This window comes from Sus scrofa, chromosome 15 (assembly GCF_054392235.1).
Source record: "Sus scrofa isolate SSC_HxYL_T2T_F1_AM1 chromosome 15, Sscrofa_HxYL_maternal_Yorkshire_Landrace_v2.0, whole genome shotgun sequence".
In the NCBI taxonomy this organism is placed as follows: Eukaryota; Metazoa; Chordata; class Mammalia; order Artiodactyla; family Suidae; genus Sus; species Sus scrofa.
In genome coordinates, this window is record NC_139397.1 from 124,508,582 (window position 1) to 124,570,234 (window position 61,653).

General features: G+C 40.2%; 1 protein-coding gene across 1 annotated transcript; it reads left to right on the plus strand.

The window, feature by feature from the left end:
- The first annotated feature begins 28,805 nt into the window (after nucleotides 1–28,805).
- CPO (carboxypeptidase O) lies at nucleotides 28,806–58,052 on the plus strand. Its single transcript, XM_003359621.5, has 9 exons — nucleotides 28,806–28,873; nucleotides 39,679–39,778; nucleotides 41,654–41,755; nucleotides 45,233–45,337; nucleotides 47,750–47,860; nucleotides 48,995–49,085; nucleotides 50,237–50,439; nucleotides 56,860–56,944; nucleotides 57,790–58,052. The coding sequence occupies exons 1-9, from the start codon at nucleotides 28,806–28,808 to the stop codon at nucleotides 58,050–58,052; spliced, it is 1,128 nt and encodes a 375-aa protein (XP_003359669.2).
- The last annotated feature ends 3,601 nt before the right edge of the window (nucleotides 58,053–61,653 follow it).

Genomic DNA, 61,653 nt, shown 5'->3' on the forward strand with positions numbered 1-61,653 from the left:
CAATAGATGCTACACTTTAGCCACAACCACAGTCAGGTGTCAGTAGATTGGCCTTACTGCATGTGGGCAAGGGGACCCAAGTTTGGTTTGGTAATGGGTACATAGATGTGTTTGTTGAATCAATGAAGTCAGAACAGTCTGGCATAACCCTCAGTGAAAAGAAAGAACATACATCATATGTACACAGAAAATCTGTGCCATTGTGAACCTTCTAGACTTGTCTAGGAGACTTATTAGAGAAACTTAAAAAAAAAAAATCCCACTGATAGAGTGCTCTCTCACTCTCCATGGAAAAACTGCAAATAAAATATTGCTGAAATTGATGTCACTTTGGCTGAAAATGTGCACATTTGGCAAATGATTCATGCTATTAGGTAGGCAGAAATCAGCACAGAAAAGTTGGGATGAGCCAACAACTATTGATCTGATGCTTAGAATTGAAAGTAGGGAGGAGTACAAATTTCTGGGTCCCATTCCTTGTGTTCTCCCACCATTAAGAAAGATTCTGTCATTTCAAAATGTAGGGATTTATAGTCTCTGATTTGGGAGAACTTTCCTGGTGCTGCTGGTGCTTTCAAAAGTGGGTAGCCTGTAATGCTTGGCGGAAGAGGCCGTATTGTGGAGGGTGAGAGCTGTCACAGACTTTATAGAGAACAGAGAGGACAACAGTCTGTGTTCTTGAGCATTCACTACTTCAGTGAGGACACTGCCATTCCTTACGGTTACCCCGAGGAGCCACCGGGCAACGCTGATGAATGGGTGGAGCTCCCACCCAGACTCCAATACTCCATCACGGTTAGAGATGCTCTACTTTGCTGTCTTTTTGGTGGTTTCATGCTTGCACCACTCTTTTCCTGTCTTTTGAACATGCCTCCATGTGACACTTACTGATATCACTGTTGCTGAATTTGGGCATGCTTCCAAAGAGGCTCAGATTTGCTCATACTTTTCCATCCAATAAATTCATCTGTTAAGTATTGGGAGAAGGATTCTGGAAACTCCATCACTAGTTGGCAACTATCACATTTCTTAAGAGAAGAGAAATCTTCAGTCTAGTTGGAACCATATTTCTTGTGCTGGAAATGGATTTAAGACAAAAATATATTGCACATTTGGGCACAGACCTTGATTTTTCAACATACATCTTTCATGTGGTAGAAACTGATGATGCACATTTTTCTCCCTGGGGATCTTCTTTTTCTTAAGGCACTAAATTGGCTGCTGAGATGTATAAAGTATCCACTACCTTGAATGGATTTGCTAATTAGCAAGTGCAAAATTTATGTACATTGAGAAGAAAGGGGAGATTAAAATTTTATTTTATGTAGGTATTTTATGTTTACAAAGAGGAAAAAATTACAGTCAAGGGACTTCCTTTGTCTAACTGACAACTTGGAAACAAAAGGCATTCATATGTTGTGTGGAAGGAGGAGAGCAAAGCTGTCCTTCTGATGCCTTTCTTGCAGATATTCCACACCAAGAGTTAAGCCCTGCCACCCATAAGCCCCTGAGGAAGCTCCCACGATTAGCCTTTGCACGTCTCATGTCTTTATTCATTGCCTTAACATTCCTCTACCCAGCATTTGCCTAGTGTATCTCGTAGATTACCACCACCAAACAGTTCTTTCAACCTGTCTAACTCTAGTTAGTATATACCCTTGTAACATTTCTCTCACTCAGTGGTTCTCAAAGTGTGGTCCCTGCCCCAGAAGCATCACCTGGGAACTGGTTAGAAATGCACATTCTTGGGTACAACTCCAAACTTAGTGAATAATAAATTCTGGGAGGTGCCCAGCAATCTTATGTTTTAACAGGCACTCCAGGTGATCCAGATACATGCCCTAACTGGAAAAATCTTGCCTCCTAATTTGAAAATGAGGATTGAAAGACTGTTCTTTGGTCCTAGTCCAAAGTAATAAACAAGTAACCACAGAACAAGTATTAAACCCATACTAATCAATTAGTGATAGTCCCATGCTTTTGAAGGTCAGCCAGCCAGCAACAGCATCACTCCAGGAACTGCTTCTGAAAGTCAGCTAATCCCCAAACTCCACAGTTGAAAGTCAGCCAATCTCTAAGCTCTCCTGCCTCAGAAAGTCTGCCAATCCTTGAACTCCACGGTTCCTAAATCCCTTTATGATATCAAGTCTTGCTTTGTACTGAGAGATTGAGATTTATAAGAATAGCTCTCTCTTGCTTAGTAGGCAATATGTTTAGCTTCTTTGTTTCACATACATGTGATGGAGGATTTCATCCTTCAACAAAAGTATCAATGAAGATTTTGAGAAAGTCGAAATCTGTAATCAGAGAGGATTTACCAGCATTGTTGAAATTTTAGTGGTGAGCAGTTTTGAGGAACATGACATAACTTGTTCGAGATGAGGACCCACCATGAATCAGAAAGCTTATTTGGTAAACAAAAATATGCAAGAACATGGATTTCTCTTATGGCGCAGCGGGTTAAGGATATGGTGTTTTCACTACAGCAGCATGGGTTCAAACCCTGGCCCTGGAACTTCCACATGCTGTAAGTGCAGCACACACACACACACACACACACACACACACACGAAAACAATTGCTCAGCTAGGTAAATTGGTAAAGCAAAATATCTATCTCTATCTATAAGAAAAAAACAAGGGATTAGATATAGTCATTTATTACTACATGTGTGCATACTGTTATTACAGAGTAAACAATGAATATTCACTTTATAAATAAAGTCATAACATATCAGGAGTGAAGGCATGAGTATGGTATGGAGGCTAAATCATAATTTTCTGTAACAGGAAGCCAAAAGAGAGAGGCAGAAGAAGACATGGCAGGATTGGTAGTAGTTAAAAATAAATGATGTCACAATTGACATCAATTAAATTTTAATGCATGCAATTCAAGAAATATTTGTTGAGTGTATAGCTTGTGTTGTCAGATGCAGCAGCTATAAAGATCAAACTCTGTCAGATGAGATAGCCTATAAGTAATTTCATTACAGTCTAAAGAAGAAATTAATTCTGACAATGGTGATGGCAGTGAGGAAAAGTTGCAAAAGGGGGTTAGGTGAGCTAAGACTTTTAAAGATGAGTAGATATTTCCTAAGCAGACTAAAAAGTGAAGAGCATTCCAGGCTGAGGGAATAAACTGGGCAAAGCCAGAAGTGTGGAAGTGAGAATGAAATTTGGAAATAGTGAGTCATTTGGGGAAATGGCCAGAAATGAGACTGGAAAAATAGTTTGGGGCTAAGAAATAAAGGGCCTTGGGCACCATGATCATCAGGAGTTTAGATTTATCCTGAAGGCATTTTCATTTTAACCTAAAGGAATAATGTTAGTTTTAATGTCTTAATATAACCTTAAGCTGGAACAGACTAACCTTTACTATTCTCAATAGTGGTGTGCTGTAGACTGAATTGCATTCTCCCAAAATTATGTGTTGAAGCCCTAACCACCCACATTGTTATATTTCTAGTAAGGAAGTAATTAAAATTAAATGAAGTCATAAGGGTGGAATCCCAATCCGATAGCACTGGTGTCCTTATGAAAGAAAAAATGAGAGCTTATTCCCTCCCTCCTTCTCTGTCTCTCTGTCTCTCGCGGACTCCCCCCCATCCCGCCCCCTGCCCCCCATGTAAGGACACTGTGAGAAGGTAGCCTTCTGCAAGCCAGGAATAAGGCTGCCAGAACTCAACCATGCTGGCACCCTGATCCCAGACTTCTAAATTCCAGAATAATGAGAAAATAAATTCTTGTTGTTTGAGCATCCAATTTATGGTATTTTGTTATGTCAACCAGGGCACTTCTGATACTGATTGGAACAATCCTTCACTATAAGGGACTATCCTGTACATGGCTGGCTACTTAGTAGCTCTGGTCCCCAACTATGAAATACTAGTAGTGCTACTCTGTCACCATGACAACGAAACAACGCTCCTCCACATCTCCAAATGCCCCTTAGTGGGGAGACAGCACTGTTCCTGGTAGAAAAACCACGAAAGGAAATTATGAAGAAGACTACCATAATGAAAATAGGATTCATCATACTTGATCTCTTGGCACCTGTAGGGGAGGGCTTTTACTTATCAGGATAAGACAATGACGTATAATAAAGAACAAGCTTGATATTCTTCCCAAGAGTCTATGGGGTTGAGAGGACTTTTTGGTTTTGAAAAAGCCAAAGTGATCCCTTGTGTTGTTACCAAATGACTAAAGCGTCATATACCACAGGGGAAACAACAACAAGGACTTTGCCTCCTGAGACAACTCAAATCACAACAAAATAAGGGAACACCCTGTTTAACATTAGTCTTCAAATTGACTGAAGTCTCTGATCCTTTCTATTGGTTGCTCAGTTTTTAGGAAAGTGTTATTCCTAATTTTGTGGTACTGAATTTCTCAGATATCTGATTCCTGGAAGATATAAAAATTATGTGAGGAAATTGCTGTTTATCCCACTCTGAAAAGACTAAAAGTAACCTTAGTCAACTTGCGAGCTGTTTTTTTAAACAATTTTTTAATTTGAAGTATAGTTAATTTACAATGTGGTGTTAGTTTCAGGTGTACAGCACAGTGATTCAGTTACACACACACATGCACACATATTCTTTTTCAGATTCTTTTCCATTACAGGTTATTACAAGATATTGAATATAGTTCCCTGTACTATACAGTAGGTCCTTGTTGTTTATCTATTTTACATGTTGCAGTGTATATATATATATATATATAAATCCCAAACTCTTACTTTGTCTCTCCCCATCCCCCTAGTATTCCCTTTGTAACTAAGTTTATTTTCTATATCTGCGAGTCTATTTCTGTTCTCTAAATAAGTTCATTTGTATTGTTTTTTTTTAAGATTCCACATACAAATGATACTATATATTTGTATTTCTCTGTCTAACTTACTTTACTTACTATGTAATTTCTAGGTCCATCCATGTTGCTGCAAATGGCATTATTTCATTCTTTTTTATGTCTCCATTAGTGAGGTTTTTTGTTTTTGTTTTTTTTCTAAATACCTGCTTTATCTTTTATTTGGAGAATCTGTTTTTTTTAAAAACTCTTTAAGTCAAAATACTTTAGAACATTTCAATCACAACTGAAATTCCATTATGCTTCTTTAATCAATTAGAGGAGATTACTTTCTGTTTTTTTCTTACCATAGATTTATTTTTCTCTTTTTAGACTTCATATAAATGGAATCAAACACCATGATTCTTTTGAGTCTGTCTTTTCTCATTCAACATGTTTTTGAGACTCACCCATGTTGGTAGCGCATCAGTAGTTTCTTTTCTTTTTATTGCTGAGTAGTATTCTAATGTGTGGGTATAACTATTTATCTGCTCTTCTGTGATGGACATGTGGCTGTTATCAATTTTTGACTGTAGGAACATTTTTGTACAAGTCTTTTTGTGACTTATAAGCTTTCATTTCTAACCTAGAAGTGGAATTGTTGAGTCATGTAGTAGACATACATTTTAGCTTATAATTAACTGAGAAAGAGTTTTTATAGAATTTTATAGTCCACCAATGAATTCAGAGAGTTCCAGGGGCTCCACATTCTTGCCTTATGTTGTCAGTCTTTTTAAATTTCAGCCATTCTAAATGGATGTGAAACAGTATCTCCATTTTGACTTTAATTTGCATTTCCACAATGACCAATGTCATTGAATCTTTGTATGTGCCTTTCATAAATCTTTTTTGTCTAATCATTTTTAATGGGCTTTATATTGTGATTTGCAAAGAGTTTTTTTGTTTTTTTTTTGTTTGTTTTTTTTTTTTTGGTCTTTTTGCCATTTCTTGGGCCGCTCCCGCGGCATATGGAGGTTCCCAGGCTAGGGGTCCAATCGGAGCTGTAGCCACCAGTCTACGCCAGAGCCACAGCAACACAGGGTCCGAGCCGCGTCTGCAACCTACACCATAGCTCATGGCAACGCCGGATCCTTAACCCACTGAGCAAGGGCAGGGATCAAACCCACAACCTCATGGTTCCTAGTTGGATTCATTAACTACTGCGCCACGACGGGAACTCCTGTAAAGAGTTATTTTATTTCTGGATACAAATGATTTTTTTTTTCAGATATTTACATCCTTCCCCCCCACCCCAGATTGTGACTTGCCTTTCATTTCCTTGACAGTATCTTTTGATGAGTGAGCGTTTGTAATTTTAATAGAATCCAATTTACCAATCAATGTTTGCCTCCTATGTAAAATGCCTTTTATGTCCTAAGAAATCTTTGACTAGCCCCAAATCATGAAGATATTCTCCCATCAGTTCTTCTTGGAGTTTTACAATTTTTACTTTTATACTTAGATCTGTAATCCATCTCATATCGTTTCTTTTGGTATGGAGTAAGTAAGGGTCAAGTTTGTTGAAGATTTAGTTCTCCACAAAACATTTGCATGTAGGAGGTTTATTGGTGAGTTCTCCTGGGAAAAATACTTGTAAAAATGAAGGAAACAGGATTGGGTAGAGGGGGAAATTGAACTGTGATGCAAAAGGGGCCTCAGCCAATCCTATGAGGAGCTTGGGACTTAGGAGGGTTCTTTAGCATTGTCCCCAGTGATGCAAGAGGGCTGGCCATTGTATTAGCTAATTACTGGATTTCATTAGCTAATTACTGGATTCCAGCTCTCACCAAGAAGTTGTAACATTGGTTGGCCACATGCATGGAGAACAAGGGACTGAGCTGTGGGCCATCAGCAGCCAACACTCCAGTGGCAAAGAAAATGAGTCTGAGGAGGAATCGGCATGGTACACCATAGCAGCCATTGCAAGATTCTTTTCATTTTGTTTTCTACACAGATATTCAATTTTCCTCCCACTATTTGTTAAAAAAGACTTTTCTTTCTCCCATTGAGTTGACTCAGTGCCTTGGTCAAAAATTAATGGTGTAGGTCAAAGCCTCTACTCTATATTCTGTTTTATTGATCCATCTGTCTATCCTTGTGGTTAAACAGTCTTTGTAACTATCATAATTGATAGTTGCTGACATGGGATAATGTAAGTCTTCCAAACTATCAAATTTGTTCCGGCTCTTCTTGATCATTAGAGTTTTCAGAAAAATATTAGGATCAGCTTGGTTTTTTTCATAAAACTTTGCTGAATTTGTTTGTGATTGTATTGAATCTGTAGATAAATTTGGGGAGAATGGATATTTTAACAATATTGAATCCTTCAATAATAAACACCGTATATTTCTCCCTCTATGTTTTCTTTAATTTTGATAAGCATTTTTTTATAATTTACATAGGTATGTCTTGCATGTCTTTCGTTTGCTTAATTTTCAGATTTTTTTTTTTTTTTTTTTTTAGGGATGCACCCACAGCATACTGCTGCCCTACACCACAGCCACAGCAACGCAGGATCTGAGCCACATCTGCAACCTACACCACAGATCATGGCAATGCCAGATCCTTTAACCCACTGAGCAAGGTCAGGGATTGAACCTGAGTCCTCATGGATATTAGTCAGATTCGTTAACCACTGAGCCACGAGGTGAACTCCAGTTTTCAGACTTTTAAGGCGCTGTTATAAATAGCAATCTCATTTTCCAATATTTTTAAAAAATTTCGGACTTGCACTTTAATACTTTTTCCATGACATCTAACTGGCACAATTACTAAGTATGAAGGTAAATTTAGTTTCTTTCTTTTTTTTTTAACTCCTGCTAAATTTCTTGGCATAGGTTGATTTCTATGTTATATTAGGTTCAAATCTACAGCAAAGCCGATCAGCTATGCATACGCATATATCTACTCTTTTTTCCCACGTAGATTATTACAGAACATTGGGTAGACCTCCCTGTGCTATAATGGTAGGTCCTTGTAAGTTATCTATTTTATATACAACAGTGTATGTGTCTTAATCCCAATCTCCCAATTTATCCCTCCCCTTTACCGTTCCCCTTTGGTAACCTTAAGTTTAATTTCAAAATCTGTGAATTTGTTTCCATTTTATAAATAAGTTCTGGAGTTCCCGTCGTGGCGCAGTGGTTAACGAATCCGACTAGGAACCATGAGGTCGCGGGTTCGGTCCCTGCCCTTGCTCAGTGGGTTAACGATCCGGCGTTGCTGTGAGCTGTGGTGTAGGTTGCAGACGCGGCTCGGATCCCGCGTTGCTGTGGCTCTGGCGTAGGCCGGTGGCTACAGCTCCGATTCAACCCCTAGCCTGGGAACCTCCATATGCCGCGGAAGTGGCCCAAGAGATAGCAACAACAACAACAACAAAAAGACAAAAAAAAAAAAAAAAGTTCTTTTGCATTATTTTTATTAGATTCCCCGTATAAGTGATACCATGTGTTATTTGTATTTCTCTGACTTGACTTCATTTAATATGATAATCTCTAGGTCCATCCATGTTGCTGCAAATGGCATTATTTCATTCTTTTTATGGATGAGTAATATTCCATTGTATATGTGTACCACGTCTTCTTTATCGATTCTTCTGCTGATGGACATTTACAACAATTATTTTTAGGTTGTTTACATGTCTTGGCTGTTATAAATAGGGCTGCGGTGAACATCGTGGTGCATGCATGTTTTCCAATTAGAATGTTCTCTGGATAGTATATAGTAATAAAATGAATTTACAAATGGGTCATGTATCACAACAGCTAGTTTGTTAGTTCTGGTAGTTTATTTGTAAATTTCAAAGAGTGTTTAAGGGCTCAATTATGGCTATAATTATGTAGTCTGTAAATAGTGACAGTTTTACTTTTTCCTCTCCAATATTTTGCATCTTATTTCTTTTCTTATTGTGGTAGACCAGACTTCAGTACAATGTTCAATAGGAACAGTAAGAGTATACATCCTTGCCTTGTTCTGTATCATAGGGAAAAGATTTTTTGTTTGTTTTACACTATGTGATATTACCTATAGGTTTCTATATATAACTTTTGCCATATTGAAAAAGTTCTATTCCTCCTTGATTGAGAATTTATATTATGAAAAACACTGAATTTTGTCAAATGCTTTTCTGCCTTCCTTAATATAATATTTTTATCCTTTAGTTTGTGTCAATCATTGATTTCTCAAATAATAAACTAACTTTACATTTCTGGAATAAAACCCACATTGGCATGCTGTTTATGTATTGCTGGATTGAATTTGCTATTTTTTCTTTTTAGTTTATTTAAATCTATGTTCGTGTAGGATGATTGGTCTGTAACTTTAAAAAATATTTTTGTCAATTATTGTTGCTAGCATCATAAAAGTGGTAAATGTCCATTCCTATTTTCTGAGTTTCATTCTTAAAAATTTTGATAGAATAAATGGATAGAACCTGTATTTCTTTGTGGGATTCTTTTTTTTTTTTTTGCTTTTTTTAAGGCCACATGGAGGTTCCCAGGCTAGAGGTCAAATCAGAACTACAGCCTACGCCACAGCCAGAGCAATGTGTAATCTGAGCCCTGTCTGTGACCTACACACCACAGCTCACTGCAACGCTGGAGCCTTGACCCACTGAGAGAGGCCATGGATCAAACCGGCAACCTCATGGTTCCTAGTCAGATTTGTTTCCTCTGTACCACAATAGGAACTCCTGTGGGAATGTTTTGATTGAAATTTTTTTTTTTTTTTTGTCTTTTTTTTTGTCTTTTTGTCTTTTCTGGGGCTGCTCCCTTGGCATATGGAGGTTCCCAGGCTAGGGATTTAATCAGAGCTGTAGCCACCGGCCTACACCAGAGCCACAGCAACGCCAGATCGTTAAACCACTGAGCAAGGCCAGGGATCGAACCCACAACCTCATGGTTCCTAGTCAGATTTGTTAACCATTGCACCACGGCGGGAACTCCCTTGATTGCAAATTGATTGAGTGATTTAATAGCCTATTTTTTTCTATTAGTTTTGTAAGTTGTATTTTTCAGGAATTTGCCCAGTTCATCTAATTTGTGACAGGAGATAGTTATCCATGGGTCAGTCAAATTTCTACCTGTTTTGTGAGCAGAAGCATGGATGGCTTTTGTTCCAGACTATCTTTCCAAGATATTTGTATGGCAAATAGCCTTGAAAGATAGAGTGCATTTCTCTGTCTGGAGTAAAGAACAGACTTGTTTGCCATCCAGTACAATAAAGATAACGTCTTCCTCTGGGCAAAAGTCAGGCAGGTGTGCTCCTTATCAATGATTCGGATTTTCTAAGCTTGGGATTTCTCAACTGTGACACAAACCAGTCGTGTGTAGCATCCACCTGAACTGCTCGTGTCACCCAGTGGAACTTGAGGATCAAGGGAGAAACTCCTCAAGCATAACGTTCACGTGGCTGCTGTGGTATGAGGAATGACACCCTTTGTCTTTGACCTAAGAGTTTTGTGTCTTCTGCGAGCATACACAACACTGGCAGGCTAACTCATTAGCTTGCACATATAGTGAAATCTTTATAGTTCTTGACAATTCAAGAATGCTTTACAGTTCTTGACAATTGGCATAAATTGCTTATAATATCCCTTATTATCTTCTGAATGGTGATTAGTGATAAAACTGCCTCTTCCATTCATGTTACTATTGTTTTCTGTCTCTCTTTCCCCCCACCTCGTGTGTGTGTGTCTTTTGATTAATCTTGCTAGGAGTTTATCAAGTTTATTAACGTTTCTAATGACAACCTTGACTTCATTGATTTTCTCTATTTTTTTGGTCTTTTTTATTTAATTTCTACTCTCATATATATGATTTCCTTTCTTGTCTTATTTTGGCTTTAATTTTTTTCTTGTTTTTCTAGTTCCTTAAGAGAAAACTTAGATGATCAATTTTTATATCATTTTTACTTCCTAATAACAGCATTTAAAGTAATAAATTGCACTCTAAGATTGATTTAATATAACTCACCAATTTTAATATGCGGTATTATCATTACCATTCAGTCTAAAATATTTTCTAATTTCCCTTGTGATTTTTTTTCTTTGACTCATGGGTTATTTAGATGTGTATAGCTAACTTTCCAAATATTTGAAGAATTCCTAGATGTCATATTATGATCAGTTTCTAATGTAATATTATTGAGGTCAGAGGACATCTGTATGGTCTGCCTTGGTGAATGCTCCATGTACGTCTGAAAAGAATGTCTCTTTGGGGTGTTGCAGTTATTAGGTATATCGTTCTACAATATCAGTTAGTTATGGGACTGATAGCAGTTTTCACATTTGCGGTATCACTATAGATTTTGTCTATTTGTTTTATCAGTTACTGAGATTAAGATATTAAACATCCCTATTTCCACTTTTTGTAATATAGGGAGATTTCCCGATTTTCCCCTTTGATTCTCTTGGCTTTCAGTCCATGTATTGTGAAACTGTTTATCAAGTGCATGCACTTGTAGAGGGTTATTATGTCTTCTTAATGACTTGACCCTTCTATCATTAAGTAATGTCCCTCTTAAACCTGATCTTGAAAATTTATTTTGTCTGATATACTTGTAGGCAAACAACCCTTCTTATGCTTGATGTTTGCATTTCTTATCTGATAGCACACTTTTGATTTTTGCCTATCTTTATATTTAAAGTAGTTTTCTTGCAAATAACATAGAGTTATATCATATTTTTAATCCAGTCTGACTCATTTAGTAAGGCAAGAGTGGACTGGGTGTCCCAAGAAGAGCCATGAGGACTTAGCCATTCATTTAGGGGAATGGCTATCAAAGAGCATGAGTGGTGCCTGAGGCCCCACTGCAGTTGAAGACCATGAATTCGAAGTGGCACAGCCTTCCCTGACCTCCTCTATCTTTGGGTTCGGTGCTCTGTGTGGGCTTCCATGGCATTCTGTTTTTCCATCCTGATAATTCTTATCACGCGATGGTGTGATTTTTGAGCTCCCCCACCATACATCAGATATTATGCTCTAAGCAGGAGTAGATCATGCTTTCATTTACTGTTGTATGCTTCTAAGTCTAGTATAGATGCTTCTGTTTTTATTGCATAGGAGGTGCTCAATAAATACTGGTTGAATAGGCATCCTCAATAGGGCCATTATGAGATTTCTCCCATATGTCTCAGAAGCCAGGGCAGAGATGCAAAGGAAGTAGATGAAATAAATGATCCAGGGTGATTAGAAGGCTTGCAGGGTGGTTGTAGCCTGGGGTAAAGATGTGAAGGGCGCTGGCAAGAGCCTTGTTGACACAAGGCTCCCGGAGGGCTGAGTTGGATAGGGTTTGAGAGGTGGTGCGCAGGCAAGAGGAGGGAAAGGTCCGGGGTGAGGCCATGGGAGTGGAGTGCTTGTGGGAAGCATTAGGTTTGGGGCAGGGCTGGGATGTGACCTTGGCAGGTCCTAAAGTGCTCCTGGCCTTTAAATTCTACTCCTCAGTGCATTCCTCACAATCCAGTGGGAACCTCCCATCATCAAGGACAAGGAAGGGAGAAAAGTTTAAACAACAAATAGATTCTACTTGAAAAATAGATTTGTGAGTAGGAGAAGGGAACAGCTATGAGGACTTGGTTTTCTTTTTTAAATTTTTTTTTTTCCTTTTTTTGGGCCACACCTGTGGCATAAAGAAGTTCCCAGGCTAGGGGTCGAATGGATGCTACAGCTGCCAGCCTACACCACAGCCACAGCAACACCAGATCCAAGTCGTGTCACAACTCATAGCAACACCAGATCCTTAACCCACTGAGTGAGGCCAGGGATTGAACCCATATCCTCATGAATCCTAGTTGCGTTCATTACCACCAAGCCATGACGGAAACTCCCTAGGACTTGGTTTCTAAATGACAATATGGAGATGAAATTCTTATGGATACCCTTTTCTTTAAAGTAGTTAAAATGAGATTTGCACAATCATGTGGCTGAACTTTGTGACTCTCATGGCTCTTGATCACTATCGTTATTCTGGTTTCAAAAGCTGCAGCCCCATCAAAGTCATCTTCATAGGCCTGGCACATAGGGTATTGCCCAGAAGGCTGGCACTGCCCTGGAAAGAGTCCTCAGGTCTTGCTTTCATATATTTTACTAATTAGAATCTATTTCCAAGGACATTACAATCAGTTAAATTTACATGCCTGTTTTAATGGAGGCCTTTTGTTTTTTGGGTTTTATTTTTTGTTTTTGTTTTTGAGCTACCCAAGAGTTCCTCTTTCTGTTTTGAAACTAGTCTGTTTGGATATGGCAGAGAAGATCTGTACAGACAGGGGAAACTCACAGGTTCAGGAAGACTGCATTAAGTAAGGTCCACTGGGATCACTAAATGCCACATCATTCTCACAAAGAGGGACTGAACATCTACTATGTAGAAGACGTTGAATAAAGAGAAAATAGATACTGCTCCTGCTTTCAAGAAGTTTACAGTCAGAGAATGATAAGAGTGGCACAAATGGCTACTAGAGAAAGCAGAATTGTGAAGGAGCCAGAAGAAAGACAGCAAAGGCAGTGGGAGCTTAGCAGAGAGAAAGCGCTGTCTGTACTACCTAAAGGGCCTTTATTAATTACACGACTAGAAATAAACAGCTTTTACAAATTGCATATTAGTAATAATTTTATATTAATGAATGGTACATTCATAATAAAAATATGGCTATTAAATTATGAAATGTTTGTTCGTAGGATGCGATAGCAATTCCAAAGAATATCCCTGACAGATTATATGGAATGAATACCTGGAAGTCAAGGAGCAATATGACAATTGAGAAAGGAGTTATTAACTGATAAAAGAATGTCACGACTGGATGATAATGTGGAGAAAAATAATTTAAATCTGTGCCTCATCCCTAAAATTTCATTAAATTCCAAATGAATTCATGGGCTAAAGGGTGTTAAAGTTAGAAGAAAAGAAAAGCATGTGTTTCTCCTACCCACAAAGAAGAGACATGTGTCTGTTACATTACACATTTTACATCATTGAATAGAATAAATCTAAGAAATAGACACATTTCTCTAAGAATGAGGAAAGCACAGGATCCATATATGATAGAAGCTTACTGTTAAAAATAGAGAAATAATACACATATAAAATCAGTATCCAAAATGTAGTGGCTTGAAATGATAACCATTTATTTAGCACCGGAGTTCATGGATTTCGACTGGCTCAGTGGTCCTTCTGCTGGTCTCTGCCGACTTACCCAGGCATCTGGGGCCAGGTAGGTGGTCCTGCCTCTAAGGGTGGGGGCTAGCTGTTGCCTGGAACCTGGTCTCATCATCTGAAAGTCTACTCAAGGTTTGTTCATGTGTGGTTCAAAGATTCCATGTAGTGCCAGAGGGCAAACCTGAATGCACAGGCACTTTTTTTTTCATGTCTCTGCTTGCCTCACATTGGCTACTGTGCCAGGAACCAAAAGTCACATGATCAGTCTCAGAGCCCGTGCCCAGGGAGGGCACCACCAAATCGGGAATCAGGGAAGGGGCAGACTTGTGACCATTTTCACCCTGTATCAATGACTGGCAAAGGAGACTGCTTAACCCTGGAGAATAATGGGTCATCACTTGGAAACTTATTGCGGTACTAGTGGTTAAAGAAATGCACATCCACATTGGCTTTGAGCCTTCATTGTGTAGAGGAGAAAATCGAGGTCCTTGCTAAGACGGTGCAGTCTGCTGACTAAGCAAGGTCTCAGATGCCAGGTCCAGCAGCAAAAGGCAAATCTGGGCTCAAACTTGGCTCTATCACGTCCAAGGGATGTAATTTTGTACAATATCTCTAAGCCTCAGTTTATCTCCAGAAAATTGAAAGAAAAAAAAAAAAAAACTACCCCACAGATTATGAAGATTAAGTGAGATCATGTGAAAAGCTCCAGGCGCCTGCTCAGCCTCCTCCTTCCCATGTCTCTGATGCAATCTTGTCAAAGCAGACAAGAAGCAAAGCAACACAAAGAGCCCAAAAAAAACCCATCAGCAAAGAAATGGATATAACTCTAGGAACCAAGAAGCAGCAGCTACATTTGTGTATAAATAGTGAGAGTTCACACAGCTGCTGATTCCACAATTATTGGGTGCCCCTTCTGGGCCTGCCACTGAGCCCTGGAAATAAACGATGAACAGAAAAAGGCAGATCCCTGCCCTCTTGGAGCTTATAGTCTGTTAGCAGAGATGGACTATAACCGAATCATCACATCGATATGCATAAAATTGCAGCCTTAATCAGTGCAATAAAGGACTCCTGATTAGTGCTGATAGGAGAGCATGTGATAGGAAAATGGAAGCCAGTTAGGATAGGGAGGGGGCAGGGAACATCTTCCTGAGAAAAGAAAGAGTTGCAGTATTAAGGGGACAGTGATCTTTGTCTAGAGTTACAGGAAAAGATCTAAGATGTTTTCCCAGTAGGAACTGACAAGGAGATTGTCTTAACCCTTAAAGCAAGTGGAAGTCGTGGAGAGGTATGACCAAAGTTGGGGTTTTGAAAGCTTTCTTTGGGGTCAGGGTAGAGAAGAGACTGCCAGAGAGAAGGAATGACTGCAGGTAGATAAATTAGGAGACTATTATAGGAGTCCTATCATCTACAAAGTGGTTCCATTTTCCATAAACTAATTGTAGACCTACTAATTCTATTTTGGAGAGCCCTCAGAAAATACATCCCTAATGTATGTATGAAAAGTACACTGATCAAAAGTGATCAGTGACTAACATTAGATGGATAATATAGTTTAGAATGAATAAAATTGACTAAATGGGTTTTAGGTAGCTGAGGTAGTATTAAAATCTCTATATATTTAACAACCAATAGGTCATACTTATTTTATTATTATCAGTTTCAGAAATCCATGTACCACAGCCAGATTGCCCATGACCTAATGATACCTTGTAAGGAGACGGACTCAGTGGGCGGTGCTAATTCAACATGAAGAGTAGTTACCCGGCCACAAAGTACAGCAAGCCAAGTGGGGTGATGTAAAGATGCAAAGTACAAAACAAACTGAATACAAATTATTAGCAGCACACTCATTACTACAGAAAACTCAGGAACAAAATCCACAAGAGAAATTCAAAGTGTTCCTCTGGCTTGGGTACTTGGCTTGAAAGGTTTAAGAGTAATACCTGAGTTTAACAGTAGTGTTGAGACTGGAGTTTACTTCTTCATCAGGGAAGGGGTTCAATCCCTTGGGCTCCCTCAAAGAAGGCCGAGAGACTATACTCTCTGTACCATCCATTGTGCTTGATCTGCTAGTCACAGGTTCTCAGCACTAAGGTTGTTAACACACAAATCTTCAATCCGAATGCTCCACTTTAGCACCATCATGGTAATAACTGTATGTTCCAAGGTTTTGGCACTTTACAGTAACTTTTGCCTACAATTGCAAAATGTCTGTGGAAAGTGATTGTGCTTCAAATATTTCAGCTTAGTAGGGAATGGAAAAAGACAGATCTTGGAAATTTTCAGAGATTTTTAAGCAATTTGTAAAATATTAGTGAAATCTGGTGACTGAAAATTAAATTTCAAGTTGCTGTTAAATCTCCTGGAATAAATCTATACCACATTGTGTAATAATCAATTTTTCCCTCTCAGGGGAACAGCTTTAGAAAAAAAGTTTTGGTGGTTCCTGGAAAAAACAGTAAATGAACTAAGCTAATCCACAATGTTAAACTATGGGAAAGAATACGGATCTTAGCAAAGATGGACTTGGTTCAATCCCTGTCCTTAGTTGGGCAAATCCTATCATTCTTCTGACCTTCAATTTCTTTCTGGGAAAGCAAGGATAAAAGTAATTACTTTTCAGGGTTGATGAGAAATTGAAATGAGGTATTCTATAAACTAGCACCTGAAGAACACTCTATTAAGACGTTACAGTTCTTTTTCTAACGTGCCTTCCTTCACAGACTTGAGTGAACTTCTGAGTGAGTATTTCCTTTCCTTCCCAGGATGGCCAGTTTGATGGACAATTCCTTTCCAAGCAACACTGGATGTTCATCTGCTTACCACTAAAATTTGAACAGATATGGCAAAAGTCTGAGCCCTACTCCAGTTAAAGCTTGGCTGTGGGCTTCATCGTGGCTGCAGGTATCTGAAGGTACCATTAGCTGACTTAATCTCCCTCAAATTCCTAATGAAGTAAGGCTTTTTAGTTGGTTTTCATCTAATCCTTCTATCTGTCCCAACACTCAGTAGACCATAAAAAACACTGAGTGGTATCAGGAAAAATTGTGAAAAGTTATGAAATGGACCACAAAAGTTATGAGACATCTGCAGTGGAAAAATGAGACACTGTCTAGGACGTTGTTGGGGTTATCTCTGGCTTTCATTGTCTCTGAACTGCTTGGTAACTCTGTACGTTGTAGGAAATGAGTAATAAGCCAAATGATTCTTGTCCATAAAAAGAAATGAACAGCATTCAGTGGAATGCAAGTGACTAATTTTGCATCTATCTGTAAATTCATTTCAACACTCCTTATTGCCCACATATTTGTGGTTCTTCAAACTCTTCTTTGGACTGGCTTTAACATCTTCCTGGGTCCCTCATAAATTAAATAAAATCCTTGACCCATGTTCATTGTATCAGAAAGTCTTGATTTTACATTTATTTATTTATTTATTTATTTTATTTATTTATTTTTTTTGGCTTTTTTTTTGCTATTTCTTGGGCCGCTGCCGCGGCATATGGAGGTTCCCAGGCTAGGGGTTGAATCGGAGCTGTAGCCACCGGCCTACGCCAGAGCCACAGCAACGCGGGATCCGAGCCGCGTCTGCAACCGACACCACAGCTCGAGGCAACGCTGGATCGTTAACCCACTGAGCAAGGGCAGGGACCGAACCCGCAACCTCATAGTTCCCAGTCGGATTCGTTAACCACTGCGCCACAATGGGAACTCCCCTTGATTTTACATTTAAAAAAAAGTATCCCTTTTAAGTGTCTAGTTTAGGATGTCCCTAGCACTGGGCTGGAGGGATGAGAGATAAACCAATTTGATACACATTAAGTAGTTGCAACCTACACACAAAACGAAAGAATGGAGCAAGTCAACAGATTTTATAATAGAGACTTCAGATTGCCATTGGTTTTGAGAGGAGAAAGAGACCAGAGTTGGAGTAACTGATAAAAGGTTTCAGATTAAAAGGTGTGAGTTCTGAGCTAGGACTTCGGAAAATCCAGAGAAGATGGAGCTAGAACCTGCTTTGAGAGGATAGGACACCACTGAGATAAGATATGGTGGAAATCACCACAGCCTGTTCAGAGACTTTTGCTTCTTGACAAGGTCTGGGTATGAAAAATAATAACCAAGGCTAAATTTTATTTGGTATTCATGACATGGAAGGTAATGGGTGCCAGAGGTTCTTGAACCTGACCACCCCCTTAGAGTCACCTGTGGACATGTAAAAATGCCAGTGCTTGGGCCCCATTATCAGAAGTTCTAGTTGGTCTGGAGAGGGAGGTGCCAGGAAAATCTCCAGATGATTCTAAAATGAAATCAACTTCGTGAAGTACCATACTAAGCAACTTACATGTGTTCTCTGGTAGGGCTTCTGTGACTTGCTATTAAGAGAATGAGGGAAAGCTTGATTAGGGATGGGTGGTGTGTGCATAACATTTTTTTTTTTCCTGCACCCGAGGCATGCTTGTACCACACCAGTAACCATGCGGGATCCCTAACTTGATGAGCCACCAGGGAACTCTTGGATTTTTTTTTTTTTTTATGGCTGCACTAGCAGCGTATGGAAGTTCCCAGGCCAGTGATTGAACCCACGCCTCCACAGCGACCTGAGGCACTGCAGATGGGTTCTTAACCCACTGTGCTAGAGTGGATAGTCTGCTCCTGGATAACTTTTAAATGTTGCTACTACATTGTATAATCATGAAAATAGAATTCACTCATTCATCATATTTTTACCAAATACCTACTGTGTGCCAGGCTCTGTTCTAGGGACTGGAAGTTAATGTGATGGTCAAAGTCCCTGTCATCATTCTAATGAATGGAGAAAGGAGCCGGGTCTTTGATTCTCTCAAAGAGGAGTGCTCCTTGCAGAGAGAAGAGCCAGGACGGTGGGAAGATGACATTCCTCTAGGGTATTAAGGAGATGCTCATAGAGGCCAGTAGGATCCACAATAAATAAATACAGATATAACAAAATGTGACTCACCTGGGGGTTACAATGGAGAGTCTGGGGTAGGGGTCTGAGATTCTGTCTTTCTGAGGGTGCTGGGGTCAGACAGTGCTGGTACTGTTGGTCCTCAGCCCACATTTTGATTATTTTTTAAAATTTTTTGTCTTTTTAGGGCCACGCCCATGGCATATGGAGGTTCCCAGCCTAGGGGTCAAATTGGAGCTATAGCCACAGGCCTAAGCCACAGCCACAGCCACAGCAACACCAGAACCGAGCCACATCTGCAACCTACACCACAGCTCACAGCAACGCCAGATCCTTAACCCACTGAGCAAGGCCAGGGATTGAACCTGCAAGCTCATGGTTCCTAGTCAGATTCGTTAACCACTGTACCAAGATGGGAACTCCTTATTTTCTTTCTTATGAAATGTTTTTCTTCCCTTAGCATTAATAAATGCTTTCTATTGATTTGTTTTTGCTTGCTCCCTTTTGTAGGTGCCAAACATCAGTTTTATCCCTAAAATTTCTGCCATGATTATCTGTTCTCAATACATTCAAACATATCTGATATTCCAAAATTCATTGTCTTGGAGGCATTTCTCCCAGAGCCCTCCTCTGGCCTCCTTCTCTAGTATGGACTGGACCCATATCCTCATGGATCCTAGTTGGGTTTGTTACCACTGAGCCACAACAGGAACTCCAAGAAATTATTTTAGAGAAATAGGAAAATTTGAGGGAACAGGAATGAAATTAAATTAGGGATACTTTAATATAAGAAGTTAATTATGCTGAAAAAGTTCTTATTTTATAAACATAAAGCTAGGATTATACAGATTATATACAGTTGATTTTAGCAGCTAAAATATAGCTTATTTTCCACAGATGCTGCATTTCAGAAATGCATTTCAAAAATCTGTTCTAATATATATAAAGCTGAGAAGCCCCGCTACTCCCCATCCCATGAAAAGCCTCTACAGCAAACTTTAGATTTAGACATTTCATGGTAAAAGAAAAAATAGTGCCACATTTTTCTTTTGGGGGAATTTTGTTTTTCTCTTCTACGTAGTGTGGTTATCACATTGGACTAATCCCGGGTAGAACTGTAATCTAGTTACAGATTCTTGTTATTAGTGTCAGTAGTAATTACACCACACATTGTGGATGGTTCTTGTAAGCTTCCACAAACATTCTTTCATTTAACATGCTCCACAACTCTGTGGGAGGCCAGACCGGTATAATTGTTTATGAAGGAAGACAGGTGAGGTTTGCCCTAAATCGCACGGCTGGTAAGTGCTGGAACCAGCTAGAATCCAAGGCTTCTGATTTCTAAGCCAGGGCTCTGCCCTGGGCCCACCTAATGGGCACCGAGATTCTGACAATGAATGTAATACTCCGTAATGATCTGTAATAATTTTGCTAAATATAGCAATCAGAAGGAAGAAGATGTAGGGCAATGACCCGGAGGCAAAATCCAGAGACGAGGAGGAAGACTCTGCTAATTATGGTGCCTTCCCTTTACCTACATATTATATTTTTTCCAGCTTTATTGGGATATGATTGACACATAACATTGTGCAAGTTTAAGGCGAGCAACATTAGCTATCACCTCCACCACATCACATATTTACCATTTCTTTTTTGGTGGTAATAACTCAAGATCTACCCTTTTAGCAACTTTCAAGTACATCACACAGTATTACTAACTAGAATCATCAGGCTGCTCATTAAATCCCCCCGGCCAAATTATTCATCCACTAAATGGAATTTTGTATTCTCCAAAATCTCCTCATTTTCCCCAATGCCCATACCCTGGGGGTCACCATTCTACTGTTTCTGTGAGTTTGGCTTGTTTAGATTATATTTATGAGATCATACATTATTTGTCATTCACTCTCTGACTGATTTCACTTAGTCTGTGTCCTCATGTTCCATCCATGTTGTAGCAAGTGGTAGGATTTCTTTCTTTTTCATGGCTGCATAACATTCCATTATGTGTATAGTTGTAAGTATATGTTATACATGTAATCTTCTTTATCAGTTTATCTGTTGACAGACACTTAGGTTGTTTTCATGTTTTGCCTTCCCTTTAAATACCTGAGAGTTCCTGTCATGGCTCAGCAGGTTATGAAACTTACCAGTATCCATGAAGATATGGGTATGATTCTTGGCCCTGATCATTGGGTTCAGGATCAGGCATTGCCATGAGCTGTGGTGCAGGTCAAATATGTGGCTCAGATCTGGCATTGCTGTGGCTGTGACATAGGTTGGCATCTGTAGCTCACATTTGACCCCTAGCCTGGGAATTTCCATATGCCACAGGTGTGGCTCTGAAAAGAATAAATAAATATATATATATATATATATATAAATAAATCCCTGAGAGATGGATGGAAGCAAAGCCCCTGTGGTGATAAATCAGAAGTGTATGTGTGTGTTTTAATTCAATTTGTTTAAACTAAAGGAAAGCAAAAACAGTTTTTGAAAACCAGTTGGTGGCTGTTGCGGAATGAAATACTATCCCACTGTGAAAAGAGATGGAAAAGTGTCCAAAGGGTTAATTCCCAAGCTAATTGCCCTTACCACACCTTGGTTCTATGCCCATCTTGTCCTCAGGCAGGTTGCTGGGGTTTCTGGAGGAAACCCAAGCCCCTCTAGGGTGCTCTGTAGCCTCCTTACCCTCCCAGCTGCACTCCTGGCACCTGAGACCTCCTATTTCTTTCCTGTGCCTCCTTCTTCCCCCTGATAATCTAAATAGAAGGTACTTTCACATAAAAAAGAAAGAACAAAACAAAAAGGCTGAGGACCTGCCATACAGTTCTGTGAACACAGTAGACGGGGCAAACAAACAATGAGATAGAAAACACTTTTTTTTTTTTTTTAAAGCCAGTTAACGAATACAACGTGCTATTTAGCTAGTGTAGGATTTTCTGTAGTTTGCTGGCTGTGGTTTTGAAGCCTGATAAGACCTGACCAGGCAGGACTGCTCCTGTTCTCCCAAATCTCAGTTTTGCTTCTGTATCTAATTATTCACAATGTCCAGAAAGATCCTTATGACTCAAGGGCCAATTGTATTTGCTTATTTTCATTTGTCCTAGAGTCTGGAAGGTTTGTTTGCTGGATCATCTGAGAAGTAGATGCCAAGATGGAGCTGGAAGTGGAAAAGATGTATAGGGGGTAGTCTCTGTGAAAGATAAACGGCAGAGGAAGCAGAAGGCAAGGGGACCCACCAAATCTTGATGCAGGTCTGACACCTGTTGAAGAGAGGGGGAAGGAAGGAGGATTGGGGAGTTCTTGTTGCAGTGCAGCAGAAATGAATCTGACTGGTATCCATGAGGATGTGGGCTCGATCCCTGGCCTTGCTCAGTGGGTCAAGGATCTGGCGTTGCCGTGAGCTGTGGTGTAGGCTGGCAGCCGCAGCTCCGATTTGACCCCTAGCCTGGGAACTTTCATATGCTTCACCTACAACCCTAAAAAGCAAAAAAAAAAAAAAAAAAAAAAAAAAAAAAGAGAGAGAGAGAGAAGGAGGAGGATTGGATAGACTGGTCCTGTCTGTGGTGCAGCTCATAAAAGAGTCCTGCATAAGTATAACACAGAGCCCTTCTGCCACTTCTGTGCTCAGTTATTGGTTGGGGATGTCCAGGTAGTACTTAGTTTCAGCTTGAATCCTGAGTCAGATTCTGAAGATACCCACAGCCAGAGATCGGCAGCAGTTTCTTTCCTGAAAGTAGGTCGCAATCGGGGCACTCCCACAACTGCTACAGTTGGGCAAAGGGAAGCAGATAGTCATGGAAAGGTAAGTGCCTAGTTGTATACATGAGAGGGTGGATCTATCTAGCCAATGGATTTATGCCATCTGACAAGAACATGGATATAGATTCATGCATCCATCCATGCATCCAAGCATCCATGGATCCACCCACCCGTTCGTCCATCTACCCATCTACTCATGAATTGCCTTAGATGACAGCAGCAGTCTCCTTGGTGCTGCCTCAGAAACCACATCTAGATTTTGTCTCTTCGGCTACCAAGGCCACCACCTCTGAGTGACAATTAGCCTATATCTCCACCCAATCTGCCTCCATGCCTGCTTATGACCATAAATCAATGTTTGATACATCTGAGACCAAGTCCTGAATTGAGCCCTGATTTCCGCCAGTCTGACACACCTCTTGGTTGAGTTCTACTGGTACTTTGCTCCGCTGGATAGAGTATCCTTTATGTTATAGCCCTTTGACTCAATGTTCCAGGCATAAAAGGTACATGGCAAGGGATAGGGTTCATGGTGATGCCCTTCAGTTCAAGGTCAATGAGAACAGCTAAGGACCAGCAGAGGCAATAAGATGGCCTGGCTGTATGCCTTCCAGTGTTGAAGTCACTGAAGCTGTTTACCTTCAAAATAACCCTGGCCTTTGGCTATCATATTTCACAGCAGCCTCTCTCCAACAAATACGGCAACGAGCCATGAGAAATCATGGGCATTATTTTGAGAGCACATTATTTTGGAGGATAAAGATGGTGGGATCATCTAGAACTTGGCAGGTAATAAAAAGAGGTTGATTTTTTTTAAACAAATGTTCCAGCCAATTAGAATTTAATCTTCCCCTAAATCAGCAGTCTCTAAGGTTCTTTTCTTTTCCTTCATCCTATTACTTATTCTATCAAAGAATACAAGTCTCACCATAATAGGAACCAATCCCCTCCCCCCCTTTTTTTCTAGAACAATGTTTACATTTTGGCAGGCTTTCTCTCATGCAGTTTAAAGAACCACATGTGTTTGCAGGCATTCTGTCAAGTAGTTTAGAGAACATAAAACTTGCAGTAATATTTTTGGGAGTGAATTTTATTGTTATAGCTTTAAAACACAATCAAATAAAAACAAGAATTCCATTAGTAGTCAAATATTGTAATAATAGAGTTGAGAATAAATTTTACTGCTATAGGAACTATAAAACAGCAATAATAAAAAAAACGCTATTATTGTGAATAAATTGCATTGAGATGACTAACTAGAAAGCTATAAAACACAATGATAAGGAATAATCTAATCACCAGAAAAGATGTGATAATAATTCACCCCTGTTAGAGAAGAGTCCATGGTTCCAGTTCATCGGCCCCCAGTGCTCTAGGTTACTGCTTGAATTCCATAAGGTTGCAGAAAGGTAATCTTTGGCCATGGGGTTAGCAGAAGACCACATATTACAGTGAAATTGGACCTGGGATTGAGGAAAATCCAATTATCGGTGACTGTTAGGAAAACCCTGTGTAGTACTGCCCAAAGTGCTCACAACATATTTTTAAACATTATTTGCAGCTTTCCACTAAGAATTTGTATGTATTATTTGACTGTCCCTTTCCTGTACTTCTTATTTTATTTGTGTTTTCTTCAGAATAATTGCATGGGACTACATATCAGTAAAGGAGAAAAGCCTATTTAATCTTTTTGTTTAATGGGTTTTTTCATTTTTTTATTAAAGTATGATTGATTTACAGTGTTGTGTCAATTTCTGCCATATGGCACAGCGACCCAGTCGCATATATATATATATATATATATATATATACACATATGTATACATTGTTTTTCTTGTTCTATCTTCCATCATGTTGTATCCCAAGAGAGATACATGCACCTTTATATTCACTGCAGCACTATTCACAATAGCCAAGACAAGGAAACAATCTAAATGTCCATCACAGGTAAATGGATTAAGAAGATGTGGTACAATGGAATGCTACTTAGCCATAAAAAAGAACAAAATAATGTCATTTGCAGCAGCATGGATGCAACTAGAGATTCTCATACTATGTGAAGTAAGTCAGAAAGAGACAAATACCATATGATACATGATATAACTTATATGTGGAATCTAAAACACAGCAGAAACGAACTTACCACAGCAGAAATAGACTCAACAGACATGGAGAACAGACTTATGGTTGCCAAGGGGGAGGTGGGAGGAAGTGGGATGGACGGGGAGTTTCAAGTTGGTAGATGCAAACTATTACATTTAGAGTGGATAAGCAGTGAGGTCCTACTGTACAGCCTTTTTAATCTTGCTTTTCATTTAAACAATCCTTGCATCCCTGAGTGCAGTTGAGTCCTATTCCAATTAGCATAAGAATGGAAAAAAAAAAACAAAAAAAAAACACCCTGAACTCCTGTGTTCCTCTCTCCGTTTGTGGACAACTCACAGCTCTATGAAAGCTCTCACTTCAGGGTTCGGACTACAGAGGGGGCGGTCCTATCCTGCACTTGGATGAAGGAAAGAGGATCACAGATGTCGCATTTAACTCCTCCTTCAGAACATCGGCACAATTCAAATTGAAGATTTCCAAACTGACATGGGGTAAAGGACGATGACTAAGTTTCCGTTAGGCAATGCAGGCATCCTGCTGGAATTTTCTTTATTCCCAGCTTCCACTCCCTCACTTCCCTTTCCTTTTTAACCAACTCCAGACGGCTCTGGTCCCTATCACATGCCCTGTGCTGACTGAAAGTGCCCTTCTCAAGGTCTCCAGGAGCCTCTGTCCTCCTGGATAAGACTGCTAGTTCTCAGTTCTCCCGCGATGCGATTTCTTAAAAACATCAACCCAGTTGGTAACGCTCACTTTCTTAAAATGTTTTTCTCACTTGGCTTCTGGGACAAGACAGTCTCTCAGTTTTCCACCAAAACTCACTGGCTGTTCTTTCCTTCTTTCTTACTTTCTTTCCTTCCTTCCTTCCTCTCTCTTTCTTTCTCCCTCTCTTTTAAAATCATTTTTCATTTTTAATTTTTTAATGAAAGTATAGTTAATTTACAGTGTAGTGTCAATTTCTACCGCAGAGCAATGCAACCCAGCTCTCTCTATACACACACACACACATCCTTTTTCTTATACTATCTTTCATCATGTTCTATCCTAAGAGATTAGATATAGTTCCTCTTCAATAACTGGTGCTGGGAAAACCACATGTAAAAGAATGAAATTAGAACATTCTCTAACATCATATACAAAAATAAACTCAAAATGGATTAAAGACCTAAATGTATAGCTGTCCTTTCTCTTTTTTTGCTTTTTAGGGCCACACCCACGGCACATGAAGTCCCCAGGCTAGGGGTTGAACTCCAGTTTTGGAGCTACAGCTGCCAGCCTACACCACAGCCACAGCAATGCAGGGTCTGAGCCATGTCTACACCACAGCTCACCACAGCTCAGGGCATCGTCAGATCGTTTACCCACTGAGCGAGGCCAGGGATTGAACCCACAACCTCATGGTTCCTAGTCAGATTCGTTTTCTCTGTGCCACAACAGGAACTCCTAGATGTTCTTTCTTTCTTTTTTTTAATTTATTTTTTATTTTTTATTTTTATTTGTCTTTTTAGCTATTTCTTGGGCTACTCCTGCGGCATATGGAGGTTCCCAGGCTAGGGGTCCAAATGGAGCTGTAGCCGCCGGCCTACACCACAGCCACAGCAACGCAGGATCCAAGCCGCATCTGCAACCTACACCACAGCTCATGGCAACGCCGGATCGTTAACCCACTGAGCAAGGGCAGGGACCGAACCCGCAACCTCATGGTTCCTAGTCGGATTCGTTAACCACTACGCCACGACGGGAACTCCTAGATGTTCTTTCTTAATTTCCGTTTCTGGATTCCTCTCTTCTACCAAGATCTCTAAACATTAGACTGACTCGAGCCTCAGTCTTGTTCCTCTCTTCTCGGACCCTAGAAGGGCTCCTCCATGTGGCTTCATACACCATCTCTTACAAATATAAGAGTCACAAGTGTATGCAATTTGCTCCAACTTCCCTTTGAGGTTCAGCCTTCTCAATCCCCTAGGTGACCAAGAAGCAGATCAAAATTATTAGCACCAAATCGAATTCTTGACTTTTCATCCCTTTGGAAGCATTCCTTCCTTGATTTCCCCAATCTCATAAAAAGTCACCACTATTCATTCCATTTCCTGGCCCCAAACCCAGGAGTTGCTCCTGAGTTCCCCAGTTCCCTCATGTTTCATATTCATTCCATAAATAAATGTGTTAGGTCTGATTCTAAAGTAAATCCCTAGGGTGCCCATGGCTTTCCATGTCACCATGACAGGCTAGGTTGAGGCACAATCACCTTTTTTCTGGAATACTCAGGGAGCTCCCAGCTGATCTTTCTGTCATCATTCTTGTCCCTCTCTTGCCTACTCTCTAAGCAGCAGCCAGAGTAATCTCTTAAAATATTAAAACGAAACACTATGAATGATGTCCTAGAATAAAATCCAAAATCCATACTCTGGCCCATGGTTTCTACAAGATCTGGCCCTTGCCTATCTCTCTGACCTCATCTGCCATCACTCCCACTTCACTTAAACGTTGATTTTCTTCCAGTTCTTCAATCACATCAAGCTTATTTCTCCCCTAGAACCCCCTTTCCCTGGAACCCTTTTTCTACAGACCTTTGCATGAACCATATCATTTAGAACCTAACTCAAAAACTGTCTTAAATCAGCCAGGGATGGCCTCTCTATCTCAATATATTCTTGGCCTATATTTCTCTTTACTTTGACTCCACTGACTTAAAATTGCTCTTTACTTTGACTCCGCTGACTTAAAATTGCCTTTTTTTTTTTTTTTTTTTTGCTTTTTAGGGCTGTACCTGCAGCATATGGAGGGTTCTCAGGCTAGGGGTCTAACTGGAGCTACAGCCGCTGGGCTATGCTAGGGCCACAGCAATGCCAGATCCAAGCCACATCTGTGACATATACCACAGCTCATGGCAACGCCGGATCCTTAACCCACTAAGCAAGGCCGGGATCGAACCCACAAGCTCATGGTTCCTAGTCGGAGTCATTTCCACGGCGCCATGACGGGAACTCCCCCTTAACTTAAAATTGTACCATTTGTTTGTGAACCTGTTTATTGTTTTCTGAACTCAACCATGAGTTCCATAAAAGAACTCATTCATTTTATAAGCATTTATCTTTGTGCTAGTGGCTGGTACATAGTAACTTCTTATTACATTTTTGTAGAATGAATGAACAGATGGATGATCCTACAGGGCAAAGTGTTTAGACGGATCTCCAAATGCTAAGAACTGTGTTTAAATCTTCTACTTCTCTGCACTACAGCTTGTCTTGCTTAGTTAGACTTTTAGCAGCGATCTTAACTTGAGCCTTTATTTTACTGGTCACTCTTTGAGATTCAAGGCATATCCTGGGCTTGTCAGAAAACACATGGGGGTTGGGGGCCGTGTCTGCCAGAGCCCTTTAAGTGACAGGAAGGTGTGGGAAAATCCACTTGGGAAAGGATTTAAAATATTTTCACTGCTCAGATATGGAGAGACCTGGGTTTGTTTAAGAAGCCGGTGATAGAGTCCATCAGAATAAGAGAAGACATCTGACCCCAAATAAAGCCTTAGATGGAGGAGAGGAGTGAAAATCCTGAACAACAACCACGCCCACCATAACCAGAGCAGAAGACATACCACCTATTATATCCGGTGACCTGTGTGGAGGAAAGAGCAGGAAGTGGTCCACTCTTGAATCTAGGTGATGGGGAGTTCTAGAACTGAGAACTTCACAGAGGGAAGAAACTCTTTTCTGGATCTGGCAGAGCCAAGGGCTTGAGTAAATCTGGTTTTAGAGGAGAAAAAAATCAAATGGCAGTGGTTTCCACTATTTAAAAAAAAAAACAAAAAACTGTTTCTAGACTTGGAGTTAATGAAACAACTAGTCATATATTATTTCTGCTATAGAGGCATCTACTAACTGATTTGTCTTATCTTATAAGATAAGACTCTGTGGGAGTCTATGCCCTTATGCACTCTCAGAGGCACCTGATCCACGGACCTGCCGGAGAAGCACAGGATTTTCTAGTTCTCTTTGCAGAAGAATGAAGCCTCTGCTTGGAACATTTTATCTCTTGGGGATGCTGGTTCCTGGGGGGCTGGGATATGATAGGTGAGTGTGAAGTGGGAGGAGGGGCTGACTGGTATGATTTAGATCATTTAAATGGAAAGATTTTTTTTCAAGATCAATGCAGCTGGATTTCCCTCTCTTCCTACCCATATACACCACCATGAGATGAGAATAATAATCACTGAAGTTTTACCCTTGAACATTACTCGAACAATCTTTGAATAAATGAATGAATATCTAACATATTTCCTAGCACAACATACGATAAATAAGAATAAAAATGTCATATTTCGTAACTGAAAAAAATTGTAATGATAATTTTATATCCCTCATTTATAGAGTTCCTCAATTGGTAAATCACATTATTCTAATTATTGATAAAATGCTTAACATGTTTAAAACTACCAAATAATTTCACCTGAAATAATTACTGTTTATATTTTTGATAGATGGACAGACAGCCAGTTATATATATAGTACTAGTGCCAGAATTTTTCAGTTAAGTTGTATTATACAGACTTTCCTGTGACATTCATAGTTTATTTAAAACATAATGCAATCACTAATAGTATTTCATCAATGCTATCCTATAAGGCAGACACGATTTCAACTTTGTCATTTTTTTTTTTTTTTACAAATAATGCCATGATGAGCATCCAACTACATAATTTTTTTTTTTTTTTGGCAAAGCTTTGATTGTTTCCCTAATATAAATCATAAGAAGTGAAATTCCTGGGTTAGAAGCTGAGGAAAATGCAAGAATCTTGCACCACATTGCCAAATTGCCCTCTAGAAAAGTTGTACCAGTTTCCACTTCCAATAACAGTGTCTGAAAGCACTTTTTAAGCCTTTGCCAATTTGTCAAGTGAAAAGATACCCACAACTGACTTATTTTACATTTTGTTGATTTCTTATAAGGTTAAATATTTTTTCTAATTTATTACTCACTTTAACAATTTATAAATTTCTCATTCTTGTCATTTGCCCATTTTTGTGTTCTTTCCCTATTCATAATGAATAATTTCTATGAATATATAATACCTATTAAATATTGTGTGTGTTGTGTGTATAGTTTCCATATAAAGTATATTTTCCTTTATTCATACACAGTTTATTATTCTGCACCTTTGGTATAGCTCATCAGGCATGCATGGTTATAAATAGTGTTTCCTTCTTTTGTTCCATGGTTAAATGAATCTTGCAACAAACTCACTCTCACCAAACAGAGAAATCCACTCCAATTTTTGACCCAGATTAACTGTGACTTCAGCCTGTCCCATAGCTTCACTAACAGTCTGATTTTAGATGTATGGAGAGGGTCCAGTATCCATGCCTAAAGCTGTTTGGACCTTGTCACGTTGTGTTTTTCCATTAGTTTACTTGGTTTCATGAATATACTGCATTTATTTTCCTTCCCGAGAGTCTTCATTTATAAATCAGAGACAAAGACTTACATTCACAGGGCTTTGAAAAAAAATTAACTTGCTCAAAAACATCACAAGCCTTAAAACTTACATATCCTTTGGCTTAGTATCCCTGCTTCTGGAAATTTATACTGAGAAAACAAACTGTGGAAAGAATCATATGCACTGAGATGTAGCTTTATTTATAAGATAAATATTATAATATTTGGAAACAACCTAAATGTCCCATATTAGGTTATATAAATGTTGATATGTAACATAGGACAATGGAATATTATTTATCCATTAGAATAATAATTTAAAAAATTTAATAGCATGAGGAAAGGGCTGCTTTATGCTAAAAGGAAGATGCAGAATACAAAATGTAACAAAAAAAATTACTTAGAAAAATAAAAAATATATACCAAAATGGACTTTATTATTGTTAATTGGTAATTTTTTCCTTTTCCCTCAATTATCCTTCATTTTGCAAATATTTTACAAAAAAGAGGCATAAAACTTTTATTTAAAAAAAAAAGTCTCAGTCTCTGAGCCAAACCACTTCCATAATTTAACCAAGCCCAGGTTAAATATGGAAGTAGTTTGGCTCAGACAGTTGGACTCAAGATGGCTTCGAGTGGGCAGCTCCTCATTTTAGCACTTGAGGGAAACATTTCAAATCTGCTAGTCCTGGTCCTTGTTGACTGTTTTCATTTGCCTTATATTTACTGATAATAAAATAATGTGGACTTGTATACAGCTCTTTCCAACTCAAAACATAGGTTAGCTGCCATTTTGATACTCCTCATTTACTTTGTGTGATATAACAGTAATCCAGAAAAATCTATAATTAATAAAGATGACAAGCTTTGGAATCTTTCTTTTTTTTTTTTTTTTTTTTTTTGTCTTTTTCTTGGGCCGCTGTCACGGCATATGGAGGTTCCCAGGCTAGGGGTTGAATCGGAGCTGTAGCCACCAGCCTACGCCAGAGCCTCAGCAACGCTGGATCCGAGCCGCGTCTGCAAACTACACCACAGCTCACGGCAATGCCGGATCGTTAACCCACTGAGCAAAGGCAGGAATCGAACCCGCAACCTCATGGTTCCTAGTCGGATTCGTTAACCACTGCGCCCCGACGGGAACTCCGGAATCTTTCCCTTGATCATTTAGGGAAGTGGCCTGTCATATATATTGCTTACTCCCAATAAAAGTGTAAATCTGTAGAATCATTTGGAACTTAGCACTGTGAATCAAATGCCTTGAAAAGATTCATCCTCATTGACCTAATCCCATTCCTGGAATAAAACTCAAGAAAATAATCAGAAGTGAACAAAAAGAATTATGCAAAAAGTCATTAACTCCAGAATTATTTAGCTAAAAATCATCAGAACACTGTAAAGCAACTAAAATGGAAAAAATAAAAATCATAAAATAAAAAAAAGGGAAACAGCTTTAGTATCTAGGATAGATGACAATATTTAAATACATGATGCTATGTAATATATATTTACTGTTAAATATTATGCAGTCATTAAAAATAATGTTTTTTGAAGCAGTTTAAGAAAATGTCTCTGGTAGAATATATAACATAAAGGAGTGAAAACAAAATTATATATTGGTATAATCTGTACTGTGTTTATGAAAAAATATCCACAGATAAAAGACTGAAAGGAAATAAGCCAAAGTATCAACAGTGATTAACTCAGGGAGATGGAGTTATGGAGAATTATTCCTTCCTTCTCTTTTCTATTTTTCTTCTCTCTGCTTCCTAAATTCTTCCCTTATAAGCATATGTTAATTTTGTAAGAAGGAAAAAAAATTAAAAATACATTACTATCATGTAATATTCATATAACTGTTTTCTAAGTACTTAAAATACAAAATTTGCCTCAATATTCATCAGGGTTTTTTTTTTTTTTTTTTTGCCTCTTTTTAATTCCAGTCAAAATTTCATCAATCTTTGATCTGCAGTATTTATTAATAATGTACCCCCCAAGGATCATTTTCTTTGTTAAACATTTTATAAATTACTATTCCAAAAGAATACACAAAGTACCATAATCCTTTCATTTGGTTGGTGAGATGAGACTAGTGGTAATTTGAGGGATTAGCCAGCTTTTTCCTTCCCTCTCTGCATGTATTATGCATCACCTACAAAAATGTCTAGAAAGAGGGAACTGCCTTTTCTAAGTATATAGTTTAAACATTACTTGAACTAAGTATTTGGGGTTATGAGGTTTAAGTATTTTTGTTCAATTTCATGCTAAAATGATAAACACCTTTAATATCAGGGGTTTTCACTCAAATCCTATGTGGTTCACTTTTTTTTTTTTTGCATATTACATGGACCCCATCATTCAGTATGGGCTTAGGCATCATAGGCACACATTTTGCAGACATTAGCTGGGGGAAAGCCAAATATTGGTGCTTGTTGGTGCTTGCTTGTTGGTGCTCGTTGGTGTCTGGTTACCTTGCATTTATTTCTTCCTTATTGTGAAGCTGCCTGGGAATACCAGCCCAGTTGAAACAGGAATTCATCAGCTGCCAGGGCTGTTTTTTAGTGTACTCACTTTCCTACCCTACTGAGTAAATACCTCTGATAAAGAAAGACTTTAACATTTGCTGAACTATGCAAAAGAAGGAACAGTGTCACTCTGGTCAGCCACCATCCCTGGTCCCAACAGCATATGAAAGCGTCTCAAATCATCTTGTTTCCTGGCGGAACAGCCAGTGTGAGGGTGAGAAAGAAGGAAGGGCTGAAAAGATATGCTTCTTGTTTGCTGCGTTTCCTCTCCTCTCGCCATTCTGAGAAAGCACTGAAATTATTTCTTAGTGACTTTATATTGCTGATACTTATTTCGCTCTCTTTGTAGTCCAAATTGGAGATATACAATTTTAAAAGTAGGCTAGTAAATATTTAATGCTTATTTTTTAGGGTATAATAACAACATAATTTAGCCTCTGTAACAAAATCTTCAGAAAAAAAAACCCCAACAACCTGGGATAAGAGCATTTACCTTAAGGATTACTGTTAGGATTATACATATGTCTTATAACTGTGCTGGCATACTTAATTGCTTATAAAATGTTGGTTGTTATTATTACAGGCTATGCTTCAGTTTGGAATTCTCCCTCTCCTGTCCTAGGTACACTTAGTGCACCATTTAAATGGTAATTAGGCTCTAGCTTATCGTACTTTGTTTTATTATTTAACGGCTAAGTTATTTTGCTTTTCATGTGTTTATGTTCCATTCCCTTAAGTAGATTTTAAGCTCTGTAAGAAAGAAATCTATTTTCTATTACTATTACTATGACCTATTATCACTTTTGCATAGAGTACCAAGAGTACCTGCCTATTGGGTTGTTGCGTGAATTAAATATGGTAATAATGTAAATACTTTGATGCCCAATAAGGATTAATTGGTGTTATTATAAAATACATATTTTCTGATTAAGGATATGAAGTGAGCTCTTGAAAATTTATGCGTAAATTGAATTTTTTGAATTTACACACACCAATGGGTGGATATGTTTTCTTTATAAAATGATAATATTTTGTGGGTAGTCAGCCTCAGCATATTGCTTACACCTGTATATATTTTTATATTGAAATTTCTCATTATGAAGCACTCAGGCTTACTTTAAAAAAATCAAATAAATGAATAAACATCAGAAATGAATTCCTGAATAACACAGAGAAACATATTGCTCCTCAACTATTACAATTTTAATAACATTTGTTTCTTGTAATCTCCTTCAAAAATTCATTTCATTGTTTTAACTAATTACTTGGACAATCCTATCTTATGAGATTTTCATTTAGACAAGATAAATAAGGTAAAATTCATTTAACAATAAAAGGTTTACAATTTTGAAAATAAAGAGCTTTCACTAAATTCAGATTATTAATATTATTAATATTAATAGCAATTAAAGTCATGGAATTGGGCAGAGAAATTGATTTCCATCAGAGGAGGTGATTGTGGTACCTCTCTGCTGCTAGTTGAACCAGATGAAAAAATTAAAATTTAGTCAGTCTAGTTACTGTAGTTTGGTATTGTTTGAAGATCATATCAGTCAGAGGCTAAATTATTTTCCATGTCATTTTTATTTGCAAAATTATGGCAGTGAAATAGTTTTTACTTTGCTTTGAACTACCATTGTTTTAACATTATTAAGTATTAACTAGGTTCTAGAAATTTGCTTATATTTAAACATGAATTAACTTATTTAACCCTCATAACAATCTTTTGAGAAAGTATGATTATTCCTAGTTTACAGATTTTTAAAAAAATGAAGACTTAAGGAAGAGTAAATACCAGAATTTTCAGAGAAAAAAATATGGGAAAATAGTCATTGAAACATTAGCTAACTGGATCTCTAACACATTTCTTTGTCACTATCCAAAAGTTTACAGCTCTATAAAATGATCATATCCTAGTGCTGTTAACATAGTAATCCACTCTAAATACATTTATTGGGTAAATGAATGATCAACTGGTATACTCTCATAATGAAAATACAACACTGTTTTTTTTTTTGCTAAGGTAAAAAGCCTTTCAGTTAGGGAACTAAAACATTCATCAAACATTTGTAGTTTTAGAGATAGAGAACTAGCTGGTAGGACTTACTAGCTCTGTGACTGCCAAATTACTTAATTCCTCTTGGCCTCAGTTTCCTTATTTGTAAAACATGGATGATAACACGTCACAGGGTTGTAATGAGAATAAATTATATAATGAGCATGATTGTGCTGGCACAATATCTGGCATAATGAAGAGGGATTGAATAGATTTATTAAACTCTTAAAATATAAACATAAATAAAATATAAACATAAATATAGGTACAAATGGGGAATAGAATTGGCCTATATCTATAATAGAAATTGAATCAATAATTAATATCCTTCCAAAAGGGAAAGCACCAAGCCCGGATGGGTTCACTGGTGAGTTCTACAAAACATTTAAGAAAAAAGTTATACCAATTCTCTACAATCTTGTACAGAAGATAGATGCAGAGGGAATACCTCTTAATTCATTCTTTGAGGCCAGCATTACCGAAATATAAAAACAAAGCAAAGACATTATAAGGGAAAAAATTAAAGACTAATATCTCTCCTGAACATAGATGTAAAAATCCACAACAAAATATTAGCAAATTGGAGTTCCCCATCATGGTCCAGTGGTTACAAACCCGACTAGTATCCACAAGGACTCAGGTTCGATCCATGGCCTTGCTTACTGGGTTAAACATTGCAGTGAGCTGTGTTGTAGGTCACAGACTCAGCTCAGATATGGTGGTGCTGTGACTGTACTGTAGGCCAGCAGCTGTATCTCCCATTGGGCCCCTAGCCTAGGAACTTCCATATGCTGTGAATGCATCCCCGCCCCCGCAAAAAAATTAGCAAATTGAATCCAAAAATGTATAAAAAGTATTATACACAATGTTCACTGACTGAGATTTATCCCCAGATATGCAAGCCTAGTTTAACATTTGATAATCAATGTACTCCATTTCATTAATAAGCTAAAACTAAAAAATCGCATGATCATATCAATAGATATAGAAAAAAACATTTGACAAAACCCAACATCCATTCATGATAAAAAAAAATTATCAGTAAATTAGGGGAATATCCTCAACTTCATAAGGAATAGTTACCAAAAAATCTACAGCTAACATCATAGTTAATGGTGAGAAACCAGAAGTTTTCCTGCTAAGACCAGGAACAAGGCCAGGATGTCCCCTCTTACTGCCTTTGAACATTCCACTGGAAGTCCCAGCTAATGCCATAAAACAAATAATGGAAATGAAAAGGATACAGATTGGAAAGGAAGAAATAAAACTGTCTTTGCAGATGACATGATCATCTGTGTAGAAAATCTAAAAGAAGTGACCAAAAAAAAAAAAAAAAAAGCCCTGCTGTAATTAATAAGCAATTATAGCAAGGTTGCAGGACACAAAGTTAATGTACAACATCAATGGCTTTTCTATACACTACCAGTGAGCAAACAATTGAAATTAAAAGTACATTATCGCTCCCCAAAATGAAATATTTAAGTATAAATCTAACAAAGTATGTTCAAGATCTCAAAGTATGTTCAAAGAAATATGTAAGTATAAATCTAACAAAGTATGTTCAAAGTATATTCAAAGTATGTATGAGGAAAGCTACAATGCTCTAATGAAAGATATCAAAGAAGAACTAAATAAGTGGAGAAGTGTTCCACATTCATGCATAGGAAGACTCAATGTTGTCAAGATATTCGTTCTTCCCAATTTGATCTATAGATTCGCTGCAATCCCAATCAAATTCCCAGCAAGTTATTTTGTGGATTTCAATCAAGTTTATCTGGAGTGGCAAAAGACGCAGACGAGTCAAGTTGAAGTCAGTGTGAAGCTGGAGGACTGACGCTCTTCAACTTCAAGACTTACTATAAAGCTTCTTGGTTGCCACTGAAATCAAGACAGTATGCACTGATGAAAAAATAGACAAATCAATCAATGAACAGAATCGAGAGCTCAGAAAGAGACCCACGTAAATATTATCCACGGATCTTTGACAAAGGAACAAAGACAGTACAACAGAGCAAAATAATTTTTTCAACAAATGGTGCTGGAACAACTGGACATTCATGCACACACACACAAAAATGATCTAGACACAGACATATATTCTTCACAAAAATGAACTCAAAGTGGATTATAGACCTAAATGTAAAATAAAAAGCCGTAAAACTCATAGGAAAAAACCTAGGTGACCTTGGGTGTAGCGATGGCTTTTAAAATACATCACCAAAGACATAATCCATGAAATAAATAATTGATAACTTATTTGTTATTAAAATTAAAAACTTCTTCCCTTCAAAAGACAATGTCAAGAGAGGGAGAAGACAAGCCACAAAGTGAGAGAAAATATTTGCAAGAGACATATATGATAAATGACCATTATCCAAAATGGATAAAGAACTTGTAAAACTCAACAATAAGAAAAGAGACTACTACCCATAAAATAGGTAAACAACAAGGACCTACTGTATAGTACAGGGAACTATACTAGGTATCTTAAAATAACCTAAAATGGAAAAGAATCTGACCAAGAATGTGTGTGTGCATAGCAATCACTTTACTGTACATCTGGAGTTCCCGTCGTGGCGCAGTGGTTAGCGAATCCGACTAGGAACCATGAGGTTGCGGGTTCGGTCCCTGCCCTTGCTCAGTGGGTTAACGATCCGGCGTTGCCGTGAGCTGTGGTATAGGTTGCAGACGCGGCTCGGATCCCGAGTTGCTGTGGCTCTGGCGTAGGCCGGTGGCTACAGCTCTGATTCGACCCCTAGCCTGGGAACCTCTATATGCCGTGGGAGCAGCCCAAGAAATAGCAAAAAGACAAAAAAAAAAAAAAAAAAAAGACTTTACTGTACATCTGAAACTAACACAACAGTGTAAGTTAACCATACTTCAGTTAAAAAATGTAAAAAAAACTATACGAAAAGAGGCAAACCTGATTTTCAAAAAATTGACAAAGAATCCGAACAGACATCTCACCAAAAAAACATACAGATGGCAAATAAACATAGGAAACATTGCTGGAGAGAATGCAAAATGGCACAACCACTTTGGAAGACAGTTTGGTCGTTTCTTACAAAATGAAACATACTCTTGCCATATGATCCAGCAATCATGCTTCTTTGTATTACCTAAATGAATTGAAAACTTACGTCCAGAAAACACTGTATACAGGTGTTTATAGCAGCTTTATTCATAATCACCAAAACCTGGAAGCAACCAAGATGTCCTCCAATAGGGGAATGGATAAACTGTGGTACATCCAGATAATAGCATATGACACAGCACTAAAAAGAAATGAGTTGCCAAGCCATAAAATATATGGAGGAAAGTTAAATGCATATTACTAAGGGAAGGAAGCCAATCTGAAAAGGCCACATACAAGATGATTCCAACAATATGACATTTGGTAAAAGGCAAAACTAATGAAAAGATCAGTGGTTGCCAGGGCTGGGCAGGAGGGAAAGCTGAATAGGCAGATCACAGAAGATTTTTAGGGAAGTAACACTGTGGTGTATGACACTGTGATGGTGGATACATTGCAGGATACATGTGTTCAAATTCACAAAATGTACAACACCAAGTGTGAAATCTCATGTAAACTATGGACTTTAAGAAATAATGATTGTAGGTTCATTCATGATGAAAAAATGTACCACTCTCATGTGGGATGTTTGATAGTGGGGGAGATTGTTTGTGTGGTCAGGGAACAGCAGGAATATGAGAATTCTCAGTATTTTTCACCCAATTTTGCAGTGAACCTGAAACTACTCTAAAAGACAAAATTTATTTTTAGAAAACAAATCATTGTAGAAAGACTCATGATTATATACAGTATCGTCACTGATATTTCAGGCTTTTCAGTCAGGCTGTCAGGGTTTAAATCCTAATAATACTTCCCCTGTGACTCAATTTCTTCACCTCTGAAATGGGAATGATATGAATACTTTGAGTTTTCGAGAGAAGGAAATGAGATTTGAATTGCTTACACCAGTGAGTAGGTTTCAGTTCAATAAATCTTAACTATTCTTTCTTTAACAGATTTAAAAGTATTTTTATTGGCGTTCCCATTGTGGCTCAGCAAATCTGACTATGAGGATGTGGGTTCGATTACTGGCCTTGCTCTGTGGGTTAAGGATCCAGCATTGCCGTGAGCTGTGGTGTGGGTCACAGATGCGGCTCGTATTTGGCTTTGCTGTGGCTGTGGTGTAAGCCAGCAGCTGTAGCTCTGATTTGACCCCTAGTCTGCAAACTTCCATGTGCCTCGGGTGTGGCCCTAAAAGCAAAAAAAACAAAAAACAAAAAACAAAAAAACAAAAAAAAAACCTAACAAACAACAAAAAAAGTGTTTTTATCTATATCTTGCTAAATTATCTCAGCCTTCCTGTAAAGTTGTTTTTTTTTTTCTTTCTTTCTTTCTTTCTTTCTTTCTTTCTTTCTTTCTTTCTTTCTTTCTTTCTTTCTTTCTTTCTTTCTTTCTTTCTTTCTTTCTTTTTCCTTCCCTCCTTCCTTCCTTCATTTTTGCCAAGCCTGCAGCATGTGGAAGTTCCTGAGTCAGGGTTCTAACACTAGCCATGGGAGCAATCCGAGCCCCTGCAGTGACAATGCTGGATCCTTAACCTGCTGTGCCACAAGAGAACTCACCCTCCCTGCAAACTTGGAGTGGCTGTTCTCAACCTGCAGATGAAGAAAACTGAAGCTGTGAGGGACTCAGTGGTACCCAAGGTCTCATAATTAGTCACAGAGGCAAGAATCCAACATTGACTTTTTCCTCAAAATGCTGTGCACATTGCTTTCTACTATATTTTTCATCAACCTTCCAACCCTCATGATATCCTGGTTTCTTCATTGCCTTTTGTCTTTCTTCCCTTTGCAGATTCCCAGCACAACACAGACAAGAAGTCGTGGATAAGGTTGTCAGTTCCTGGAGAATCCTGGAGAATTATTCCTATGACAGATACCACCCCATGGGGGAGGTGAGCGGGGACACGTGGTGGGGGGAGGGTGCTGGGGGATGGTTACAACCTACTTGAGGATCGGTGAGGGATGGTTCACTGCTAATATCCACGGACTAGAGAATCTCAAAACGTGGGACGGAGATTTGCTGGTGCCCTGAGGTCCACGGATTTCCCAAACATCATCCCCTGGCCATCACCATTAAAGATACAAATCCTCATGATAGGAAACAAAAAGGCAAATCATCGACACAGAGAAAAAGAGGAAAAGAACACGACAGTTTTGCTTGTGTAAATGTGGATTAGAATTAACAGGCACTGCTGTTCACTGTCTTTAGCTGGTTTGAGCAGGGCAGGACCAACATGTTGGTGGAGAAGCCTTCTGAGCAGATGATATTCAACTGAAAATATGATATTTCTGGGAGGATGCAAGGAACATGGGCAGAAGCTCTCAAAAGCAGAACACTCTTTTTTAAAGAGAGATTTGTATTGCTTCTAAGTTTATTGGTTTCTGAAACTGGATATAGTAAAACTATATATACACACAAGTATATGTGGCGTGTGTCTATGCGAAACTTCTTTTAAAGTATAAATTTCTAAAAATGGAATTACTGGGTTAAAGGATATGCACATTTACATTTTTGATATAAATGCACAAGTGGCCCTCCGACCAGGCTTTACCACTTATGTCCTTGGTATGTGGGGACTATATTAATATTTCCCAGAATTCCTTTCAAAGAGTATGAGAAAGAGTTTACATTTTCTTCTGTAACCATCATCCCAAAGTACTGAAGTGTCTTCAGTTTTGGAACAAGGTCCAGTGAGGCCCATGAGAAGTGTATGCTCTGGAATTAGAGATGAGTCACCCCAGGTTTGGCCACTTGCTCTGTGAACCTGACCAAGACACTTAACCTCTTTGTTGCTCAGTTTCCTTATGCAGGAAACAGGAGTAGCCGTACCTATGTTGCAACTTTGTTGTGAGCATAAATAAATGACGCTACTGCTGATTAAGCAATAAATAAACAGTAGCCGTTGCTGTGATGTGCTATTTGTATCTCTTCCGAGACCCAAGGCACCTGCATCTGGCCCCATCCCATCACAGAAGCACACCCGATACCCACACAATGAATTGTCGGTCTCTTCTCCCACATCAGCATTATTACTGTCATAACAATACATTCATCTGTAGTCCAGGCTAAGATGAATGTCAATTGAGACACACAACTTTTTCCAGTAGAATATGTGTTATGCCAAGTTGATTATTATCATTTGCCGTTAACTCTTATTCTGATTGCACTCTACGTAAATGAGTGTAGAAGGTATCTTGTCACATGCTGCTGACTTATCTTTGTGAATTCCTCATTGCATTCTCCCTTATAGAACCCCAAACTATTAACGGGGGCTTGATTTAGAAACTTCGGCTGGCATGTTCAGTGAAGGGCATGCCCAGCTCTTCTCTAACTTTGGATCCATGAACATTAGCCAAGGATGTCTTGGGGACTCATCAAGTCTAAAGAAGATCTACACAGTAAGCTTGACTTGAAATTTCTGGCGTAATTGAGTGCCATGGCAAAGTCCGGAAGTCTGGCAGCTATTCAAAGGCTGTGTGGTTGTACAGTGTTTCAAACGTGTTATAGTGGATTGTTGAAACTGATACGTCTCAATCATTTATTTGTAAAGTTCAACAGGGTGTCCCAAGCCCGGGTGGCAGAGTAGATCTTTAAAGAACGTGGAATGGCGACGGTTCATTGGTTTAATTTTCTAGTTTGTTTAGCACACAGCTGTTGAAATGAAGAGTTCAGAGTTCAGTATCTTGATGAAAGAAGCAATTATATTACCTAGAGGCAAGCAAAGGATCTTCTTCCTGATAACCTCAGTGTTCCCCGGCTGTTTCAGATCTATCAGTGGATGAGTCAGATAAGGGAGAATTACCCGGAAGTGGTGACACAGCATTTCCTAGGAATGACCTATGAGAGCCGGCCCATGTATTATTTGAAGGTGAGTGAGAAGGCTGAGGATTACAGGGGTCTCTCCTGCTCTCCCCAAGGATTTTTGTGTACCATTCAGGGGTTCTAGTCAGAAACATGGACAACGTTAAAAGAGGTAGGGCAGAGAGACTTTGGCTTTCCCACCCCAAATGAGGCTCCTAAAATTCAAAACTTGTACGATTTCCCTTGAGGCACAATGGGTTAAGGATCTGGCATTGTCACTGTAGTGGCAAAACTTGTCCTTGTGGCACAGAGGGTTAAGGATCTGGTGTTGTCATGGCAGGGGCTCAGGTTGCTGCTACGGCACAGGTTTGAACCCTGGTCCAGGCACTTCTGCATGCTGAGGGTGAGGCCAAAAAAGAAAAAAATAATTTAAAATTTTTAGCTATTCAAGACTTGTAAATGCTTACACTACATTTTAATCATCTGGGTGGAATCATGTTCTGGAGTGAAGAAAATTTGGAGCACTTGGGTGAAACCCAAAGTAAGAATGTACTCCTTCGTTTTCTTCAGGCTGGGCTCCCCTCATTTCCCACCAGGAACTTAGATTGGTGGGCAGTGGCTAGAAAGGATCTTAACATTCCTTGACCTGCCAGTGCTCTGTGCAGGCCTGGGTGCTCCAGTGCTCCCGCTGCGGGTGGGGGGGTCGGGGTCAGGGGCTGCTGCATGAGGGAGAAACCCCCATTCATTCTTCACCTAGAGCCGATTCACTTTTCATGTGTGCACTGAGGTTTTAGAAAATTGCTTTTTTTTTAAACTTTTCTTTTTCATAAAAATGTCTGAACATCATGCACAACCTTTATTTTGGGTTCTTTCACTTTATGAAGGAACAAAGACCCAGAACCAGTGAAGTGACTTGGATGAGGTCACACAGCCAGGTCATAGCACAGTCAGAGGGATAACCCAATCTCCAGGCTCTCTGCCTCTTTGCAAGTGACATGAGGCTGAATAACAACCACTTTTCCACAGGGCCAGGCCTTCTTGGCTCTCAGTTTGGGATCAGTGAATTTTCAATCTTGGCTGCTTAATACGGATGCCTTAGCACCATCCACAGAGATTCTGAGCTAACTGCTTTTTCCAAGTGTGCTGGGGCCCTGGCACACATTGAAAGCTCCCCAGGTGATCCTAATGTGTAGGCAGGAGTGACAGCCACTTCACCTGAGCCGTGGTTTTCAGAGGAGGGTCTCTGAACCAGCAGGGTCATCATCATCTGGGAACTTGTTAGAAATGCAGGTTCTCAGGCAAAACCACAGGTCTACGAATCAGAAACTCTGGGGGAGGGCCCAGCAATCTGTATTTTAGCAAACCTCCTCCAGGTCATTTGGATGCACACTCAAGTTTTAGAACCACAGTACATTTCTAGCAAGTTCCCAGGCAATGCTGCTATTGCTCTTCAAGAATCACTGCCAAAGCACTTTGGCATTAAGAACTGGCATTACTTTGTCGCTGCCCTCTTACTAGTTTCTGTACATGGGTTAATTGCCAAGGCACATCCCCAAATTTGAGAGTTATCTACAACTACAAGAAAAAAAAAAAAAATCTACTGGCTCTGGGAATTCCCACTGTGGCTGAGCATTAAAGAACAGACTAGTATGCATGAGGATGCGAGTTCAATCCCTGGCCTTGCTCAGTGGGTTAATGATCCAGTGCTACCATGAGCTGCTGCTTAGGTCACAGATGTGGCTCGGATCTGGCGTTGCTGTGGCTGTGGCATAGCCCGGCAGCTATAGCTCTGATTCAACCCCTAGCCTGGGAACCTTCACATGCCGCAGGTGCAGCTCTAAAAAAAACAGCAATGAAATTACTGGTTCTGAAATATAATTTGTCCAGAAGCTGAGTGAGTAACTTGTTGATATGGTCAGCATGGGCCACCTACCTACTTGATTTCTTTCTTTTTTTTTTTTTCTTTTTACAGCTGAACCTGCAGCATATGGAAGTTCCCAGGCTAGGGGTTAAATCAGAGCTGCAGAGCTGCAACTGCCAGCCTATGCCACAGCCACGGCAATGCCAGATCTGAGCCACATCTGCAACCTATGCTGTAGCTTACAGCAATGCCAGATCTTTAACCCACTGAGTGAGGCCAGGGATCGAACCCACATCCTCACAGAGAAAATGTTCAGGTCCTTAACCCACTGAGCTACAACAGGAACTCCCCTACCTGATTCTGGTAGGCCTTCAAACTCTGAACTGGGTCAGCCAAAAAGATCTAAACATCCTTTGCCCAGGACATATTTTAAAGAACAGAATTGGTATATAATAAGGAGGCAATAAAGATAAACATATGGTCATATACATATAATCATAAAAGGGGTAATTGCAAGAGAGAGAATTAAGGTAAAAGGTGGATTGGGAATTATGTGAGCTGCTTTAAAGATGGGTGAGGCTTAAAGGAGAAACTTCTTTGAATATAATAAAATCTGGCTATTTATTTATTTATTTATTTTATGGCTGTACCTGCAGCCTATGGAAGTTCCTGAGCCAGGGGTTGAGTTGGTTCTGTAGCTGCAGCCTATGTCACAGCCACAGCAACACCAGAGTCCAGCCACATTTGTGAACTGCACCATAGCTTGTGGCCACACTGGATCCTTAAGCCACTGAACAAGACCAGGGATTCAACTGGCATCCTCACAGAATTATGTCGGGTCCTTAACCTGCCAAGCCACATGGGAACGTCCCTGTATTTATTTCAATTTGTAAGTGTCTCATAGATACAGCAGGAGAACCTTCATCAACCCAGCTCCCAATAGCTTTCAAGGCCATTTACAAACCCCAAGAGGTCAAGATTTTCAAACATGGGCATGTTCACAGCTTCTTCTCCACCAAAGACAATCCCTAATTTTTAATTTTCAGATTAACTCCTACCTACCCCACCTCTGAGAGAGGAGGGACTCTTTCTTGCTTGAGTGAGGCTGACCTGATGTACAAGCATGACAAATGGCAAGAGGAGAAAGAAGATGGGGTTGGCTGGGAGAAGAGGGGTCTCCAAGGAATGGAAAGTTTAATGAATTTCCTAAGTATTGCAGGGAATTGTACATTTGGATCCTTTCCCAGTTTCAAGTTCAAGTGTAGACTGGGGTTCATTTTTACTACCTTGGATTCTTGCACACTGCCACGTGTGCCCTTTACCACTCCAAGGGAACCCTACATGGTAAGGTTTTATAAACTTTCTGGAGATTTAGCCTCTCAGTTTGGGGGCTTACACTTGCATTTAAAGTTAGGTAATAATTTAGGGTGTAGGGAAGACCAGGCTTTGTGGGGGGAGAGGGGACAAGGGGAGCCAGCATGTGGTCCTAAGAACTACAGCTGAGCAAGAGGAGCCCACAGCAGGGTCACATGGATGGGTATCTCTGCCAGCATCCTTAGCACATGCCTGAAAGCACAGAGTGTAAGGAGACCCGTACCTCAAGGGGAATAAAATACCTGATAACTTGGCGCAGTGGCTTGCAGTTATGAGCAATTGGTAACAGAGCACGAATGTCCCCTCCAGATCAGCCAACCATCCAATAACCCCAAGAAGATTCTCTGGATGGACTGCGGAATTCATGCCAGGGAATGGATTGCCCCTGCTTTCTGCCAGTGGTTTGTGAAAGAAGTAAGTGTCTTTGATCTTCTCATAAGAGTTAACCAGCCCACAAAATACCAGTCACGTCTCAGCTACTCGGGAGCACATGTCTCTCAGATGGTGGCAACACAACTCTCCCCTGAGTTCCTCCTTGACCCAAGCGAAACAGAATTCATAACCTGCTTTGCTGAAAATGGAGTTGGATTTCTGTTCTCTTCCTAGTGCATCCCAAATCATTTTTATGGGATGGTAAACAAATCTAAATGGAAAAGAAAATACATCTTGGAAGTCAGATGAGCTTGAATCCTGGTGCTGTCTCTTTTTAATAATCTTGTGCAAAACTTCTCATCCTAGAACCCCTAGTTTTTTAACCTGCGAAAAGTGTATGAATTGACTACTTTTGCACTGAGTTGAGTCAGACGGAAAGATATCTAAACATCCTTTGCAGGACGTATTTTAAAAGGATAGAATTGGTACACAACGAGAAGATAATAAACATATGGTCATATACATATACTCATAAAAGGCGTCTGTTTGTGGATTAACGTGATCAGCATAGGTCTGAGTCACTTTGCCGTATGGCAAAAGTTGGTACAACATTGTACATCAACTACACTGTAATTACAAAAGAGATTACTATGTAGAAAATACCTAGCACAGTGAATTCTTGCATATTACCTGCCAGACCAGCTCAGCAGGATGGGGCTGAAGAAGGGGTGCTGTGAAACTTAAGGAAAAAAGTTAACATAAAACAAGACACAGAGACATTTATCTTAAGTAAAGGTGGGAACCCAGGGACTCAGGGTCTAAGGGACCAAGAGCACCGCCTCAAGAAACCACACTGCTTTTATTGTGCTTTTGAGGATGACGTCAAGTGAGGAGGGAGCTATAGGTGGAGGATATAGGTTTTTTTTTTTTATTGTTTTATAAGTTCTTTTATTATTTTGAAAGTCACATAGCTGGTAGATGGTTAAGCTTTCACTCTGACCTTTAGGCATTTAACAATCACTAGCATTGGAGGAAGCTTGGCGTCAGCTATCTATGCATAGCATTCCAGAGAATCCTCACTGTGCTTCCGAAAAAGGCATGCCTATCTGTGGCTACCTGGCGTGCCTAGGTTTGCACCTTGGTTCTCTTTGCTAATGCCTATTCTGCTAACGACCCCTTATAAACTACTTGGCGCCATGAGGTTCCTCTTTCTCTTATTCTTTAGAGGATATATCATGCTTGTGCAAACCAGCGTGCCTATCTGCACAGGTCCGGTGTGCCTAGACCAACACATTATGTCCTCATTCAGCTAACCCTATGAATAACTTATGCCTTTAGGTCTTTGTTCTTAAGCTTAAGTCATTCACCATCACTGCAACTGTTTTTCAAGCAGGAAGGTGGGGTAAAGTAAAGCAGGACAAGATAGAGTTTTCAGCAAAGAGGCTAAGACAACATTGTAGAAACATGTCTCGCGACAATTATATATCCTCAATTATATATTCCTCTTTTAAAGGAATAAAAAGCCTTTTAAATTAATAGAAAATATTTTATGTGTCAGTCTTTTAGAAACTCAAACATAATGAAACCCACAAAGAGTAATTCTCAAAGTGTGGTTCCTAGACCAACAGCATCAATATAACTGGGAACTTGTTAGAAATGCAAATTTTTGGAGTTCCCATCATGGTGCAGTGGAAATGAATCTGACTAGGAACCATGAGGTTGAGGGTTCAATCCCTGGCCTTGCTCACTGGGTTAATGATCTGGCATTGCTGTGGCTGTGGCGTAGGCTGGCAGCTGTAGCTCCAATTAGACCCCTAGCCTGGGAACCTCCATATTGCTGTGGGTGTGGCCCTTTAAAAAAAAAAAAGACAAAAAAAAATTCAAATTCTTAGTTTCCACCTTACTGCCTCATACCTAGTGAATTGGGGATGAGGATAGAGGAGGAGGAGTATAACCAGGCAGCCTGTGTTTGAAGGTCCTCTTTAAAAGTTTCCAGGTGATTCTGCTGCAGGCTGAAGTTTCAGAACAACCACCATAAGGAACGGACAACTGAGGCAGGGTGGGAGGGTGAAGGGCGGAGTTTGAATGTACAGTCAAAGATTAAGTTGAGAGTTCCCGCCACAGCTCGGTGGTAACAAACCCAACTAGTATCCATGAGGTTGCGGGTTCGATCCCTGGCCTCGCTCAGTGGGTTAAGGATTTGGTGTTACCATGAGCTGTGGTGTAGATCGCAGACGCAACTCAGATCTTGTGTTGCTGTGGCTGTGGCGTAGACTGGCAGCTATGGCTCTGATTCGACCCCTAGCCTGGGAGCTTCCAGATGCCATGGGTGTGGCCCTAAAAAAGACAAAAGACAAAAAAAAAAAAAAAAATTAAGTTGAAATTGTTAGAAAGTTAAGAAAGAAAAGACCTCTTCCTAGGATCATTCCAAATGTTTCTCTATTCAATGTCCAGATTCTACAAAACTATAAAGACAGCTCAAGGATAAGAAGGCTCCTTAAGAACCTGGACTTCTATGTGCTTCCAGTTCTTAACATAGATGGTTACATCTACACTTGGACAACTGTGAGTACAAGCTTGGTCCTGGGATGGGTACGTGAACTAGATCTTGACTCTGGCTCATTTTTCTGACCTCAGTCACTGCAGCTATAAAAATGTTTTGTGGCCATATAAAGGAAGAAACCTCATTTGGGAGAGAAATCAACATTTTTAGCCAACCCTCTAAGTCAAGTTTAGGACTGAGGAGGAGGAAGGCCTTTTCTGAAGTCCAGAGCATGTTTTTATTTGTTTGTTTTTGACATCCTCCCACTTTGTCAGCCAGACTTAATGCTTCTCCAACTCCTTCTCTTTAAAATTCATGGATTGCCTGCCACCTGATAAGGAGTTGGTGGGTATAAAATTCCTACACTACCCTGTATCCACCTTAAATCAGTTCTAGAAGCACGAGGGGCACACATGATCTCCGCATACTCACCTCGCCTTCATTTTTTATGGTGATCGTGCACCCAGTGGGGGAAACATCTCGTTAAGATTTTTATTTAGGAGGGAACCGCCTCTTTAAAATGTTTCTAAAGCATACCATCCCCCCAGTAAGAGTCCCTGTTTCTAGAGATTATGAATGCCTCTCCTGTCCCCCCCCCCCCCGCCCAGCCCCCTTTCTCTGCAACCAGCTCTCTGCGCTGCTGTGTGAATTGAGCCCTCCCCACGCCCAACCCCCACCAGCTCATCTGGTGAAACGTGTCTTTATCCCTATCTCCACTCATCCGTCTTTTGCTTCCAGAAATGTGCAGAGACCATCTCTGATGCACCTGGAACAGCCTCTTTCCATCTGCCAAGCTATTTCCCTTTCATCCTTTATCACTTGCACCTAAAAAAATGACTCTCTAAAGCTTTTCCTGATTAAGCAGATCACGTCCACCAGGCACTGCTAATCTGCTCATGAGGGAAAAGGCCAAACGACTTCCTCCAGTTTGATGGTTTACACGTATGTATGCTTTGGGCGGCACAGATGTTCCTGTTTTGGGGGTTGCTAGCCCATCTGCGAGGCTAAAAATTACACACACAAGCTTCGCAATGTTGGGTAAGTTCTTCCAGACAATCTTAGGAACTATTGTTCATGTTCAAGGACCACCCATCATCACTTGCACTGTGATTTATGAGACTTTAGAATGGCAGCATCCCTGTGTTTCTCTGTCACAGGATCGGCTTTGGAGGAAATCCCGTTCACCTCATGATAATGGCACGTGTTTCGGGACAGATCTCAATCGAAATTTCAATGCATCCTGGTGCAGTAAGTACATGCTTAGCAGATGAATTGATGAATAAACAACAAAAATAGGGAGCAGAGAAACCAGAAAAGAGGTCAATGACTAGAATTAGTGTATATGCATATATTTATACATACATACACACACATATGTGAGTATAGTATACATACTATTTATATATACAATTTGAAAATAAACCTCAGTTTTGTAGAGATCTCTGGACTTCCTGAGCAGTGTTTTTCCCTCTAAAGGGATGATAGTATCTATATAATAAGAACAGCCACAGTCAAATTCAGGACTCTCTTCGGGTGAGGTTGGCTAAACATGGGCAAAGACCCGGACCAGTGTGAACATGCCTGAAATCCATCACTTTGTTTTAAACCGTATGACTTGTTATAAAGAAAAGAAATATCAGAGAATTATCCTTGCAGATGATTTTACAGCAGGAGGGCAGAGGTAAATGAGACACACATTTTCCTCTCCTGAAGGCATTTTCATGTTTCTGAATCTCAATATGCCCGATGGATTGGAAACAAATAGAGGTAGGATTGGTTAAGGGCAGTCTGGTTGAAAACCAGATGGCAAAGGGTAACATTCAGATTTGGCAGCTGTGTGGTCTTGGAAACATTGCTTCATCTCTCTGCTTTAGTTTTCTCTTATTTTTAAAACGTGGCCCAGAGTAATACCATCCTACCAGCAGGTCACTGTGGGGATTCCGTGAGATGCTGCGTAGGAGGGGCAGAGCCCAGGGCCCAGCAAGAAAGGTGCTCTGTTGATGGTCCTTATCATTACTGGTGAGGACAGACTTCTTGCAAAACAGCTCTAATGAGACTCAAGCCAGTAAGATAGGAAGAGAGAAACTTAGGACAACAAGCGTATGACAGAGTCTGACCCCAGAACCCAAGAACTGGCTCCTGACCAGTAGGTTCAGGGCCCTGCAAAGGTTTAAGTGAAAGATGACTGCAAAGGCCGCTCCGTTTTGCATCTTCCTTCCTGGGCCCCATAAGCATGGAGTTTGTGTCTAAGTCTGAACATCAGCGCTCCTGTCCTTCTCAGTTCCTCCTTGAATGATTTATTTAACCAGGACTAACTTAGACCAGGAAAGGCAAGCCTTGAATTCCACCCACAGATGTCTTGCCCTATGGAGATCCTGAAAGCTTCCTGTATGTTTCAGGTGTTGGCGCATCTCACAACTGCCAAGATTTAACATTCTGCGGGACGGGACCCGAGTCCGAACCAGAGACTAAAGCTGTGTCCAGCTTCATCGAGAGCAGGAAGGAGAACATTGCCTGCTTCCTGACCATGCACTCTTACGGGCAGCTCATCCTCTTGCCTTATGGCTACACCGAAAATAAATCAAGTAACCATGAAGAACTGGTGAGACCATACTGCCAGGGCCTTTAGAAGCCTCAGCGGGACCCTGCCTTTTCCTGGTTTCCGGTTCCAGGATGTTGGCTCTAGCCCTGCTTTTGTTCCCTCTGCAATTCCTTATTTTCTTTCTCCTGCTTTTCACACCTTGCCAGACGCCTGCTGGGAAGGCTTCAGGTTAAATGCTGCTTTACCTACATTAATTAACTACCTGTTTCAGAAAGTGTCAAGTTGGGAGACATCTTAGGTATTCGTGTATAATACAAATGAGATGATTATGTTAATAATCTGCAGGAATACGCTTTCATTTCTGTAAATTCTCTTGAAGCTCTGTTCAGCAATTACAGCTTTTGAACCGTGCTTTAAAGAATTTGCCAGCTGTTAGTGGAATATGGCATATCTAAAATAACATGGCTAAATAGTATCTGCTCTCTTCTCTGCTAAACACAATGCTTTATTTTCTTCTAAACTCTGCCTCTAGTGTTTGCTTAGGAATATTTGAAAGGGGAAGTGCCAGTGAAATTCAAGCAGGGGCTTTGTCTTTTCCGGGTCCTTCTCTGAAGCTGTGTTTACCCATACCCTGGTGGGTAGCATTGCTGGAAAGGATTGGGCTCTTTGCCCTCTTGTGAACCTGAGAACAACAGACATAAGTCAAAAAAGGGGTCAATTTAGAATTGTTATATTTGTTGTCTTGTCCTAAAAGGTTTTTTTTCTTTCCAATATTGAGGTAGTAAAAGATACATAACATAAAGTTTACTGTCTTAACCTTTTTTTTTTTTTTTTTTTTTTTTGTCTTTTTGCCATTTCTTGGGCTGCTCCCGTGGCATATGGAGGTTCCCAGGCTAGGGGTCGAATCGGAGCTGTAGCCACCAGCCTACACCAGAGCCACAGCAATGCGGGATCTGAGCAGCATCTGGGACCCACACCACACTCACGGCAACGCCAGATCCTTAACCCACTGAGCAAGGCCAACCTCATGGTTCCTAGTCGGATTCGTTAACCACTGCGCCATGACGGGAAGTCCTATCTTAACCATTTTTAAAAAGACGGTTCAGTAGTGTTACATATATTCACATTATTGTGCAACTAATCTGCAAAAGTCTCATCTTGCATAATACAAACTCTATGCCCCTTAAACAGTAACTCCCAGGAGTTCCCATGGTGGCTCAGTGGTTAACGGACCCAACTAGTGTCCATGAGGACTTGGGTTCAATTCCTGTGTTAAGGATCTGGCGTTGCCATGAACTGTGGTGTAGGTGGCAGACGCGACTCAGATCCTGCGTTGCTGTGGCTGTGGTGTAGGCTTTGATTTGAGCCCTAGCCTGGGAACCTCCATGTGGTCCTAAAAAGACAAAATAATAATAATTATAATTATAATTATAATAACTCCACATTCCCCTTGCCCCTGGCAACTACCCTTCTGCTTTCTCTGTGAGTCTGACCACTCTAGGTCCCTCATATAAATGGAATCAAACAGTATCTCTCTTTTTATGACTAGCTTATTTCACTAAGCATGATGTCTTGAAGCTTCATCCCTGTTTCATCATGTGTCAGAATTTCCTTTCTTTTTAAGGCCGGATAATATTCCACTGTATGTGGGCACCATATTTTATTTAGCCATTCATCCATCAATGGGCGTATGAATTGTTTCCACCTTTTGCCTGTTGGAAATAATGCAGCTATGACCATAGTGGACAAACATCTCTGAGATCCCACTTTCAATTCTTTGGGGGTATATACCCAGAAGTAGAACTGCTGAATCATATGGTAATTCAATTGTCAACATTTTGAGAAGCCATGGTCCTCTTTTCCACAGCCAGTGCACCACATCCATCCCTCCAATAATGAGCAAGAGTTCTACTATCTCTACATTCTCACCAGTACTTGTTATTATCTGTACATCTTGAGACATTCTGTTTAAAACAAGCTCTTCATTATCAGCACACACTGGACTGGATGAGGCTTAAGCTCTTTCCGTTCTTAAGATCACAGAAACCTGGCGGCCCATTGACCCTGCTATTCCTCCTGGGCCTCTCCCACAGAACACAGTTCCAGGCACAAAAAAAAAAAAAAAAAAAAAAAACTATGCTGAAAGGAGCACTTCCCCCAGCAGATAAATACCCAGCAGCACCTCTAATATCTTTCCTGGAATTTTTGTTTATTTTGCAAAATGTGGGAAATAGCTAACATTTACCTGGAAATTTAAAAAGTACAAGGAGGAGTTCCCGTCATGGCTCAGGGGTTAACAAACCTGACTAGCATCCGTGAGGATGCAGGCTCAATTCCTGGCCTCGCTCAGTGGGTTAAGGATCTGGTGTTGCCATGAGCTGTGGTGTGGGTCACAGACGTGGCTCGGACCCCATGTTGCTGTGGCTCTGGCGTAGGCTGACAGCTACAGCTCCGATTGGACCCGTAGGCTGGAAAACTCCATGTGCTGCGATTGCAGCCCTAAAAAGACAAAAAAAAAAAAAAAAAAAAAAAGACCTAAAAAGTACAAGGAAATTTCATGGCCATTATCTCATTTCACATTGTCACATTTCCTCATAACCTGGGAAATGTGGAAATTAAGATCTTGCATCCATTGTTTTTCTAAAGCCCTTGCCAGACAGCAAATGGTGGAGCCTGGGTTAGAACTCATGCCCTCGGACTCCACGGGCCACCTTCATCTGACCAATAACACTGCCCACCTCTGCTCAGGAAGGTTTGCAGTCTCTGATGACTTAGATGTCCAGGCCGCTTGTCCTATTTTCTCCTCATTTCTGTGCCCCAGAAGTTGTATTTATTCAGTAATTTTTAGAAACAGAGATATCAGTCAAGAAGCCTAGAAGCCACCTTATTTCCCAGTTCCTGTGATGGTATTTGCCATAGATGTCTACTTTCTGCATAAAGGGTTCCGTGACAAACACAAATGAGCCACCAAATACAAACCATTCTAGATCTTTGATGGGACAGGCCTTCCACCAGCAGAAAAAAGAGGCTTGTATACCCTAACATTTTTCTAGGGAATTTTATTCTCTTATTTGGTTCAGAAAAACAGATACTACAGGGCCATTTTGCAAGGCTTGTATTCAAAGGCCACGGGTTCTTGTGTTGCTAATTGGCGGTCTGGTTAGAGTCCTCCAGCCAGAGGCTAGAGGAGACACTGATATTACAGCTACTGGAAGGTGGACTGCCAAGGTGGAAATGACTGACAGTCCTTTAGTGATATACATAGAGATTGGTAAATTGAATTGAGAAAGACTTCTTCAATTCTGTATCTCTTACAGTCTCAGGTACTGAAGACTTAGCATAACATTCATCATTAAGATTTTTCCATAAGAGCCTGTGAAAATTTTGCCACCGTGTATCAAACGCATTGAGGTTAGTCAGCAGCATTTTTAGGTTCTTGGTGGAAAGCTTTCATAGAGTTCACAAAGACAGAATCACAACTGTTCAAGGAGATTTCCATTTCTGGTACTATTTACAGCCACGAGAGACTAGTAATTAATCTCTATATATTTACAAAACCCAAAATTTGTAGAAATCATGATAAATATTATACTGCATGATAGACAACTTGGCAATCACTAAGTAGCGGAAACATCACTATTTATAGCCTCATTCTCAACGCTCTGGAAATTAGAATAGCTATCAGAAGTCTCATGTTTCAAATGCTGACATTCTTCCCATTTGAACTCCTTCCGTATCAACCCCTGGATCCCATTCCAAGCTCCATCCTCCCACACACATGCCAGGGCCATAATCAATCTTTTCGAGAGCTTGCTTGTGAATATATACCTATAGGAAATTCTCTGAGCTCAGCAAAGAGGTTATTAAGCAGGCATAATTCAGCCATGTAAATTATGTACTACTTGCTAAGGGATTTTTATTATTTTGACTAGAAAATACCTTTAGGCTGAGAAGAAGGACAGCAGAGTATTTGGCTCTGAATGGCCTTGTAGTATAGGGTCAAAAGGAGGAGAAAAATACTCAGGTGTTCCACCCCTAGAGAGAGAAGGCAGAGTCTAGGGGCTCTCCATTTCATCTTATCAGAAAGGACCAAGCCCATGAGCTAAGGATCAAAACTGTGTGCTTCCCATATATGTTATGTTTCTTAACCCTATTTTCTTGCCCATAGTAATTATTGATGGAATCATTAAAAAAAAAAAAAAAGACTCTTTTCTCAATAAAGAAGAGGTACCTGGGAAGACTTGTTCCCACTCCACAGCCAGGATTTGAGGAAAGGGAACTCTATAGGTTAAAATAAGCACAGGCTGGCAATGGGAAGAAAGTCATGGTCTGGGGTGAGCTGCAGGAAAGAAAAAAGAATGCAAGGAATCATGTGAATACAAAATGTAGCCTGGAGCTGTTCCATGTAACCCAATAACAGTTAAGATCCCACATGGACCAGCTAGCATGGAGTTTCATTCAAAGAAACACAGAAACACATGGGAATTAGAAATAAAGAAAAGCAAGTCATAGCTCTACCAGAGACTCTTGAAGAACTTCTGAAAGGATTATAGCTGGTAACTCTTAGCAACTCTTGCCCCAGGCTTCATGCTCTTAATTTTCACTCACACGTAGCATCTACCCTGAATCCTTTCTCTCCACTCTTCATCCTTATTTCTGTACTAGAATTTTTCTCTCCAGAAATCCCCTTTCTGACTCTCTTCTCCTTCTTATAATTTCCTCTTCTTTCTACAAACAGCTCTTCTACCTCTTCCCAATGTAAATGATTAAAACCAGCTTTATTCTTTGTACCTCTTTAGCCTTTCCTACCCATCATCTCAGTTCTGGACAATGCAAGCCCAAGTACTAAGGCAGATTAGAATCTTCACAAAAAGAGAGAGGAGGTAAAATTCTTAGTAGTGAGTAGAAAGGAGGCAAAAATCTGGCAAATATGTTCAGTGTAATGTATCTTAGTACACACAGAACGTTCCGAGTCCTACCACTGCAGCAAATGACCTCTCCCCACCCCACCCCAACTTAACTGCCTCTTCTACTCTTCCTTTTGAATTTCCTGGTGCCTAACCCCGCTCTACCCAGGTACCACCCTGTCACACCTTTGGATTCAGTTGGACAGCATAGGACCAGGAAAGGAGGCACAGAATCTAAAACGAGACCTGTAACTAGTCAGAACTCAGGGGAGCTGATGCACCTGTAAGTGCAGCCAGGCTACACTAAAGCGCAATGGCGGATCATAGTCCAGGCAGGGAGTGGCCGAGGAGATTTTGGTGTTTGGGTAGAACCTAATGGGAAGTAGTGTAATATACCATCAGGTGGGTGGGATATAGCATTCGGGAGTCTAGAGTGGGGATTACTTAGATTGTCAAAAGGGTATGCGAGGACATTTATCAGAAGGCCAATAAACACAATCAATATACTAGGACCTCAGTGAGTGACTCTGACCTCAGGAAAGGGTCTGCAGAGAGCAAGGCTGAGACTTTAGAAATCATCTAGCTCGGAGGAATTTCCAGGGCCGTAAGGCAACATGGTGGTAGGTGTGGGAAAGGGTGTCGTTTCCTGCTCTGAAATTCTACGAGCCCAAGAGAAAGTATCAAACACCTTAAAGGAAAAATAAGAGGGTTGTAATATGAGAAGTATGAAAAAAAAGCCTATTGGAGGAAAAAACTGAGGAGAGAGAATCCAGTTGGGGCAATCAAGAAAAGCCCACAGAGAAGTTAGCATTTGAGAAGTTCCTTTGAGGTTGCATAGAATCTCAAGAGACAGAGATAAGAGGTGAAAGGCAAGAGGCAAGGCATACCAGGTAGAGGGAATATTCTGAGAAAAGTCAGAGATCCTGAGGAACATGGGACATGTCTGGGGACCTATGGGAGAACTTGACTTTGATTATATCCTAGGGTGGGATCTAGAGAATATGATGTTGGGAAAGTGAGTTAGGTCCATATTGTACAGGATCTCAAATACTAGACTGAGAAGTGTGCATAAATGCATTGGGCAACTGAGAGATACTGAAGGTTTTTCAGCAGCACCATGATATTGTCCTGCTCTACAAAGGTTCACCTGGAAGTCAGGGGAGATCCACTGGGATTAATGATTGGCAAGAGGAAGGAAAACTTGTTAGAAGATGACGATAGTCCATTTCCAGAGGTAATAAGACTGAAAGAGAGTGATGGTCCTGGAAATACAACTTGGTAACTATAGGAGAGAAGAGTCAAAGATGACTGTAGGATTTTCACATGTTGGGGGTACATGATAGACCGGAACTATGAAAATCAAAGCAGACTTTTTAGTGGGGGAGAGGATGGAATTGGGCTTGAGTATGTTGAGTCTAAAGTACCAGCAAGCTACCTAGGTATAGATGTTCAATGGGAAATAAGAAAGATGGTCTGGAACTCTGAGGATGGAGTTGGACAGAATAGCAAACCCTCTGGATTGTTGGATTTATTTTTAACACCAGATATCTGTCTCTGCATTTCCCACCTACAGCTCCAAGTTGGACAGAAGGCAGCAAATGCATTGAAAGCAAAGCATGGAACCAATTATAGAGTTGGATCAAGTGCAGATATTTTATGTAAGTATCTTTTTTTTTTCACCTCTTCAATAGTATCTAAGGCACAAAAGAAGTCAGTGGACTTTGGGGAGTGGGGTGGACAGGATAGAAGAGTTCCTTGGATCAACAGGAAATTGTGCAAACCAAAATGACCAAGGATAAAAGGGAGTCTGTACAAATCCAGAATTGTGCTCTCTAGGGATAAGGTGTGAGCTAAAAGCAAAAATTAATAAACTGGCTCAGACCAGAACTTGTTCTGGCTTCAGTTAAAAGGAGCTGGCGGTGAGAAGGCAAAGGAGTTAACGGGAAAGACATTTTCCAGGGACCCTTGGTCAGTTGATTCAGTTCCCAGAGGACCATCAGGCTAAGAAAGCAAAGCAGGTGGGGCTGGAGTGAAGACTTTAAAAAAAAAAGAATGCAGTTGAAAAGAGAGTGCACGGCTTTCTGCATCCCCAACCTCCACTTCCTCCAACCCCTGGAAGACCAGCAAGATGATATTTTCCTAATATCTTTCCTATTGGACATTTTGTTTCTGTTCCTTTACATGTCACTTCACCCTTACCTTCCAATATTAGATTATCTTGTCTTTGATTCAGCTGAGAAACTTTAACCAAACCTCTGCCATGTACCAGGCATAATGCCAGGTATTGTGGGGGTGGCGAGTGGAGACAGAAGCTGAACAAGATGTAATTCCTACCCTACAGGGGCTTAATATCAAGGAGAGGGAGAAGACAGCTCTCCATAGATCCTAATATGAAAGAGTTGATTTATTTTGCTGGATTGAACCTTTATTCCATGAAATGGCCATAGAAAGCTGTCCTTTCACAGGACAGCGTGTAACTCGGCCTTCATGTTTTCATTTGTAGATGCCACCTCCGGGTCTTCAAGAGACTGGGCCCGGGACATCGGGATCCCCTTCTCATACACATTTGAGCTGAGGGACAATGGGACCTATGGATTTGTCCTGCCAGAGGCTCAGATCCAGGCCACCTGTGAGGAAACCATGGAGGCTGTGCTTTCAGTCCTGGATGATGTATACGAGAAATACTGGTCCGCAAGCAGGGCTGGAAAGGTGACGTCTACTGCTGTGGTGCTGAGCTTGCTAATGTCCTTCACGTCTCTCCTCTAAGTGCATCCTCCTCTGGTCCCCTCAGCCCACATGATGTGGGGATGGCTACATGAAGGGTGTTTGTGGCTCTGGAGGAACCAAATAGCTAGAAATAACTTCTATTTCAATAAAGATGAATTATCTTTGCATTTTAATGTTTGTTCTGCTGGTAATGAATTTTTATTATTCTAAAAGAGTGTAATATTTGTTATTGCTACAATAACGCTACAAACCAAACCCCTCCATAATTCAGTGGCTCACAAACCTATAGGTTGGCTAGGAAGTTCTGCTGATCTTGGCTGTGCTCACTTTTCTATCTGTGGTCACTTTCAGGGTAGAGGGGTGGGGTCTAGAGAGGTGGTTTTTTTTTTTTTTTTTTTTTTTTTTTTTTTCCCCTCCATCTAAATTCTTTGAAAATTTTGCTCGTGCCTTTAACCCAAGTTCATACTTAATTTCATGTAATTGTGTTAGCAGCAGGATTCAGAAGACAGAGTTATATGATCTCTCTAGATAGCTGATGCTGGTTTTATTTACGTGTTTAGTATGGTATTTATTTATTCGAGAACATTTTTTGAAACTCTACAAGGTACCTTTTGCTAGGCTCTGGGGTTACAGTGGTGAATAAGGTGGACATGGTCCTTGTGCTCCTGGAATTTCTGTTCTGGGGGTGAGACTGATTGGAATGGACACAGCTACACACCAGGCAAATCTCAACGCAGAGGAGCTGTGATAGTCAAGAACCCAAATACATAAACTAAATAGTGCAGCTGGTGACAGGTGCTATAAGAGAAATGAAAAGTAAGCAGAGAGATAAGCAAGGGCCAGATCGTGTGTTTACAGATACTCAGACTTAATTGGACCGTCTTGTCTGTTTTATTTATTTATTTTTTTGGGGGGGGGGGTCTTTTTGCTATTTCTTTGGGCCGCTCCCGCGGCACATGGAGGTTCCCAGGCTAGGGGTTGAATCGGAGCTGTAGCCACCGGCCTACGCCAGAGCCACAGCAACGCGGGATCCGAGCCATGTCTGCAACCTACACCACAGCTCACAGCAACGCCGGATCGTTAACCCACTGAGCAAGGGCAGGGACCGAACCCGCAACCTCATGGTTCCTAGTCAGATTCGTTAACTACTGCGCCACGACGGGAACTCCCCGTCTTGTCTGTTTTACTCTACGTGCTCTTCTGGTAGCATCCATGGCTGTCACTGCCCATGTATCTCTAAGTGACACCTTGAAATGGCGCTAAGCACTTGTCAGGCTTTGAACAAATGTTGTCGCTGTGACCGGCTGACAGGGCATCCTTGGGTGTTCAGTCACCCATTTCCGAATTTCCTTGTTGGTCGTGGTCACAGTATACTTCTTGGTTGTAACCCTTTTATTGCCTTTCTTTGTCCTCTTTATTTCTTCATGTTTTGCCCGTGTGTGGCTGATAAGGGTCAGAAAGGAAAATGTCAGGGGCCCTGGGGCTTAATGAATCAGAGCACAGCTATTTACATAAAAATGCCAGCTCCACAATTGTGGCATTGTCAGGAGAAAACGGTTGGGTTTCCTCAGTGGTCAGCCTGGGCGGAAAGAAAACTAGCATGGCCACCACTGCCATGTTCAGGATGAGAGCTGAGTAGCTGTGGCTTGAGACTCAGGTTATCAGCTTTAATCTCGCCCTCATTTTACTTCCTAAGGCGGTCTGTTAGCAATTTGGACCTCTGCGTACTATAGGAGCTCTGATCTGCAAAGCTTCATTCATGTCTAAAGATTGATTCCACAGCCCAATAAGGTTGGAAGGGAACAGATGGAAATGTAAGCTCTCAGCATGCCTGAAACCTCCCACAGGGATCCTTCCAGAAGTCTAAGACACAATCATAGCTTTCTCGGGGGTCTTCACATGGCTCTGAGGGTATGCAAGACGGAGGGCCATGACACGTTTGTTTCTTCTGAAGTGAAAGGCTATTTGTTTTTTCGTTTTGTTTTGTTTTGTTTTGTCTTTTTAGGGCTACATCCGTGGTATATGGAGGTTCACAGGCTAGGGGTCTAATCGGAGCTGTAGCCTACACCACTGGCACAGCAATGCTGGGATCCAAGCTGTGTCTGAAGCCTACACCACAGCTCATGGCAATGTCAGATCCTGAACTCATTGAGCGAGGCCAGGGATCAAACCTGCAACCTCATGGTTCCTAGTCAGATTTGTTGACCACTGAGCCATGACGGGAACTCCGTGAAAGGCTACTTCTTTGTGAAAGGCTAAGGGCAAGGCTAGAACAGTGATGGCATGGTCACACTGATCTTTCTCAAGGATGCTGTCCACTTTTGGGTCTTAAATGGAAATAGTTTGGGAAAACGTCACAACTGATGCAACCAATGCAGTCCTGAAAGTATCCTGCGCTGCTGAGGTTCTGTTGGGTCAGGGGTTTGATTTTATGCTAATTTAAAGCTAGGAAGTTAGCTGTGGCTGTTTCATAAGTGTTAGAAGACATGAAAGCCCTGAGTTGGAGACAGGATATAAACACCTGCAACCCAGGAAACACCATGAACAGCAGGATTACTCGGGTTTCCCTTGCTCCCAAGTTTGAAGATGTTGCATTCTCAGTTGGTTACTCAGTTGGTTACTCGTTACTCATTCTCAGTTAGAAAGAAATTTCCACCAAATTTGGTTGATGCTTTTTCCCCCCTGTAACCATTCCTACAAAGGAGTGACATCTTCTTGACTTATAGGTGAATTTAGAGTTTAAAATAATGCAAGATGATAAACTCAGGTGGAATTCAAGCTTCTGGCTCTAACTTTTTTTCTATATCAGTGTCTAAATTTATCTTTGTTTCCATTATGTATGACCAAGCTCCTGTTTCCTTTCTTTTTCTTATGCAATTAAGCAATCTCCTTGTACATTACTGAAAATATATTCTTCATATCACCTGGTATTATTTTTACCTTCTACATATAATTTGAATCTGGTAGAAAGTTACCATGGTACTAAGAGAAGCCCACTGCCCAAGAATATATAAAATTGTAATACTAAATACAAAAGAGTTTAAAATATTAAATTAATAATTATGAATTTGATACTAATTCTGTGATTAGGATCCTTTATGTGTATTACTTTGTGTAACACTCATAAGAATCCTCAGTTAGGTACTTTTATTAATTTGATGAACAAGCTGAGATAAAGAGAAAGTAAGAGGCATGCCTATGGTCACACTGGTTTGTTTGTTTTTGTTTTGTTTTGGTTTGGTTTTTTTTTGGCTTTTTAGGATTGCACCCATGGCATATGGAGGTTCCGAGGCTAGGGGTCGAATCGGAGTTGCATCTGCCAGCCTATGCCACAGCCACAGCAACACCAGATCTGAACTGAATCTGTGACCTACGCCACAGCTCACAGCAATGCCGGATCCTTAACCCACTGATCTAGGCCAGGGATCGAACCTGCATCCTCATGAATGATAGTCAAATTCGTTTCCACTGAGCCATGACTGGAACTCCCATATATATATATTTTAATATATAATTTTTTTTCATTATAGCTGGCTTACGGTGTTCTGTCAATTTTCTACTGAACAGCATGGTGACGCAGTTACACATACATGTATAGATTCTTTTTTCTCACATTATCATGCTCTATCATAAGTGACTA

Excerpts from the sequence above, each read along its gene's own strand:
- CPO (XM_003359621.5), top strand. The coding sequence starts at position 28,806 with ATGAAGCCTCTGCTTGGAACATTTTATCTCTTGGGGATGCTGGTTCCT. Across the intron at positions 39,779-41,653 it reads GATACCACCCCATGGGGGAG|ATCTATCAGTGGATGAGTCA; the intron begins GTGAGCGGGGAC and ends CGGCTGTTTCAG. Across the intron at positions 47,861-48,994 it reads ACATCTACACTTGGACAACT|GATCGGCTTTGGAGGAAATC; the intron begins GTGAGTACAAGC and ends TCTCTGTCACAG.